Source organism: Benincasa hispida, chromosome 4 (assembly GCF_027475165.1).
Source record: "Benincasa hispida cultivar pf3 chromosome 4, pf3_genome.v1.1, whole genome shotgun sequence".
Taxonomy (NCBI): Eukaryota; Viridiplantae; Streptophyta; class Magnoliopsida; order Cucurbitales; family Cucurbitaceae; genus Benincasa; species Benincasa hispida.
This window is the reverse complement of record NC_143481.1, coordinates 67,712,631-67,784,719: the sequence shown is the minus strand read 5'-3', so window position 1 is coordinate 67,784,719 and position 72,089 is coordinate 67,712,631. Positions and strand designations below refer to the sequence as shown.

General features: G+C 35.6%; 3 protein-coding genes across 3 annotated transcripts; all 3 read right to left on the bottom strand.

The window, feature by feature from the left end:
* Nucleotides 1-5,329: 5,329 nt before the first annotated feature.
* LOC120076297 (uncharacterized) lies at nt 5,330-6,481 on the bottom strand. The gene has a single exon (XM_039030064.2). The coding sequence runs from the start codon at nt 6,479-6,481 to the stop codon at nt 5,330-5,332; it is 1,152 nt and encodes a 383-aa protein (XP_038885992.2).
* Nucleotides 6,482-19,533: 13,052 nt separating this feature from the next.
* LOC120075139 (L-Ala-D/L-amino acid epimerase-like) lies at nt 19,534-24,247 on the bottom strand. The gene is made up of 7 exons (XM_039028313.2): nt 23,646-24,247; nt 21,807-21,917; nt 21,479-21,695; nt 21,075-21,405; nt 20,906-20,967; nt 20,723-20,794; nt 19,534-19,859 (listed from the first exon to the last, which is right to left on the bottom strand). Exons 1-7 carry the CDS (start codon nt 24,171-24,173, stop codon nt 19,840-19,842), a joined length of 1,341 nt encoding a protein of 446 aa, XP_038884241.1. The 5' UTR covers nt 24,174-24,247; the 3' UTR covers nt 19,534-19,839.
* Nucleotides 24,248-37,036: 12,789 nt separating this feature from the next.
* LOC120075644 (HEAT repeat-containing protein) lies at nt 37,037-47,409 on the bottom strand. Its single transcript, XM_039029227.2, has 20 exons — nt 46,969-47,409; nt 45,776-45,928; nt 45,250-45,425; nt 44,017-44,124; nt 42,365-42,535; nt 41,719-42,285; nt 41,441-41,515; nt 41,232-41,360; nt 41,017-41,091; nt 40,717-40,926; nt 40,334-40,486; nt 40,045-40,247; nt 39,789-39,906; nt 39,550-39,682; nt 38,809-39,010; nt 38,628-38,733; nt 38,405-38,545; nt 38,149-38,272; nt 37,895-38,011; nt 37,037-37,790 (listed from the first exon to the last, which is right to left on the bottom strand). Exons 1-20 carry the CDS (start codon nt 47,165-47,167, stop codon nt 37,405-37,407), a joined length of 3,546 nt encoding a protein of 1,181 aa, XP_038885155.1. The 5' UTR covers nt 47,168-47,409; the 3' UTR covers nt 37,037-37,404.
* Between the last annotated feature and the right edge of the window lie 24,680 nt (nt 47,410-72,089).

The window sequence follows — 72,089 nt, the reverse complement described above, 5'->3', positions numbered from 1 at the left end:
TTGGTTATATCCAATGGACACAAAAATTTATCTGTAGTGTGAAGAGTGCAGTTGTCAGTCTTCAGTGGAGTGACCGGCAGTTAACGGATGTTGGGTAATTTAATTAAAGAGTTTAATTATTTATCCAAGTACCATTGACCCTCAATCTACAGGTTTATAAGGTCCCTACTATAGCCAATATGGATTTAATCTTTGGATTAATTTGAAGTGTTCAAATTGATTGAGAGAATTAATTATATATTATATAATTAATTATAATGTATTTGATACGTTGAGAGAAATTTGAATATGATTCAGATACCAATTATATGAATGAAATTCATGTAATTAAATATAAATATGATTTATATTGAGAGAAGTTAAATATTTGGATATGATCCAACTATCATTTATATGAATGAGATTCATATAAATAGATTTAATATAAATGTGATTTATATTAAATATCACATTTAGTTAAGAGAGAATAAAAACTATAGTTTATGTTGTATTTAATACAATATAAAACTATAGACTATATGTTATATTTGATATAACATATAGTGTATATATAATAAAGTAGTTATTATATATTTTATTAATTTATTTGAAATTAATAAAAAGGGAAGGGAGTTATAACTCCCTCCCACATTCTCTCCAAATAACTAAAAATGTGTGGGTGGAAAAGATTCACTCTTCTTCCAACGTTTTACAGAGAAAGAGTTCTCTGAGAAATTCTCCAATCTCATCCTCTCCTTCTCCTTTCCCTCTACCAAGGATTCAAGCAAATCCCACAACTCTTGCTTGAATTCTTTAATCCCAAAAGAGAATACAGAGGGTTCTCGATTGGTAGTGTCCTTGCAAGAAGAAGGAGATTCGTGAGGAAGGAGTTTCATTCATGATTGTTGGAGGGATTCATAAAGAAAGGTTCGTCAAAGGTAATTTCTCTTGAACCTATTTCTTTTTAAACCATGCTGTAATTTATTGATAAATACATATCTATTGTATGTTTACTATAAACTTTTGTATTCAATAACTAATGGAATTTGGACGATCCGCTTCCACTCAAGGATCTCCTCATGTCATGTTTTCCTTCACACACCACTTCACCCGAGAGCCAAACTTTGCATACAATTAAACGTTAATTCTTATATTAATCTGAAGAAAGAAGATTGAGAATACTTTCACAAGAACTCACAAAACTTTTCCGCAATTTTCACTCGTTTAGCAAAAGTAAATCGTTTCTGAAAAAAGAGAAAACTCATTTTCTTTTATTCCGCTTGCCTCAAAATTAATAACCACCCCTAAGGTAGTTGGAGAGAAAATATGGGGAAGCTATTATTCAAATAATAATAAAATAATATAAATAAATATGATAACTAACTTATCATATTATATTTATATTAAATTATATATTATATCAAATATAACATATAACCAATAGTTTTAATATTGTATCACATACAATATAAGCTATAGTTTCTTTTCTGTATTTTATAGTATTTAATATAAATCATATTTATATTAAATTTAACAACTATGAATCACATTCATAGAAAATATATTTGAATCTCATTCAAATATTTATTACCTCCCATTAAACTATAATGTATCAAATACATTATGACAATTATATCATATATAATTGAAAAAATTTAATTATATCCCTCTATTAATTTGAATAATTCATATTAACCCAAAAACTAATTCTCAACTAAATCCTTTTCAAACCTTATACACATGTAGCTTAAAGCTCCAACGGTAGATGAATAATTAATTAAACTTCTTAATTACAATATTCACCATCCGTTAACCGTCGAGCACTCCCCTAAAGACCGACAGCTGCACTCTTCGCACTACAGATATATTTCTGTGTCCATTGGATATAACCAATTAACAGTATGATGACCTTTCACAAATTGCTCGAAGTATAGCTAGGCCAAACTACCGTTTTGCCCCTATAGTTATATCTAACTCCTTAAATATCACTGATTCCTCTAATGAACAATAAATCATAGTTCTACTATGACTAAACCCCTCTTGGGCTAGGAGAGGGTTGTGGCGCCGCATTATTCAAGACCCAGAATCAACCCTTAAGGGAGAAATTTAATTATTTACCCCTACTTCGGAGAATGAGTGAATTCCATCTTATGTAGCTGTATTCCCAGCTTCCCAGTCAGACGAAACCCCAAAATGGTAGGCTTGTTAAGTCGGCGATCTGGCCATTCTCACCCATACAAATCAAAGGACTGCCCTCATAAGCAGGAGTTCACAACTCACTCAGGATTCAGGTTATGTTACCTATGGTCATCCAGGTGAAATGTGAGTCTCTATTATGAACGATGTTATATAATGAGACTAAATATTTCGTGGGCCGGTCTTATACAAACTTCTTTGTATAGAATATGCCCACTCGCATGTCTAACACATAAGTGATTAGGATCAGATCATTTGTAGCACTTTACAACAATTGTAACACCTACAAAGCGGGCCATACTCGTAGTGTCACCAGGATAAGGTACCCAACCTTATCCATCTACTATAGACCATTTAGGTTATCACTTAAACATGATCTACCTATATGTCTCTACATATATGTTTAAGTTACAACGATAACCTTGGATGTTAGTTTATTGGTTTGTGGTTAATGCAACTAAAATATCACATATTTTATAAAAAAAAAAATGAATAAAGCGGGCCTCAACTGGCTTCGCGTAGTACGAGAGATGACTTTTGACGTTCCAGTCCATCTTCAAAGTATGGCTTCACTCTTTGGCCATTTACTTTGAATGCGTTGGTGCCATCCTCCCGTGTTAATTCCACTGCTCCATATGGAAAGATGGTCTTAATAATGAAGGGTCCTGACCACTTGGATTTTAACTTCCCTGGGAACAAACGCAGACGTGAATTGAACAATAGAACTTTTTGGCCAACAACAAGCTCTTTCTTACTAATGCGTTGGTCGTGCCAACGTTTTGTCTTCTCTTTGTAAAACTTGTTATTCTCGTACGCGTTCAATTGCCACTTCTCTAGCTCATTGAGCTGAAGTTTGCGTTGAGCGCCCGCAGCGTCCAAGTTCAAGTTTAGCTTCCTAACTGCCCAAAAAGCCTTGTGCTCCAACTCTAAAGGTAAATGACAAGCTTTTCCAAATACAAGAGAGTATGGAGACATACCTATAGGGGTCTTGTAGGCAGTTCTGTAGGCCCAAAGTGCTTCATCCAGCCTCTGCGACCAGTCCTTCCACATTGTGTTGACAACTTTCTCCAAGATAGATTTGATTTCTCGATTGGATACTTCGGCTTAATCGTTCGTTTGTGGGTGGTAGGCAGTAGCGATTTTGTGCCTAACATTATATTTAGAAAGTAATTTAGAAATGATGCAATTAATGAAGTGCGTACCTTCGTCACTTATCAGGGCTCTTGGCGTTCCAAATCGCGTGAAAATGTTCCTGGTAAGAAACTTGGAAATAGTGGACGCATCATTCCTAGCACAATCTACTGCTTCTAACCACTTTGATACATAGTCTACTGCAAGCAGGATATACGTTGGCCGTAGGACAGGGGAAAAGGTCCCATGACATCAATACCCCAAACATCAAACAGCTCAACTTCGAGAATATTGTTCAAGGGCATTGCATCCCTTGAAAAAATATTCCCGGTGCGTTGGCAGGGGTCACAATTACGAACAAACTCCCTCGCATCTTTGAAGAGAGTAGGCCAGAAGTATCAGCTTTGAAGGATCTTCGCTGCGGTTCTTTGCCCACCGAAATGCCCTCCGTAAGGAGAGTCATAACACTCAGCTAAGATGTGTTGTGTCTCCTCCTCCGGAACGCATCGATGCATTATGGAGTCAGGGCCTTGCTTATAGAGAAATGGTTCATCCTAAAAGTAAAATTTGTTGTCATGTATTAACCGTTTCTTTTGCTGAGAGTTGAAGTTGCCAGGGAATTGCTTGGTGGTTAAGTAATTGACTATGTCCGCATACCAAGATTCCCTGCCTTCAACTTTGAAACGGCTTTCATCAGGAAATGCGTCTTTGATTTCACTTTCTTGATCTTGCATTTATTGATTTACTAGCCTGGACAGGTGGTCATCCACCTGATTCTCGGTTTCCTTTCTGTCTTGGATATCAATATCAAATTCCTATAACAGCAGCACCCATCTTATTAATCTTGGCTTCGCGTCCTTTTTACTCATCAGGAATTTTATGGCTAAGTGATTTGTATATATGGTGGCTGACGCACCAACTAAGTAAGATCTAAACTTCTCAATGCCAAACACTACAGTCAACATTTATTTTTCAGTGGTTGTGTAGTGTTCCTGAGAGTCATTCAACATTTTGGATGCATAAGAGATGTGATGTATCAAATTTCCCTTATTCTACCCTAACATTGTTCCTACTGCCACATCACTCACATCGCACATGAGAATAAAGCGCTGCGTCCAATTCGGTGCTATCAGTACCAGAGCTGTCGTCAACGCATATTTCAATGTTTCAAACGCGTTACAACAGTCTTCATTGAAATCATAGGGCCGGTTCGCCTCTAGTAATGCGCTCAGAGGTCACTCAATTTGAAAGAATCCTCTAACGAATCTTCGATAAAAGTCAGCATGCCCTAGAAAACTTGGTAGAGCTTTAACATTTGATGGTGGTGGAAGTTTTGCTATGACATCTATCTTGGCTTCATCTATTTCCAACCCAGCCTTTGATAATTTGTGGCCTAAGACGATTCCTTTAGTCACCATGAAGTGACATTTTTCCCAATTCAGCATAAGGTTTGTTTCCTCGCATCGAGCGAGGACGACCTCCAAATTATCTAGGCATGATTGGAATGAGTCTCCAAAGACTGAGAAATCGTCCATGAAGACTTCAACGGTCTTTTCTAAGAAGTCAGAGAAGATCGCTATCATACACCTTTGAAATGTCCCAGGTGCGTTGCACAACCCAAAGGGCATGCGTCTGAATGAAAATGTTCCAAAGGGACAGGTAAACGTTGTCTTCTCCTGATCTTCTGGATCAATCAAAATCTTGTTATAACCAGAGTATTCATCAAGAAAGCAATAAAATTCTTTGCTAGTAAGTCTGTCAAGCATTTAGTCAATAAAAGGAAGGGGGAAGTGGTCTTTCTTGGTTGCTGCGTTGAGCTTCCTATAATCCATACAGATGCGCTAGCCCGTGACAGTCCTCGAGGTTATGAGCTCATTATTACTATTGACTATCAATGTCGTTCCCCCTTTCTTAGAAACGCATTGGACTGGGCTTACCCAGCTACTGTCGGATATAGGACAGATAACTCCCACGTCCAACCATTTTAGGATTTCTTTTTTTACCACTGCTTTCATTATGGGGTTTAGCCTTCTTTGAGGCTCAATCGATCCTGACTTTCCTTCTTCCAGCCTAATCTTATGCATGCAATAAGATAGGTTATGCCACAGATATTCACTAGCGTCCAACCTATTGCACGCATGTGCTTTTTCAGCATATACAAGAGAGAGTGCTCGTTAGGCTCTGTAAGCTTCGCGGAAATGATCACAGGTAAAGTTTTGTTTGTTCCAAGGAAGGAATATTTCAAGTGACTAGGTAACGATTTCAACTCAAGTTTTGGGGGTTCCTCAAGTGATGGACACGTTGGTTTTGTCCGCCGCTCACTCAGACTTCGCGGCTCTGGTTCTTTCAGGTTCTCCTCCAACGCGAGGACCTCGCATACATGGGTCTCTTCTTCAGGCAACTCTAAACTGTTCAGGTGATAATCTTCACTGTCTGGGAACTTTAATGCGTTTAACACATTAAACTTCACCTCTTGATTATCTACGCACATAGTTAATTCTCCTTTATGCACGTCTATCAAAACTTTTCCAGTAGCTAGAAAGGGGCGTCCAAGGATAATTGGTACCTCCCTATCTGCTTCATAGTCTAAGATAATAAAGTCTGCTGGGAATATAAAGTTGTCAACCTTTACCAGAACGACTTCAATCTTTCCTTCAGGACACTTAATAGTTCTGTCAGCGAGCTGAAGAGTAACAGAAGTGGGTTGTGCTTCGCCAATTCCCAGTTTCTTAAAGATTGAGAGTGGCATGAGATTAATGCTAACTCCCAAATCGCACAACGCATGACCCACATCCAATCCTCCTATCGAGCAAGGAACTAAGAAGCTCCCTGGGTCCTTTTGTTTCTTTGGTAGACTGTTGCTTACTAATGGGTTGCACTCCTGCGTTAGTGTGATTACTTCCGTTTCGCTAACTCTTCTTTTCTTTGTCAAGATGTCCTTAAAAAATTTGACATATGTTGACATCTGCTTCAGGGCTTCTACAAGTGGAATATTGATATGCAATTGCCTCAGGAGCTCAAGAAAGCACTTGAATTGTTGTTCATCATTCTTCTTCATCAGACGTCTAGGGAATGGTATGTTTAGCGGCACTGCAGGTTTTCCCGCGTTAGACGTACTGGGTTCTGAATGGCTTGTAGTCTCAGGCGTTCTTTCTTCTTGATCTTCTACTGCCATTGAACGTGTGATGCGTTCTTTCGAAGGATTGTTGTTTCTTGGATTCATTCTTCTTTCTTCAAGAGCTTTTCCACTTCGCAACGTCACCGTGTGACATTGCTTCTTTCCATTGTTGTTCCCAGGTGTTTCAGTGTTGCTAGATAGAACTCCAGGCTACTTGCTCTTCAACTCACGTGCTATCTGCCCTACCTGTATTTCCAGGTTTCTGATAGACGACGCCTGGCTTTTCAGCAACGCGTCATTTTGGGCCATGCACTCCTTTAATAGGTTCTCAAGCGGAGATCCTAAGCTCGATGCCTGTTCTCCTCTATTAAAGGGTTGTTGGTGATGCCGATGCATTTATTGAAACGCAGGTGACGGTCTATTCCTTTGCTATTGGTTCGCCCCTGGGTGGTGCTCCTGATGATTTCCTCCTATCCAAGAAAAATTTGGATGGTTCCTCCATCCAGGATTATATGTATTGGAAAATGGGTTGTTTTTAATTAAACATACTGACTGAGGATTTTGTGGGCAATCCGCATGGGAGTGAGGATCTCCATAGCCCACATAGCTAACCATGGGCTGTCCGAACGCTTCTACCTGATTCATCTTCTATTGATTTGATGCATTCATCCGCTTGAGAACCTATTAAAGGAGTACATGGCCCAAAGGAAAGTGTGGCTATTGCGTTGGAATCGATAGAATTAACATTTTGAGACCTCTTCTTCCTGTTAGTTCTTCCATCATACGTATCGTCCACCCATTCCATGTTGTGCTTAGCAATGCGGTCTAATATCTCCTTAGCCTCAGTGTAAGATTTGTCCATAATTCCATCAGCTGCCACTGCGTCTACTGCCATCTACGATGCTCTATTCAATCCGCCATAAAATGTCTCCATTTGGATAGTTAGTGGTAGTCCATAGTTCGGGCAATTTTTTACCAAACCCTTAAAATGCTCTCATGCGGTGCTTAAGGTTTCAGCTTCTTCTTGTTCAAAGTTCATAATCTCTCGATGCCTCATCGCATTGGTGGTAGGTGGGAAGTATTTTTGCATAAATTTCTCCACCAACTTCTCCCAGGTGGTGATTTCACCAGGCTCCAGTGAGCTTACCCATTGTTTTGCGTCACACGCAACGAATAGGGGAACAAAGAGAGTCTGATCGCCTTTGAGGTGATTCCAGGAATCACAAATGAGTTACATGTTTCCAGGAAACACTTCATGTGGGTGTGAGGATCTTCACCACGACTACCCCCAAATTGTCCAACAGTCTTAAGCATTTGGAGCATTACAGATTTCATCTTGAACCTCTTCTTGTCTGGCGTTGGGTATATGATTCCTGGAAAGAAATCATACAGTACAGGGGACGCGTACTCCCTCATGGGACGCGTGCTGCTATTCGCCATTAGGATTGGATTTTATGCAGGATGAGCTAATTGCTGGGCTAAGTTCTGATTTGCCCATTCTTCCGCCATTGCTCGTTGCCTGTTCTGTTGTCTGAGAAGTTGCTGTCTCAACCTTCGACGACGATTAGATCGATTTCTACGTCGGAAGGTCCTATCAATCTCGGGGTCATATCTGAGTTCAGGAATGCTCTCCCTGCTCATAAACGTTCACAAGCTTAGGCTTAGCTTGTAATACTCACTCGACTGAAGTGTTCCTACAACAGATACAAACGAAATTTCTAGTTAGTTTTGTTTCTGAATCCTCGACAATGGTGCCAAAAACTTATTCGTTGTTATCGTGATTCGAGCTGGGAGTGTATTGTATAAAATAGATTGGAAAAATAAGTTCTAAGTATAAATGATGCGTTGATGCTTTAATGCGTTTAGTAATTGTAACGCGTTGGTGTGTTAGAAATATGCAACAGAACGCACGACACTTCTATTATTGACGTTCAAGTTTTTCCTAAACCAGACCCAAGTATAAATCCAATTTAGGTTCCTGGTAAGTCTAGGGTCAAACTCAGGGATTCAGTTAAGCTAACGCAGACCTTGCGTTTTTGCTATTGTAGGGGGTTTCCTAAATATATGACAGAAATGTGTTATTTACACTAAAGTGTTGTGTCTGTGCAAGAAGATACAAAAGAGTTTATTAGTGATTGATGGATCATGCGAACATGGATTTTAATGTAAGTGATATGCGTCGGTTTAAGATGAGTGTACACAAACCAAAATATGATGTGGATGAGATGGGATGATTTACTTATCTTTTGTTTATGCGTTAGACTTTATTCAACACTTCTCAATGCGAATATCATACAAAACCTATCTCTAGGATGCATACGTCTAACACAGAATGCAATAGACACTAGTAAGTCTATCTCTAGATGTACTAGGCATCCTACTTAATGCAGCTTAGTTATTCTCTTGAATAATCTAAGCTAAAGATGCTTTTACCAATTGATCAAATCGGCTTAAGCGTTTGAAATGAAGTTTTGCATTAAGTATAAATGCATTCAACATAAACAAGAACAAACAATGGCAAAGTATGATGGATCAAATATATGAATTTTATAAAGAGGCAGATTGTCTTTACAAAAACAATATTTAATCAGATGAAATGAAAGCAATAAATGAGATGAAGGAAACTGAGTCAAGCCGCAGAGCAATCGTTTGTATCTCTTTGGCTCAATTCTGTTGTGTACAATCACTTGTGTAGGAGTTGGATGAAGTATCTTTCTCAAGCTTGGCTTTCTCCGCTCCCTGACCGGCGGTGGTTGTGGTTCTCAACCCTTTTGATCGTCTTGGCACCACAGCACAGCTTCTAAAGAACTAAAACTGTGACTACGCTAATACAGAGAGTAAGGATTTTGAAAATTTGTATGTACTAACTGAATGTGAACTCTGGAGGGACTTCATCTATTCATAAGCATTGGTCATGTCCACTTGGTGATGGGCAGCATTAAAGTCCATGCCCTGGTCAGCCGCCTGACACTCGGAAGCTTTTCAGACGCCGCCTGCTACAGGTGCCCATACTTGCAAGTGGTGATGAGACACAATCAGCCTGGATCAATGAATCTTCTCTGTGTTAAACTCCCTCTGACGCATGGCTCATGTGTTGGAACTTTTGCCTGCGACACTTTTGTTAGCTTCTTGTAAAAATTATGCAATACAATGTGTTAGCGCCGCAGTATTTAGTAATAAAACTTCTTTTGCATGAGTTTTCTAATGTTTGAGTAATTTCATGCGTTTCTTCTAAAAATGAGGAGAATTTATCATTAAAAACCATAGTTGTTCCAACTTAAGAGCAAAAATAACTTGTATTTCTACAAGTTATCATCTCCACATATATGTTTAAGTTACAACGATAACCTTGGATGTTAGTTTATTGGTTTGTGGTTAATGCAACTAAAATATCACATATTTTATAGAAAAAAATGAATAAAATATCATATATTATTAATCACATAAGATTTTTTTCATACAATGTTTAAAAACTATAGAACCCTACGAGATTTAGGGCATCAACTCCAACACTATTGACGTTTATTCAATAAAACTATTGTTGAATATGTAAATTGCACTTGTAAAGACTAAATCTAATAAACTTAAGATCCATGAATATTACATGAATACTTGAACTTTATGTGGAGACATAAAGATGGATCTGTTGGGGATGATGCCCTAAACTCTTGTTGGATCCTGTAGTTTGTAAACACTGTATTGAACAAATGCTTGTGATGTAATAATATATGATATTTTCTACACAATTGTCTATGAAACATGGGATATTTTATTTGCTTTACCAAAAACCAATAAACTAAGATCCCCGGTTGTCGTTGTAACTTAAGCATGTATGTGGAGACATACAGGTGGATCATGCCTTAAGTGATAACTAAAATGGTCTATAGTATATGGATATAGGAGGGAAACCTTAATATGATAACACTACGGATGCAGCCCGCTTTGTAGATTGTTACAAGTTTTGTGACATGCTACAGATAGTCTGATCCTGATCATTCATGTCGAGACATGCGAATGAGGGTGTTCTATACAAAGGAGTTTGTATAAGACCGAACCACGAATTGTATTAGTCTTGTTATATTACGTCGTTCATGACAGAGACTTCACTTCACTAGAATGACCATAGGTAACATGACCTCAATCCTGAGTGAGTTGGAAACTTCTGCCTTTGAGGGTGGTCCTTTGATTTACATGGGTGCGAGTGGCCAAAATGCCAACTCAAACCTATCACTTTGAGGATTCGTCTAATTTGTGAGCTGGGAACTCAATTACACAAGATGAAATTCACTCCTTTCTCGAAGCAGGGGTAAGTAGATAAATTGCTCCTTTAAGGGCTGGTTCCGGAACTTGAATGATGTGGCGCCACACACCTTCTCATGGCTCGAGAGGTGTCCACTCATAGTAGGACTATGAGATATTGTTCATTAGAGGGATCAGTGGTACTTAAGGAGTTAGATGTAACTACAGGGGCAAAACGATAATTTGGCCCAACTGTACTTATGAGCATCTGTGAAGGGTTATCGTAGTGTTGATTTGTTATATCCGATGGACACAAAAATATATCTGTAGTGAGAAGAGTGCAGCTGTTGATCTTTAGTGGAGTACCTAACAGTTAATGGATGGTGGATCTCGTGGCTAAAGAGTTTAATCAGCTATTCACATACCATTGGATCTTCAAGCTACAGGTCCATAAGGTCCCCTTGGTAGCTCAATGGATTCAAGTTGAGAATCAGTTTTTGGGTCATTTTGAAGTGTTCAAATTGACAAAAGGGAGTTTGATTATATATGATATGATTAAACTGGTCAATTATATATGATATAATTGACATGTTGTATGAGATACATTAATTGGAGGAAAAGGATAGAAATATCATTTATATCTAGTAGAGGAGAAAAGGACTAAATGTTGCATATGATGTGATATTAAAACTATAGGATATAAATATAATATGAAAAATTAGTTATTATATTTATATATAATTAAATAATTATGAGATAATTATTGGTGGTTTTCTCTGCAACCATGCATGAAAGTGGGAGGTTGCATACAGTTTTCATAACTGAAAGGATAAAATGAAAAAGGTTTTCATTTTGCAAATAATCGGATAATCGCCTCATAAAGTTGTACACTCCCCATCGCTTAGCTCACGACAGCCTACACGACAGCCTCTAGTGTTTCCTAAATGATCGTGTACACGCACAGTTTCTTAAACGATCGTGTTGCTTTTACTAAGCGATTGTGCGCCTAAGCGAGATTACCTAAACAATCGTCTAAATGATCAAACCTGACTCCTAAACGATCGTGCACCTTTTTCTAAATGATCAAGCACCAGTCTATACGATAGTCTCTAAACTTTCCCACTTCCTTGGTTGTTGAATAGAATCGTGTTTCCTCCATCCTTCTACCAAATCCAACAGAGCCCACACCTCCTGGATTTTCACTCCGAGAATACCAAGATCGCTAAGTGGTGGTGTCCTGGTTGCGGCTTGTTCGTGTAGAAGACTGTTCGATGTTGAGTGACAGCGAGATTTGGTAGACGATTGGCTTGGCGATCATAGTGATAGCGAGAGATGATGTTTCTGACGAGAGTGAGAGAAAGACAGAAGAAGTGCTATTCAAAGGTGAGTCTCTCGATCCTTTGTATCTATTTGTTAAAAAAATGTCGTAATTTGTTCTGAAATGCATAATTACTGTGTATGTTTGTGAATGCTTCTATTTCTGTCGCAATGAATTTGGAACGATCTTGTTTTCACTCATATGTCCTCTTTGATAAGAGTTCCTTCAAGATCAAGTTTGAGTAAGTAGCCAAAACAGTCTATAGTATATGAATAAAGTTGGGTACTTTATTCTGGTAACAATATTGGATGTGGCCCACTTTGTAGATAGTACAAACGATATGATCCCAAATCGTTCATGCGGAGACATGAGAAGTGGGAGTGTCCTATGCAATGAGTTTGCATAAGATCGGACCAAGAAATAAGTCACTCTTACTTTACAATATTGTTTACTGTTTAAGACCGACTTTTTCGAATAGAGACCTAGGTAACTCGACCTTAATCTTGAGCTAACTATGAACTCCTGTTTATTCAAAATTATCCTTAGATTTTCATAGGTGAGGGTTGGCTCAATAGTGCCGACTCAACAAGCCTCCTATTTCAGGGGTAAGAACGGGTAGATAGCTAGGGATATAGGATGCAAGACGAAATTCACACTTGCCCAATTTAAGGTAGAATATAGGTTGTTTTCTTAAGTACTGAATCTAGGTCTTGAACAAGAGGCCCCACCCTTTCATTAGCTCGAAAGGGATTCGATTTAGTGATTGGATCACAAATCAATTGTTCATAGATGATTAGTGAGACTTAAGGAGCAAGATGTAATTTCGGGGGTAAAACAACATTTGATCCAACCGTTATTACGAACAACCTATGAAGGGCCAACTTACAAATTATGGTTAAATTAAGTGGATAGAATTATACAGTGAGGAAAGTGCAACTATCGAGCTATAGTGATGTGTCTTGGTAGTTAACGAATATTGATTAATTTGGTCTAGAGAGTTCAGCCAATGAATTTCAAATCGTTCGAGCTCATGATCTACATGTCCATAAGATCCTTCTACTAGCTCGTAAAACATTAACACATTGGATTAGTGAATTGAGTGATTTTGAATCGTTCAAATCGAAATTAAGTTTTCAATTTGAAGTGTTCAATTGAATTTAAGGATTACAATTTGAAGTATTCAAATTTCCAATTAAGGTTTGAATTTGGAATGTTCAATTTCAAATTAGGGTTTGGATAATTATATTTTGATATAATTAAACATTTGATTTTCTTAAAATTAAACAAAATTGGGGAGTTTAAAATATTTAAATATTGATTTAGATATTAAAATATGTGAATAGGATTCATGTATAAATTAGATATTTGGTTAATTTAATATTTGATTATTATTTAATTAATTAAATTTGTTTAATTAATTTTATTTGCAATTTTCAAATTTTAAAATTCAATTTAAGAAATTGAAATTTTGTATTTGATTAATTTTGTATGAGTCAAATAGCAACTGAAAATTAATACATAGAAAATGGAAAATTAGATTTGATGTGGAGAAATCCATTTTTTTGGATTGTTTGGTGTCTTCCTCCCAATCTTAGCACCTAGCTCTAATTATTAATGCCATTTGCAGTGGCCGTGGTTAATCTATTTAGTGCTTGCATGTAATGGTTACATAAAAACTTGAAATTTCTCAGATTGGTATGGATGAAGGCTGAAAGTTAAAGAAATTATGCCAAAACTCTCTCTTTCTAAAACCCTCACCATATCCCTCACTCAATTCACTGAAATTCTAAGTTCCACCAATCAAATCAAAGGCTGAGAATAGTAAAGAAGACACTCTTGTGGTCTACTGTCGTTTTTATGCACGTGGAGAACAACTTGGATTTGGAGGATTCTTCAAAGGTATATATGTTCTGGAAACCCTTTTATCTTGAAAAATAGTTTTTGCATGCTTTTAGAACTCAAATTAAGTGTAATTAGAGTGTTTATTGATTCTGATTGCTTCCGTTGCATGCTTGTACATTCCATCAGACACATGGTCAATGGACGCTAAGCATGAGCATCTCATGGGCATCTATTTTCTATAATATTTATAATACGCCCCTTAGATGTCCATTATATATGTGTGAAATATGCCTCATTAAAACCTTATTAGGAAACACCCAATGGGAAGAAAACTTATGAAGGAAAAAGAGTACATATTTCATATATAATATATCCTAAAAAAATATGCTCCCTCTCACAAAACTATCACTTAAGATCTCTGAGTCGCCACATTCCAATTTTATGCACAAATTTTTCAAAAGTTGCAGTTGGTAATGCCTTTGTAAATAAGTCTGTCAGGTTATCTTTCGAAAAAATTTGTTGTACAATGATGTCGCCATTTCTTCAAGATCATGTGTAGAAAAGCTTCAGTGAAATATGCTTTGTTCCATCTCCTTTAATATATCCTTCTTTGATTTGGACTATACAAGCTGTGTTTTTTTCATATAATATTGCTGAGACATTTTTATTAGAAGACAAGTCACACGTTTCACGAATGTGCCGAGTCATTGACCTTAGCCTTAAACATTCTCGACTAGCCTCGTGAATTGCAAGAATTTCAGCATGATTTGAGGAAGCAGACGTTATGGTCTGTTTCACTGATCGCCATGATATAGCAATTCCTCCATATGTGAATAGAACCTGTTTGAGATCTAGTTTTGTATGGACTAGACAAATATCCAGAATCTACGTAACCAACTAGATCAAAATTTGATTTATTTGAATAAAACAAACTCATATCAATCGTTCCTCGGATAACAAAGTATACGCTTGATTCCGTTCCAATTTCTTTTTGTTGGAGAAGAACTATACCTTGCTAACAAATTTACTAAAAATTGCACTAAGATATGGTACTTCAAAACCAAGAAGTTCTTCATTATCTTCTCGAGGTCAAAATATATCTTTCTTTATATCCAATGGACGGACTTCCATTGAAATATTTAATGGATGTGTTTTATCCATATAAAATCTTTTCAAAATTTTTCCTGTACAAGTTGACTGATGAAAAAAAATTCATCTGCTAAATGCTCAATTTTCAAACTAAGGCAAAATTTTGTTTGTTCAAGATCTTTCATCTCAAATTCTTTCTTAAGATGTTTTATTGCCTTTGAAAGCTCTTCATGAGTTCCGATTATATTCAAGTAATCAAGATATATAGTTATAATAGCAAATCCTGAATGTGATTTCTTAATAAAAACACAGGGACATATTGAATTGATATACCTCTTTCAATAAATATCCACTCAAGCAATTGTACCACATTCGTCCTGATTGTTTTGATCCATATAGTGATCTCTGTAACTTTATTGAATACCATTTCCGAAAATTTGGTGTATATGTTTCAGGTACCTTAAATCCTTATGGGATTCTCATATAAATATCATTATCAAGAGATCCATATAAATATGTTTTGACTACATCTATAATATGCATATTCAGACTTTCATACACAGTCAAGCCAATTAAATATCTTAATATAATTGCATCCACCACCGGAGAATACGTCTCCTCAACATCAATACCAGGTCTTTGTGAAAAACCTTGTACAACTAGTCTTACTTTATATCTTGTGACCTCATTACTTTCATTTATTTTCCTCACAAATACCCATTTGTATCCCATAGGTTTAACACCTTCTGATTTAATTCTACCTCTATGGCTTTTTTCTATTGAAGCCAATCTTTTCTATGTCGACATTCTTCAACAGGTTTTGGTTCAGGATCCTCATTTTTAGATATAATATCAAGAGTAACATTATATGCAAAAATGTTGTCAATAATTACATTAGTTTTACTCCATCTTTTTCCTCACATGACATATTTATTGAAATCTCATTATTATCTTTAGGTATTTCACCTTATGCACTAGTCATGTCGAGAATTTCTTCATGGATATTTACATCCTCAACCAAGTCGTTTTCACTATTAATTATTTTTCATTTTCGAGAATTTTTATCTTTGGAACCCACTCGTCTACCACGCTTCTGGCGTGTTCCAAACTCATTAGTGACAACTTGTTGGGTTGGGATATCAATTTTGTATGAAACATTTGCATATGGTATATGTGACTTAGTTACTTTCTTTGCATTTATAAATGCATCTGGTAATTGATTTGTTATATTTTGCAAATGAATTATTTTCTCAATTTCGAGTTCACAATGATCTATACGATCTAGATGAGACAATAATGATGCATTCCATGTAATTTCCTTTTCCAGTTTCTTAATTCCTCCCCCTAATGTTGAAAATTTTGTCTCATTAAAATGACAATCAGCAAATCGTGCAGTAAATACATCACCCGTCAGGGGTTCAAGATATTTCGTAATTGATGGGGAATTATATCCAATAAATATTCCTAACCTCCTTTGAGGACCCATCTTAGTGTGTTGTGGTGGACCAATTGGAACATATACTGCACATCCAAAAATTCTCAGATGGGAAATATTTGGCTCATGACCATAAGCTAATTGTAATGGCGAGTACTTATGATAAGCTACTGGTCTAATACTTACAAGTGACATTGCATGCAAAATAGTATGTCCCAATACAGATGAAGGAAGCTTAGCTCTCATAAGTAATGGTCTTGTAATTAATTGCAAACATTTTATAAATGATTATGCTAAACCATTTTGTGTATGAATATGAGCTACAAGATGATCAACACTTATTCCAATTGACATACAATAATTATCAAAAGCTTGGGATGTAAATTCACCAACATTATCAAGACGAATAGTCTTAATTATATAATCAGGAAATTATGCTCTTAGCTTAATTGTTTGAGCAAGTAATCTTGCAAATGCAAGATTTCGACTTGATAATAAGCACACATGTGATCATCTACTGGATGCATTTATTAATACCATAAGATACCTAAATGGTCCACTTGGTGAGTTAATAGGTCCACATATATCTCCATGAATTCATTCTAAAAAGGCAGGTGATTCAGTTTCCATTTTAGCTTGTGATGGTCTGATTATCAATTTTCCTTGAGAGCAAGCATCACATGATAATACATTAGATTGAAGAATTTCCTAGCTCTTCAATGGATGTCCATTTGAATTCTCAATAATTCTCCTCATCATTATAGATCCTGGATGACCAAATCGGTCATGCCAAATTGTAAATATATCTGGATTCATGAACTTCAGGTTCATTATTGCATATGTTTCAATTACTCGTATATGAGTATAATATAATCCAGAAGATAAAGCAGGCAACTCTTCCCATATACATTTTTCATTTGAGACAATGGATACGATATATAGATATTCCACATTATTTTTACTAACAGTCTCAGTATGATAACCATTATAACGTATATCTTTAAAACTTAGAAGATTTCTCTTTGATTGACTAAAGAACAATGCATTGTCAATTGTAAATTTTGTTCCTCTATGAAAATAATATTTATTTTTCTAAAACCTTCGATCAGGTTTGCAGAACCTGATATCGTATTGACTTTTGCTTCCAACATTGTCAATTTGAAAAAACATTTTTTTACTTGTAAGTATTGTATATATAGTTGTACTATCTGCCATACATAGATCTTCTTTAATTTACTCATCTTTTAGTCATCCAACATATGAAAATGATTCAGGTTTCTTCACTAAAAGAAAATAATTATAATAAGAAAAACAACACTTAAAATATATAAAAGTTATTAAAAAAAAAATATGAAGATAGGTTAAAAAAACAACATTAAGTCTAAATATTCTCAAAATCAAAAGAAACACTTGATGTTCTATCAACTATGTCAATCTTCTCTTCAAGAGATTCGAAAAAGTCTACCACATCCAAATTTGTCATATGGGATGGGTCAAATATATCATTATCCTGCTATGCAAAATTTGCTTCCACACTTTTCCCTTTTTTCTTCAGGAAGGCTTGATAGAGGTCAACTAAGTGTTTTGACGTACGACAGGTACGTGACCAATGTCCAATCATTCCGCACCAGAAGCATTTATTTTCAACATTCTTTGAACTCTTATCTTGTGGAGCTTTTTCTTTGTGATCATCATTTTGCATGGTTCTTTTAAAATTTGAATGATTAGAGCGACCACCACGAAAATAATAATTAGTTCTTTCTCTACCACGGTCATGACCTCGACCACGACCACAATCATGACCTCGACTACAATTATTAAAATTCACAGCATTCACTTCAGGTAATAGTGTCGTTCCAGTTGGTCGAGATTCATGATTCTTCATCAATAACTCGTTATTTTGTTCAGCAGCGAGAAGACATGAAATTAATTCAGAATACTATTTAAAACCTTCCTCTCAATATTGCTGCTGCAGAAGCATATTCGAGACATGAAATGTAGAAAATGTCTTCTCTAACACATCAACATCAATATTTTTCTCTCCGCATAACAACAATTTTTAGCTGATTTTAAACAATGTGGAGTTGTAATCACTTATTGATTTGAAATCTTGTAGCCTCAAGTGCATCCACTCATCACGAGCTTTAGGAAGAATAACTATTTTGTTTATGATCATACCTCTGTTTCAAATTTTTTTCACAAGATATAGGGATCTTTTATTATAAGATACTTCATTTTCAATCCCTCGTGGAGATGATGACAAAGAAAAATCATAGCTCTTGCTTTGTCTTGACTGGATGTCGTATTTTCTTCTTTAATAGTCTCTCCAAGATTCAGATGGATTTCGACATTAAGTACCCATGATAAATAATTATTGTCGTTAATATCAAGGATGGAAAATTCTAATTTTGTGAGATTTGTCATGGCAACACTATTACTTATGTTAGAAATTTAAAAGATATTGAATATGCAAAATAACATTAAATTTATTAATTACAACAAAGAGTGAAAAATTGACATACCTTTAAGACCTACCTTTGGCGAGAAAAACGACAGGAACTCATGCTGATAACGTGTTGTGAATTTGAGGAGCACAACGGGAACATGGATGGTAATAAAATATAATATTAAAATAAATAAAACATAATATATAAATAAAATAAAATAATAAAATGAGAAATGAGAAAATTTCAAATTTCTCCACTTTGTATGGAATTTGCCCAATATGTGTCTTTCAAAATCCACAAAAGGTCACTATTTATAGACAACTTGGTAAGTAAGAGGTGGATTACATGGACACTAAAAATGAGTATTTACAACATACATGGATAATATTTTAGAAAATTGGGGTATGACACATGATCAATGGACATTAGGCATGAGCATCTAATTACCATCTATTTTCTATAATATTTATGATATTATCACCACATAGTAATATTTATTTTTACTTTATTTAATATTATAATGAATGGAATTTGATTATCAATGTCAATAAAACTATACTATCGATCGTATATGTATATGGATAATAATACAATTAATAACAAATACAAATTTAATATTATTCATCAACCAATTTATTGTTATGTTATAGAATATGGTTGGATATTCATGTCAATTCCAATGCTTAGAGGACTTCTACGGTCTAAGTTAATAGTAGAGTTTAAAATAGGATAGAAATGATTTCTTAACCAACCGTAGCTAAATTAATTTAAAATATAACAATTGAATTTTCCAAGTAAATGAAGGAATTATTTGATTCATATCTAACATTTTAATGTACATCACAAAGTTTCTAATATTTTCTCCAATTTCCATGGCCTTGGAATTGATGGCTTAAAAATGTTTTGTTCATAGTTCCAACAGAGTTTGTCCTCTACTCCTTCAAGGCTTAGCAATTTGGTGAGTGGCATTGCATCATCAATTGTTTGGAGAATTGGAGTATTTATTTTCTACAGAAAACCACAAGGGTTGCCAAAATTGCACATTTCAAGGTAACCCACCAGCATCTGCCAGAATATCAGCCATATAATTAGTAAACAGTTCCATACAAAGTTTGATTTCTATCATAAAATCATTTAAAATTTAAATGACACCAAAAATCTAATCACAACCTTACTTGTCAAATCATCTAATTGTGTATCAAGAATATGTGGGTTAAGAGAACCGAATCTATAGTTTCGAGGTGTTGATAATACAAGCACGATCTTAATTGAACTATGTTCAATAACTTAACGAATGATTTTTACATGCTTAAAAGAACATTTAGAACTAGTTTTTAAATTTGAGGGACCAGATAAAAATTAATCCGAGGGCAAAAATATAATTTTTCTTAAAAGAAGTTTAATCCATTTTCAGAATGTCCTAACTCATTTGGATAGTAATTTGTCTAAGAAGTTTAATTCATTTTCATGATAGAAATATACATATGATAATATCAATGAAGAAACTATGATAGACCATAGCTTTTCAAGAGAGCTACTCTCTCCCAGATTCTCCATTGGAAATTACTATCCAAATTATTCACACCTTGCTTCCAACTCATTTCCTTTATTTATAGCTAAAAATCTTAACAAACTTGCTATCAAATTACTAATATACCCCTTCTAATAGCCTACTAATATGCTACTAATAATCTTATAATTTCCACAAAACATAACTAGGGGTCTTGGAAGCACTTCTAACAAAGTAATATTGGGATATTTTAAGAAGTAAATATGGTGCAATACCCCTTTGGTTGGTTTACTAAGAAAAGCATATTTAGTTAAGCAATATATCTGCCATATTCAAATGAATTAAAACAAGGCAGTGACTGCTAATAAGACTGAGATAGATGATATAAAAAGGAAAACATGGGAATATATTATCTCACCAGGAAGAAGATTCCAATTCAAGAAGCCTCCTTGGCCTCTAGCATTATTAAACTTGTAAACAGCACCAGAAGCTAGTTGAGGACAAAACAATAATATCACAAATTTGAGCTTAGCCCAAGGGCGCCATAGTTGTAAACAAGAAAGTTCACTTCTGTTATAAGGGTTTATTTTATAATGTTTACCTTCATAGCCTCCAACAACATGATCTTCTGCTAATAAAAATGGTGTATCAAGAACAATGTACCTGCAATTTGAATAAGAAACTTCATTGAAACCAGGAAACCTAAACGTTGCTGCTCTTTGAAATGGCATAAAAACAGAATGGTGATGGAAAAAGACATGAAAGATTACTTGAAGCAACCAACTCCAGCAGCCAAATGCCCTGCAAAGCCGGTTGCGAGTCTCGTCTCGGCCATGCTGTCAACCATAAGAATCAAGCCTGATTTTCTTGCCAGTTTTATTATTTCTAGAACTCCAAGGACTCCAAACTTGGGCAACTTAATGTTTATAGCATCCACAAGATTTTCATCGATTATCTTCTGAACATCGGTCAAGCTCCGACAGCTTTCATCCACTGCAACAGGTATCCCATACATTCTAGCCACATTACTGACTTCATGAAGACCTTTCCAGTCATCTCGGTCTACAGGTTGCTCAAAAACAAGAGGCACTACCCCCATATCTGCCATTAGAATAACCATTTAAGACAATTTTTACATACTCTTAGCTCATTTTCTATCTTGGCAAATTGTTACCCTTCAATTTCTCAAGAAATTTAATTGCTTCGTCGGTTGTGTATCCTTCATTTGCATCAAACATGAATGAGCAGCAGGGTTGTGCTGCATGAATGGCCTCGATAGCTGCAATTTCTGCAGCAAAGTTTTTCCCAACAACAAGCTTAAGAGTCTTAAATCCTTGATTGTAATACTTTGAAGCCAAGATTGAGGCCTCCTCCGGGGAAATAATTGGGACCTGCAGAATCAAATTTTACAAAGAAAAGTGGGAGATGAAGAGTTTTTTTTTTTTATTATTTAAGAATCAATCAAAAACATTACTATAGCACAAAAGTTCATCGAACTCAACTGTTATTGCAGTCGTTAATGTACTTGTCACACCACCAAATAATCTCCAGAGTGGAACATTGATGCTATTTGCAACTGCATCAATCAATGCCATCTCTACCCCAGCCCTGATCTTTAGAATACAGAAACTGTTTAAAGAGTTGCTCTTAATACTACAGCAACCAGAGTCAATATTCAAAGCTAAGGACAATTTATCACCATAATGAAAGTAAAATCTATTACTGCTTGTATTACCACTTGAAGTTGAAACATAGGAAAGAATCTTGATCTCCAGATGCTTTTTTGGGCATTGACAACGAGATCAATATCAAATTTAAGGAGTCCTTGAAGCAAAATGCACATGTAGTGATAGCCAAATGACAAATAATGATATGAATGACTATGATACTTTCCACTTCAAACTTAAATGAGTATAATTTTGCTTTTTTTTTTTTTTTTTTCCCCTATCAAAAGACCACATTTTTTTGGAGATATCCTTGGTTATATCCTAGAATGTTTCATATTTCTAAGGAAAAATGCATATTTTCGTTCATAAATGTTGGAGTGTTTTTCAATTTAGCTCCCATGGTTACAATTTAAGGATTTTCAGTTATACCTCTTCTATTGGTAAATGTTAAAATTGTTTAATGATAAAGCGTACATGACATGATATTTTGTAAGTTGATAGATATTTATAAGATGAATTACGTTATAGGAGAGGAAAAGCCAAATTTTGTATATGGATGAATGGACCTAATTATTCTTTTACATTTTTACCAAATCACTTGGCATCAAATCATGAAAGTTTATTATTATTTAACTTTAACATTGATGATTGGAAAGGGCATAATTGAAAATAGTTAATTCGTGAGAAATCAAATTGAGGAGATAAAATGGAAAAACATCCAAAAATTAAATAATAAAATATATAGGTCCCATTTGTTAATTATTTCTTTTTTTTTTTTCTTTAAATTACGCCCTATTTCCCCATTTCTTATCATGATTTGCATCTTTCTTGAGTACAATAGTTGAATTTTTAGCTAAATTCCAAAAACAAAAACAATTAAAAGCTACAACTTGTTTGATAACACCATTTCATCTTTTGTTCTTAGTTTATGAAAATTAAACCCATTTTCTTCCCATTTCTAACAATAATTTTCATCTTTTTTAAGTACAATGGAAATTCTTAGTCAAATTCCAAAAATAAAAAGAAGTGTTTAAAAAATAATTTTTTTAGTTTTCAAATTTTGGTTTGGTTTTTTAAGCCATTTGGAGGTAGAAATGGTGTCTATAGACTTAATTTTCTAAAACAAAATTAAATGGTAACAAAACGAGGCCATAATTAGCCAATTTCTATATATGGGCTACATTTATGTAAAAAGAAATGTTCAAATCCTCATGCTTGGTCAAAAGGGTCAAATTTTGAAGTACCATGGGTTTGGCCAACTAGTCAATGAAGATAAAATGTATCTATCGAACATTTGGGATTGGGATCCGGGTTTTGACTTGGTAAAAGATATTCGAGAATATATATCTAAACCAACTTAATAGTCATGGTAAAAAATATTGGAGAGTATATGTCTAAACCAACTTAGTAGTGATGCTGATGATGTTAAAGTTATACAGTTAGTTTCAAGAGAAAGAAAATGATATGAGTTAAGTTAGCACAAAAGTAATAGGATCTACAAATAAATGGAAATGTATTAAAACAGAATTCTAAAAGAAGGCTAGGCTATTGTTATGGAGTAATGATGAGATCAAAGCCAATAATCTTCCCACAAAACTTACTAAATTAAACACATCCACTCAATTCCTTTCAAAGAAATCCACAATGAAAGATTTCAGTAAAACTCTCACTCACCGGAGCAAACTCCCGAGGCGAAAGAATCCCAGTAATATCATCGAACACCGAAGTCAGAGTCGCCGGAGGAGTCAGGCGGAGGTAGTTGCAAACCTCCTCAGCCTTCGCAAGAGCCATTTCAAGACTAACATCAGTAACAAAAGGAAGCACCTGAACTTCCCCCCAACCAACACACCCATTACTCAGCTCAACTCTGATCGCAACATTCTCCACAGTTTCGAGCTTGGAGTTGCCAAAATGCAAGGGCGAATTAAGCCCAATACTCAATGGCCTCCCCTCAGCCCTCTGCACATTCACCCAAAAAGTATCGGCCACATTTCGGAAGCCGAAACTTACCCTTTGAGCAGAAGGAGCGGCTGGATCTGCAATTAGCTCGACATTGCTGCCATGGCTGGAAACGATTTGGAGCTTGGAAGTGGTTCTGGGAATGTGTTGGAGAAGGGAGGAAGAAGAAGAAGAAGATGGGAAAAGAAGGGCTGATAGAAGTGAAGCCATGGATTGCTGCAGAACATAGGAACAGTCTCTCATGATTTGATATGGTTAGGACTTATTTTATTTGTGGTGTGGAAACGTGGAGCTGATTAATGAACATTTTCGGGCTGCTTACAAAATGACAAACCAACAAAAGCATCCGTTGGCGGCATCAGGCATGAGAGGACCCCACTGTCGTATTCGCCTCAAATTAAACATGTGATTCCTTCCTCCAACATTTTCATATCCTTAAAACTGACTTTTTTTTTTCTTATGTGTGTATGTTCAACCAGAGCATACCACAAATGGATGACGATTCTTTTCGAGGTTGACCTACCACAATCAAAATCAATTCGAATATATTATTAATTTTAATTTATATTATAATTTTATTATTTTTTTTAATTTATTCTCCAAAAACTTCTAAAAATAATTTTTTTTAAATGAAACTTTTATAAATTAAATTTGAGCTGTCAATCTTAATTCATTATATAAAAATAATTAAATCAAGCTTTTATGAATTGACATTTTATTTCTTTCTAGAATAAAAATTGGAAGATTTTTAAGTATAAAAAACTGGGCCAAACTATTTACAATATGTAGCAAAAAGAACCTTAGACAGTTACAGCCCAATCAAAGCCCAAAAATTGTGTAAAATACTAAAAAAAGTCATGCCTAATTAATTCAGCCGATTTTTCCCTCTAACATTTCATCTCCCTCTTCACCCAGATAACTCTTCATCTCCTCCTCCTATCGCCAGTCTGTCGATCATTCTTCTTCTTCTTCTTCTTCTTCTTCTTCTTCTTCTTCTTCTTCTTCTTCTTCTTCTTCTTCCATCACGTTGCTTCACGTCGACTTGGTTTTTTTCCATCACGATACTTCTTCCATTCAAGTTGTTTCATCTTCCCCGACATTTTTCTATTTAGGTCCTTTTCTTCAATCGGCTTGGTTCATCGAGCTACTTTTTTTCCTCTATTTACATCCATTTTTCGTCCGTTGTCTTGGTCCTCTTCTTCTTTTTCTTAATCCTTCTTCTACCACTACATCAACATCAAAAGGTAGAACTCTTTTCTTTTCTTCTTATCAATTTATGAGTGATTATACTTATTAAGTCTGATTCTTGTTCCTTGTTTATGGTAATATTACCTTTAGTTTTAGTTTCCCTTGTTCTCCCTTTTGAGTTTTTGTCTTCTTTTGTTTATTTGATGATCACTCTTTTTTAGCAGTCTTCCTTTTGATTTTTTTTTTTATAGTGGTATATCACTGTCTATCAGTGATATGAACATTTTCTCATATATTTTATGTTTTCTATCATTCATACCACTACCAATGTATATACATTATGTTTTCTTAGATATGTTTAGTTGGGGCCACTTACAGTTGGTGTTTTTATATTTCTTTTATAGATAGTGTTTTTATCATAGGCTAATTACAACTGCCATGCTTTAGTATATAAAAAGACAATAGACAGTGATACAAGTCTATCACTGTTTATCAACGATAGACAGTGGTAGAATTCAAATTTCTATCAGTGTCTATCGATGATAGACAGTTATAGACACTATCACTATCTATCACATTTCATGGTTTGCAATAGACAGTGATAGAATTCAAATTTTCATCAGTGTCTATTGTTGATAGACATTGATAGATTTTCATCACTATCAATTAATGATAAACAATGATAGACACTATCACTGTCTATCGCATTGCATAGTTTGCAATAGATAGTGATAGAAGTTTATCGCTATCTATCAGTGATAGACAATAGTGGAATTCAGATTTCCATCCGTATCTATTGATGATAGACACTGATAGACTTCTCGATAGACAGTGATAAACACTATCACTGTCTATCACATTTTATGGTTTGCAATAGATAGTGATAGAAGTCTATCACTGTCTATCAGCAATAGATAGTGATAGAATTCAGATTTCCATCATTGTTTATCGATGATAGACACTAATAGACTTCCATCACTGTCTATTGATGATAGATACTGATAGAAATCATTAAATGATAATAGTGAGTGATAGTTTATGATAGAATATACATATATCACTTGTTTATTGCTCTTGTATGTTTAAACAAGTGGAAATAACATGAACATCAAACAATAATGCAAGATCAGAACAAGCATTTGAAGATAACAATATGCATCTCACTAGATGTAATACAAATTATAAAAAACCAATTAGATGATAGGAATTTAAATAGTTTTAGAAATGGTCCATTCAAACACTTTCTAAATATAAAAATTGAGAAAATGCCCACAAGATTCATAAACTATCTTTTAAGAAGACAATGCATTACAAATAAGCCAAATGTCTTGGCTTCTAACTTTAATGGGCATATAGCAGGGTTTGGATTAAAAGAGTTTTGTTTAATCACAGGTTTAAGTGGTACTCAACTACCATCAATAGGTTTAGAAGAAAAAGAGCAAATTTCTAAACTTAGAAAAATAGTCTTTAAGAATGATGATTCGATTGATAGAAAGGACATTGAGAGAAACTTTAAGTTCCTACATGTTCTCAAAGTGATAGTGTCAAGGTTAAGTTGGCAAACCTCCTTCTTTTAGAGTTCTTTTTAATCCCAAGGTAAGGACACAATATTGTTAATTGGAAACATGTTGCAATATTGGACAATGAAGAAGAATTTAAAACCTATCCTTGGGGACGATTGTCATATAACTTGACATATCAATTTTTCAATAAGACTTCTTCTACTGAAAAGGATTTTGGATGCTTTTAAGGTTTTCCTTTAGCACTAGTTTATTAATCATTTGAAATAATACCAAAACTTTCAGCAATAGATATTGGATTTGGAATACAAATTTACAATCAAAGTCCAAGAATAATATCATGGGAGTGCTTGCAACATGATCATTAAAGAAATCTTAAGGAGAATATCTTTAAAAGAAATGATGTAAGTATTTTCTATAATTTCATAGTCTCATTTTTATTACTTTCAATGGTTTCAAACAAAAAACAGATAGTAGTCTATCACTGATAGACAGTGATTGACTTCTATCACCATCTATCAACAAAAACAGTGATACACAAATATCATAAAAAAACTTGTTAGTGTTTTCCTGTTTTTCATCTAATGATTTAACATGTGTTTAAACTTGTAGTTTGTGTAATTCCACTAGTTCCAACAGAAGAAGAATCATAATCAACCACCATCAAATATTTGATAGATTTGGAAGAAAAGAAGAAGGAAAAGATAGAAAGAGAAAGAAAAAAAGAAGAAGAAGAAATAAATGAAGGAAGAGATTTAATTGGAGGAAAAAAGGAACATGGGAAAAATATAATGGAGAAAATAGAATAACTGAAAAATGACCAACAGAGGGTAGAAAAAGAGTAGAAAAGTTTGAAATAAGGCCCATAAGAGATCATTAGAATGTTAAAAACCATCATAGAAAGACTGAATGATAGACTTCCAATTGAAAAGCTTCCACAAGAAGAACAAGAAAAAGAGGTTGAAGAGATCATAAAAAAAAAAAAACAAACAAAGCTCCTTCTTGTAGCTTACAAATTCTTAAAAGAAATTATGAAATTGAAAAAATGGTGAATTATGTTGCGAATTATGTAGCTTAGATAAGTCTTTTGCTATGTATTATTTCATTTTTAAATGTAAACATACATTTACTAACTAAACTAAAATTATTTTTTCTTGTAGATTAAAATTAGGAATGAAGGAAAGGTTTGTATACAAGTTTTAGTACTGAGACATAAAGAAACTCTTATACAAGAGTACCTATGAGTGGAAGCGGATCTTTCCAAAAGCATTGTGACCGAATTTCCACATTTACATTCAAACAAATAGATATGCATTAATCTACTAAATTACCAACATGCTTAAAGATAAATAAACACGAGAACAAGGAAACTTACCAGTTGAAGACTTTCTTTTCAAAAAATCTCGCTCTCTCCACGAACGGATGCTCTCGCTCTCATTGGAATGGCAAGCTAGCGTTCAGCAACACCCGATCGTCTACCACGAACGGACTCCACACAAACAGATGAAGATGGGGACGACATCACCACTTGGAACCTTTAGTATTCTCGGAGTGAGAATCCAAAGAGTGGGCTCTGTTCGGATTTGGTAGAGGAGATGAGGAAAAGAAATCGTATACAACGATCAAGCAAGTGGGAGAAAGCATCGTCTATCGTATAGATAGGGTGCTTGATCATTTAGCTGAGGTACACGATCGTGTACGAAAAGGTAGGCGATCGTCTATACAATCGTTTAGTTAAAGCTCGGCACTAAGCGATCATTTATTAAAACATGGGTGATCGTTTAGTAGATGCACGCACGCGTGTAAGCAATCGTTTAGTAAACATAAGCTATCGTATAGGCTCTGATTTACTAAACGATAGAAAGCCAAACATACCTTGGGCCATTAACTGTGTTCTTTGCAAAATGAAAACAATTTTTATTTTATTTTTCAGTTATAAAATCCGAATGGAACTTCCCACTAACGTATGGTTACAGAGACAACAGCGGCCAACTATCCCATAACTGTCCAATTGAAAAATACTAAACATAATCATATTATATTTATTAACCTATAGTTTAATATCATATGTCAACCATAATGTTTTCTCCTTCACTAGATATAAATCATATTTATATCCAATTTCTTCTAAATAATATATCTCATACATAAAGTCAATCATATCATATATAATTAACCAGTTCAATCATATCATATATAATCGAACTCCCTCTTGTCAATTTGAATATTTCAAACTGTCCCAAAAACTGATTTCTAACTTGAATCCAAGCTACCAAGTGAACCTTATGAACCTATGGCTCGAAGCTCCAACGGCACGTGAATAGCTGACTAAACTCTTTAGCCACGAGATCTACCATCCGTTAACTGTCAGACATTCCACTAAAGACCGACAACTGAACTCTCCTTACCAAAAATATATTTTTGTGTCTATCGGATATAACCAATCATCAGTACGATAACCCTTCATAGATGCTCGTAAGTACAGTTAGGTCAATTTACCATTTTGCCCCTATAGTTACATCTTACTCCTTAAATACCACTGATCCTTCTAATGAATAATACAACATAGTCCTACTATGTGTGAACACCTCTCGGGCCATGAAAAGAAGTGTGGCGCCACATCGCTCAAATCTAGGGATCAGCCCTTAAGGGAGTAATCTATCTACTTACCCCTACTTCAGGGAAAGAGTGAATTTTATCTTGTGTAGCTGAGTTCCCAGCTCCCAAATCAGACGAATCCCCAAAGTGGTAGGTTTGAGTCGGAAACCTGGCCACTCACACCCATGAAAATCAAAGGACCGCCCTCAATGGCAGGAGCTCCCAACTCACTCAGGATTGAGGTCATGTTACCCATGGTTATCTTAGTGAAGTGAAGTCTCTGTCATGAACGACGTTATATAATGAGACGTTAACACTTCATGGTCAGGTCTTATACAAACTCTTTGTATAGGACACCCCCGCTCGCATGTCCCCACACGAATGATCAGGATCAGATCATCTGTGGCAAGTCACAACACTTGTAACTATTCTACAAAGCGGGCCACATCCGTAGCATTACCAGGATAAGGTTTCCCTCCTATATTCATATACTACAGACCATTTTGGTTATCACTTAAGATATGATCCACTTATATGTCACCACATATATGCTTAAGTTACATAATAACAACTAGGGATTTTAGTTTATTGGTTTGTGGTAAAGCAAATAAAACATCCAATGTGCAAAGTCAAGTAGTGAAGAAAATATCATATCATACATCACAAGCGTTCATACAAAATGTGTTTACAAACTACAGGACACGAGATTTTAGGGCATCATCCCCAACAAAACAGTGGTATGTCACTGCCTATCAATGCATTTTTCTTCCATTTGTTTTGTGTCTTTTATTATAGGAATCTCATTCTTTTCATTATCTTTGTGTATGATTTATGTTTTTTGTTTTAGGAATCTTATACACAAACACAATAGATTGAAACACAAGATGATTTTGACGATATTCAACCTCTACCTGTGGAAACCCCAAAGACACAAGAATTAACAACAGTGTTCGAGGAAGAGGATGGAAAGGAAAAGATTTTCTTCGTCTCTTAAGCTATGTATTTCCTCTGTTAAGCTACATATTGTCTCTGTTAAGTTACATATTGTCATGAAAGTCAATTAATCTATCACTAGATCTATCACTGCCCATCTATCACTGATAGAATTCTATCAGGGTCTATTACTAACAAAAAATTCTATGACTTTCTTTATTCTTATGTAACAATGACACATTATATTGTATTGTATTATTGTAGCAAAATGAATTTGAACCTATAGAGCATTTGAAAAAAAAAAACTGATCATGTTCAGCATAAGGTAAATATCTAAGTTGAAATCTAAATGATAGACTTCTAAATGATAGACTTTTAACATATACACTGATAGAATTCTATCAGTGTATATCAATGATAGACATTATATTCCTGATAGATGTCAATGAGGTCAATCCCTAAATAGTGTATGGTATACTTCTATAACTTCCTTAATCCTCATATTTGTAGGAAAAAGAATTTGAAGCTGATGAACATATGAAAAAAACTGATCATGTTCAACAAAAGGATAAGGTAAATATATAGACACTATAAAAGAAATAAAGCAATAGGTTGTCTTCTTAAGTATTTTAGAATTTTGAATCTTCTTAAGTATCCACTAGTCATAGAGCTCATCACTGTTATAGAGAGTGATAGTGCTCTATATCTATATATCACTTTCTATCAGTGATAGAATTCTATCACTTTTTATCAGTGATAGAGCTCTATCACTTTCTATCACTAATGGACGGTGATAGAGCTCTATCACTCTCTATCAGTGGTAGAAAAATATTCACATCCATATATATTCACACAAAAAACTATCTATATGCATAACAACAAATCAAAAATAAAGAATTATAAAAATTAACGAAAGATTGAAAAGAACACAAATACAGCAATCAAGTTGATAGAATTCTAACATACTGAAAATCTAAAAAAAACAACAAGAAGAAGAAGGAATGCTACATATATGAATGGTCTGAAACCCTAGAAAAGAAGAGAATAGAACAACAAAAAGAAAAAGCACAGGACAGAAGAAAAGAAATTTAGGAGAGCAAGGAATCCATTATCAATGATGGACGGATAGAAGAATCCATTATCAACAGGGAAGAAGCCATCGACGGATGCGTATAAATCAAAGAAGAAAATCAACAAAGAAACGTAAGCGTAGAAAATAAAAGAAAAAAGTCGTACCATGATTGAGGAAGAAAGTATTCGATGAAGACGATTGGCGAGGAAGAAGATCACGACGTCGAGAAGGAAGATCATGAAAGACGCAATGACTGAAATTGAAAAAAAAAAGGGAAACGAAGATAATGCGACAAACGAAGGGTATTTTTGGTAATTTGAAAAAAAGGAAACCTATAATCTTTTTTTGCTATAAATCGTAAATAGTTTTGTTTTTTCCTATTTATAAGAATTATCCATAAAAATTTAAATAAATGACTTTATTAACTTGAACCAACCAATCCAAATGTTTCATGGTTGGGTTGAGTTGGTTTCATTTTTTTAAAAGGGTTATTTGGATTAACGAAATTTACAACTCGGACAATTTGGTCAGATCTAAAACCTCATTCAACCTAACCCATGAACACCCCTAGTATTCAGGTGACCATTTTAAGAGGGCCATTTTCATTGATGACCCATTCCAACGTATGAAATCTAATCTTTTTCTTACGTCAAAACACATTATCGAATTTTATAACTTATTTATGATCATATTTATTGTAACCCTAGCGCGATGATCATTTTTATCGCGATCTTCATTTTTTTCAAGAAATCTCAACAAACTGTGAGAAAAATGAAAAAATCTCTATCGCGATTTCATTTTTCTCACCCAAGAAACAACAAACTATGAGAATAAATGAAAAAAACACAACAGAAAAATAAAAATTGCAATAGAGATGGTCATCGCATTAAGGCTACTATATACATGATAATCTCTAACGCATTAAGTTATAAAATGCGATAATATGTTGCGAGATAAGCAAAATGTTAGGTTTCACACATTTGTGGAGGACAGATCATAATCATAAAGAGGTTTGTAAATGGGTCATCCATGTGTTGTATGAATTTAAATTTTGCACTAACAATTGTATTAATTAAAGCATGATGAATTTTTTTCAGTGTTACCAATTTACATGAAAGGTTGCATTTGTAAAAACATTGTGTGAAAATTATAATTGTATCAATTAAACCTCTAAACGTTCGTAACTAAATCAATTCAAACTCTTAGATGAAATTTTCTTTGAAAATTGTCCCTGCATTTATTTTAATCATCCATTTTATAAAATCAATATTTGAAAAAGTTTACACACGTTTCAAGAACTAATATATGAATGATTTTTAAAGGTAGTCGTAATGAAGGGTTTAAATTCGACTATTAAAAATTTATGAATTTAATTAACACAAATTATAAGTTTCACACGATATTTGTTGAAGAAAATTTAGAGAGAAGTATAAATTGATACACCTATCAAAATTTAAGACTTAAATTGATACAATCATTAGTTTACATGCATGTATGCACGTGCACAAACATGTGTCACAATCGCACTTTCAGAAGCTTCATTCAGCAATTGTTTGGCACTTGTTTTTGCTCACAAACAAATAAACCAATTCAAAAACGGAATGCCGATGGCACACCAAGTGCCTCTTGCAATCTCTACCTCCGTTTTAGAGAAAATGATTTTAGAAAACGGATTTAGAGGAAAAGGTTTTCGCAAACGTTTGAATGTATGAATAGAGAAGAGAAAGATAGTAGCAGGTTAGAAAGCAATAAGCAACAACAACGACTTTATAGCATACCACTTCGGGTATGGAGAAGTGTTGGCTATTCTTATCCTCATATAGTACATTCTGGAAAAAAAAAAAAAAAAAAAAAAAAAAAGCCAACTGGCACCCTTGCATATGCAAAAGGGCGAACGATCACTTACAACAAAAAGTACAAGGAAAGTAAACTAACTTAATTAATGAAATACATAACATGAAAGCATGATAAAAAGGGGTTGGATTGAGCATGAGACCATGGGCAACAGGCCCTAGACAAGCATGACCGTGACGTTCTCTCCCACTTAATTGGTTGACGTCCCTGTCAATCAACTCTGCTCGAACTCAATGATCGCTGGAACATTCTTCAGGTCTTTTACGCACTTCCAAATGATTTCTTCGTCAGGGACGTATTTCCATTTTACCAAGAACTCTGTCAGTTCTCGTCTTCGTCTTCCAATACGGCGTGTACATTTGTCCAAAATTCGAGTGACTTCCTTCTCAATTGAATTCTTCATCCTGATAGGTGGACGCATCAACATGTTATGATGTTCGTCATCGGGGTCAGGATGATAGGGCTTCAGTATACTAACGTGGATGACAGGATGGATCTTCATCCACGAGGGTAACTGAACTTTATACGAGGTTTTTCTGACTTTCTCAATCACTTCAACTGATCCTTCATATTTTCGTACGAGGCGTTGGTCTCTCTAACCCTGAAAAGGGAATTGTTCTGGTTGCAACTTGATCAGAACTTTGTCCCCAGCCTGGAACTCGAGGGGGCTGCGTTTCTTATCAGCCCACTTTTTCATTCTCCTTGATGCTTTCTCTAGGTAGGCGCGTGCTATCTTGGAGGTTTGACTCCACTCTTTAGTGAAGTTATGCGTCTGAGGGCTTTTGCCTGCATAGGAGTGGTCCACCATATGTGGCATAAATTTCACATGATATTTGTTAAAGAAAATTCAAAGGAAACTATAAATTGATACATCTATAAAAATTTAGGATATAAATTAATACAATCATTAGTTTATATGCATGTATGTACGTGCAAGAACATGCACCATTCGTGGTATATGTAGATATTGTTCACAAAAAGAATCAATAAGTGTGTTTTTTTTATCTTATGGGGATGGACAACTAGTGTGTAGTAATTAGAAGGCAAGTCAAATGGATAGACAATTGGTTGGGAGGTTAATGATCAACACTCTTAACACTTTTAAGTCAATGTTTAAATCTTAGTAGTGTCGAGTTAAGTTTGGATAGTATTGTGTGTCTCTTTAGTGGGATAAGTCTCTTTTGTTTATAACGAAAAGTAAGGAGAGGAAGATTATATGACTAAGTTAGGAGGGTAAGTCTAGCCCTCCACGTGTGTTTGGTGTTGCTTCTTAGCTCAACTTTTGATGGCACTGATGGGGCCAATCATTGGTCTAATCCACCATGACTCGAAACCTCACCCCATAATACCACCATACATCATGCATCTAAATTGAGCATGGTAGTTGTTGGGTACAAAACTTGAAATTGATTTGTAACACATTCATATGTTTTTTAAATTTTAATATTAGATGTGAAGTCAATTTCAATCTTTCATAAAAAATTTACAAATATATTTTTCAATTCTCAAAGTTTAATCATCCAAATAAAACTTTTCAAAGATTAAAGTATACTTGAAGTCAACTTAATGTTTTAGACTTGTATAAATTAACATAATATTTTAGAAGTATCTTGTATAACTTAACCTTCTATTTTCATCCAAACATTCTTAGAATGCCTATTTCAATGGCTCCCACCGAAAAGAAAAAAAGTAATTGTTATCGAAAAATTATCTACTTAAATTTCAAAACATTTGAAAAAATGCTTTCGAATATTTTATAATTTTATATATTCTTATAGATTTTTTTTTTTTAATAATGACAAAATTAGGATGGAAGGAAAAATAATGACAAAAAATGAGATGTAGAATCGTATACCTGATACACAATTTAGACAAAATTGTAAATCCAATCTATGATTTTAAACTCCACATGGCTGCCACATTCAAGACTTTGCCATGTAGTATGTCATGTCCGAAATCGTGGACCTCGTCCACGAGCTCCAAAAAAAATAATAATAAAAACTTATTTGTTTCACCATCACTTTTAGAGGTGATCATTAGTCTAACAGGATCAATTCGGGACAAAAATTGATTTTATATTTTCGACGAAATAAGGAAAAGAAAAGTGAAGAAAGAAAAACAGAGAAGAAAACAAAAGATAATGAACTAACAAAAAAAATGAGAAACTAAGAAAGAAACGTGGAAAGAAAAATAAGAGTGAAAGAAGGAAGAGAACAAAACAATGGAGATTGAGAAGAAAATAAGAAGCAAAAAGGAAGAAGGAAAAAAAAAACTGTGTAAAAAAAAAAGAGAAGAATCTAATTTGTTACGCGAGAGAGGAGAGTAAAAGAGGGAAAAGAAGAGAGAATGGAAAAGTTGAATGGGTTTCTTGGATGTTGGGAGAGGAAGAAGAGATATAATAGCTATAATTGTTTTAGAAATTTAAAATGGTTTTCTCCAAAAACTATTATTGCCCATGTTTTTGAGTATTAATGAAATCTAATAACACATATTTGACCAGACTCATTCTCATCATTTCTTTCATATACGATTTTTTTAAATTAATGGACATATATAATATATTTGTTTAATAATGATATGAATTGTATTAATCCTCTTTTTTTTAATTTTTTTTCTTAAAAATAAAGTTATTTTAGATTTCCAATGTGAAGTTTGTGGACTCGTCCACGATTTTCAACGTGGTAAAGTCTTACATGTGGCTACCATGAAGAGTTTAAAATGAATATACGATTTTGTCGTGTAATCATGTACCAAGTGTACGATTTCTTCACCTTATTTTTATCATATTTTTTTCCAATCTTATTTTTTTTGTCATTATTTTTTAAAATAACTCCTTCCAATACAATATTCGTTTTAGAAAAACTTGAGGAAAAAGTTGATGCGAATTGAATTTTTGTCTCTAATAAAAGACGAGACTGACCCTTCCTTGGATTGTTTTTATTCTTTTTCATCTTCACAAACATCCATTGGTAAGAATTTTGAGATATCCTATTGGTATATTCGTTTTATAAAATCACAAGCAAACGTAAATGTCTAACTGAAACAACGATGGAAGGGGCAGTCACATTATTCCTTTTTCTTAAGAAAAGCTTGTTGTTGAAAACATTGAAATTTTAAAATTTTATTTACTCGCCTTTAAAATATAGAATCTAAGCTTCTAATATAAAATAGAGAAACAGCAAATTGGTCCTAATAATGATTCTACTAGTTACACTATATTATTTTTTCATCAACTAAGCTCTATGATAATATAACATCATTTTAATTAATTTTTTAGTACGGTCAAGATATATATATAGACAGAAGATTGAATTTGCAAATTACAACCAAGTCTAAATGGGCAAAATCGAGTGCAAAACCACATTAAGGTCATGTTTACCAAACCATAATGAAAATTAGTGTAATAATAATGAAATCTCATTGATGGACCAATCATAATTTGTTTGAATCGCAAATTGCTTTTGATTGTGTTTATTTAGAATTACGAAACTATCACATTTACTATTACTGTTACCATTTGACCCTAACCCTAAGGATAAAGGTAACATTAAATGTGACAGACTCATAATTCTCATATTACCATAATAATAATATGACAATATCTGTAACAGTAACAGTAAAAATAAAAGTAGGGGGTCCCACGTAATTTCCAAGCACAATCATATTGAGTACCCCTCCGTTCCTCAAATAGCGCATTATGATTACAGATTTGGAGGTGGACCTCACAGTTCATTACGATTACAAAACACAAGTAAACAACAAATGTAATCAATTGGGACCCATTTTTTACATTACCATTAATAGATTATGTTTTAGGTGAGGTAAACACTAAGCAACCTAAATGACTTATTACCTAATCAAGTTAGTTAGCAAATAGAAAGGAAAAAAGGGAAAGCAAAGCATTGAGAATTTACATCATAAATTACTTGTTAGCATTAAGGTAACAACAATAACAAGTTGATATAGCAAGGGAAAAGAGTTGATTACAAGGCAATGAAGAGTAAGTTCAATTGTACAGGAGTATTTTCGTTTTACACATACGTAATGTAATGAAACATTAGCTCTTAGGATAGTATAGTTCCTTCTTTTTCCTTTCACTATTGGAAGTAAGAAACAAAAGTGAGATAAAGTAAAAAAAATTATAATTTAATGAAAGAATGTAACCTTATTAGACATGATATTCTCATTTCATGTAAGACACACACACAACAAAAAAGGGGTGGAAAAAAAAAAGGTTTTAGCTATAGACTATACTGAGAAAGGAAAGGAAAACACATGCCTGAATGGTGCCTGCGAGAAGTCACCAATATCATTGACTCTGAGAATCGTCCTGATTTTTTACTTTGCCACGGAGCATGTCAGTGAAACTTCCTCGCATGATTCGTCTGAACCTAGTGTCCTCGGCTGGCGGCGGCAGTGTATGATTTGGTGGCTCAACGGCTTCGCTTGGAAATGGCTCCAAAGTTTCTTTCTTTCCCAACAGCCCACCATCACCACCAAAGAAATTGCTAACAGATGACGCGATTCCAAGATGTGCACCCATCACCTTACTGATGGTTTCAAATGTTCCTCCTGATCTCTCTTTCATTATGATTTCAAGAGCTTCCTTGTGTGCTGGATCCAGAGCATCGAAATCTCTTAAAAGATTTTGTATGGTAGGAAGGAACAACTCTCGTATGCTGGTTGCCGATAGGTCTAAGACAAGCATATAATTGTATGTGATTAAATTGTGAAAGTTTCACTACTAAAGAAGGCATGTCTGAGCATCCAATTTACAAGGATCACGAAATGAAACAAACCTGTAGCATCCAAAGCACGAATCGCCTCACAAAATGCATCAGCTCTCTCACGGCGACGCATCAATGCACTTGACGTAGGTAATGTGGCTGAGAGTTGAAAGATCTTGGATAAAAGATGTAACATGTTAAAGAAACAAATAAACTACATAATATGAATATGTACAATGTCCAGAAAGTAATATGCCTTCTTATTAGCCTACTAAAACAGTCCTAAATACTTATAGAATGATATTCAGAACGATGGCCAAGGATATAATCTCTAAGTCTTTCTGTTGTATGAGGTACAGCCACGACCAATGCACGGACCACAGCGATAGTAGCCTCATGGGATCCGTCTTCGAGGAAAGCATCCATTTGAACCCTTATCTTGTCCACTATCTAAGAGAATTTTACAAAAAAAAATAAATAAATAAAATTTAAAAAAAAAAAAAAAAAATCAAATCAGCACCACCTCTTAGTGCTCTAGAAGTCTAACAATATAGTCAATTTTAGCTAGGTAAAGATACGTACAATGTCATTCTTAAAATGTTGTGCAACGGCTCCAAATGCATCTATGCTTGCATACTTCACATTCAAGTTCGGGTCTGATCCCAAAGTAACCAGAGCAGGCAAAATGTGAGTAGACGCAACTTTTGAATCAGTGTAAGGTACCTAGCAATAATTTATATTTGATATAGCTTTCAATATGATGTGGAAATTAAACAGGTGACAATTCCGGAACAGTTAAGCTTACTATAACTTTTAGCAGATTGGCAGCACTGATCTTCATACTTATGTGAGAGCTAACAACCATCTCCCATAGAATATTAAAAATCATACCGTGGTGCTGTTCAAATGTGCTGCACAATGGAAAGAAACCTCAGAAGAGAAACTACAAATATTAACTACCTACATGTACTTATTTAGATACAAACCAAAAGAAGCGGACTGCATCTATGATCTCAGTATATTGATTTACTGAATGACTCTCCTCCTTAGTCCCTTCAACTAATAGTTTCCTCAAAAACTGCACCAACTCTTCCTCTTTACTAGGAGCGCCCAAAACACCAGCTAGAAGAAGTGGCAAAACACAAATTGTAGCAAGTCTTTCGCCCAAAATGGTTTTTGGTTTAAGAGCTTCAATAAATAAATCATCACCATATTAAGATGGTACGAAGAAATAATTTGCATAAATTAAGCCAAATATGCAATACTACTTGGGGAAATAATTGAATTTTAAGTCAATATGGGCCTTAATAATCCGAGCTTTAAGCTTAAAAAGGGCGATATTAGTGCCTCCTAAAATCAAAATTAGAACCAACCAAAAAATCCCACAGAATTTTTCTTTTTTTTTTTTTTTTTTTGATAAGAAATAAATCACAGAGAATTCAATCAACAAAATACCCAAAATCCAGCTATAAAAATGTCCAAAACCCAACTATAAAATGAAGTAAACGAACCTAACTGCAAAATAAACACCTACAAAAACAGTCTCATCCATCTGAAAAAAGGCCCAAAATTGGAAATTCCAATTATGGAAAATATTAATTTCACCATCTATCTGATTTCAATTCAATTTGATAAAATTAAACCTTTATGGTTAAACTTAACTCAGTCAACAAAGTACCCAAGTAAAATTTTTCCCAAACAATTACGTGATGTATTTGATTATTTACCTTTAATTCTTGAATGGATAGTTGAAGGGAAAAACGCCAAATCTGCATTTTCCCCAACTGCTACCAAGAATACAGGCAGCATAATATGTGTCAAATAAGGATCCCCGAAACATTCAGATACAGCCAATAGAAACTGCATAATCAAAAAACATAGAAATCGAAAAGGAGATTAGAGAATGAGGACAACGCACCAAAAACAAAATTAAAGTTAAAGAATGGCATTGAGAATGATGAGGCACCCTGGTAATTCGATTTCTTAAGTTGTCTTCTTTCTGAGGTAAGAAACAGGCCAGCTGTATTAAATCAGGAAAGCAGTCTACATGAATCCATTCAAATGCTGGCCATTCAATGCATCCCCTATACCAGTAGCACACAAGAGTCAAATTGATGTGAACCTCATTTACAAAGTGTTAGTGGTAAAAATTGAGAAAGGATCATATTCCAGTTGTTTAGAAAGTTTAGAAAAAACAATAACGAGAAAAGAGCAGAATTTACCCTGCATACAATTCAAGCACGGAAGTAGAGATTGTTTGTGTTACAGAAGAAAAGGGACTAGTTTCTATTGCTTTATGGTGCACAAACGGAAGCAATTCTGACAGCATTCTTAGTAAGACATCAACATTCCAGCGTTCACGTTCACCCAAAGCACGAAGATGAGACTCCACTGATCCTTCAACACCCGAAAGAGGTGGGCACCGCTTCAATTCAATATAGAGCAGATAATTTAGTGACAATTAATAAAGTTCCCAGCAAAGACAGAGAAGATGGTGGGATAAAAGTAAACCTGAGCAGAGCTCAAAATATGAGACAACAATACTCTTAAGACATGGTCTAATTTGTTTCCCCACTTTATAACTGCAGGAACCAGTTCCTTCATTGAAGTTTCCACAACCACACCAGCCGGATCGCAGATCAGCTGGAACATCATCTCCTCGACCTATAGGCAAACAAAATAAACATTATAAATTTTTTTAGGAAAAAAAACCATTGTATCCTAATACTTTCTTTTTTTCCCTCTTATGAGTCATCCTATCAATGGCAAGGGGAAACAGCTCCACTCCCCAGACCATGTGTTATCAACCCGTTCTAGAGCTTACATTGTAGCAAATTCTCTCAAGTCAGAATTCTTCTCCATGATTGCCTCGTAGCATATTTAGTGAGGCTGACCTTGTAATATTTGTCAATGTTTGGAAAGAGAGGAAGCAGAATAGCAAGATTATGAACAGCAGCCTCCCGCACAACAGTTGCAGAATCTTCAATCAGTTGTTGCACAATAGATAGAATAAGTGAATCACGAATCTCTGGCCGGACAAATTCTGCTAGCTCTCCACATGATTGAGCAACAAGTAGTCTACGTTCCTCATACATGTGATTTATCTGATATCAAATTGAAAATATAAATATTCCTTCAAAATGTAGACAAAAGGTACAAATGGTATCTCCTCTGAAGTAGACTGCAAAACTCACTTGTTCCCAGCACTGAGGGAGTAACTCTGTTTCTGTTCTCATCTCTCCAACACTCTTAGCAAGGGTAACACATGCCTAAATAGTAGACAAAAGCTTCAGTATGAATATAATAAAATAGCAACCTCCAAATATAGAGTTGAAGACATTAAAAAGAGGGGGGAAAAAACACACACACACGAAAACAAAACAAAACAAAGAAACAATGAAACACCCACATCCATGATGATACGTCTCTGCTGTTCATCTGGTCGCTTTATTAAATTAAACAGTGTGTGAGTTAAGGAATCCCTGGTGCCACTATCTGGATGACGTTCAATTGCACACATTATAAGAGGAAGAAGCTCCTGAAAGTCAGAACAAACACCAAATCAGTATATGGAATGAAGACAGATCTTTAATATATCATAGAGAGACTGAAAAGAACCTCACGATGATTGATCAAAACATAAGGAACTATCTTCGGCAAGGAATCTGCAAGTATCTGAATGGTCCCCAAACCCTGTCGAACAATTATCATAGTTCATATATCTAAGTTTAAAAGATTAACATGGAGAGATAGAGTAGACGAACATGAAAGATTTTTGGATATGCATTAGAATTGCAACAGGACCCGAGTAGAACAAAACAAATGCACCTTAAGCCTATGCTGGCATCATAAAAGCCTGATTCAAATGTGAACTTGCTGAGGAACTGATTATTTACCTTTTCAAAAACAGCTTCATCACATGGGTTGTCTGCTTTCACAGGTTGCACATTGTCTTCCGTAGATTGCTGACCACTTAGTTTGGAGATGCTTTCTTTATTTTCCATACAATTGTCATTATTTGTTGAAACTACCGAAAGTTCATGTAAAACGTCCTCCGATTTGCTCACATTGATACCAGAAGTTTGAGCAGCCAGTGACCGAGAATTTCCATTATCTACAACCATATTCCCTGCATCTGCCACATGAGCTAAAATGTTTTTGTCTTCATGTATCTCAACAACTCTGTCTTCTGCCTTCTCAGACACTTCCTTGGTAACAATTGGTTCAACAGGATACGAAGCATTCATATTTTTTGCTTTTAAAGTCTCAATTTCAATTTGCAGTAACTTTATTTCCTCCTTGTATGTTTCAGCAGATTGCAGTTGGCCAGGATCCACATCATTAGAAACTGAGTACAAGTTAGAATGAGATCCCTCAATATGCATTTTTAGTGCAGTGATTTCAGCTCTGCAGTCATTGAGTTCCTTTCTCTGGTGCTCCCAGGATTTCTTTAAATCTTGTACCTAAAGATAAGTACATATCACTTTATTAATTAGGAGAAAAATTAGGCAGCACCTCCAAAGTGTGTTGAGGTGAATATACCAGGCTTTCTTTGTCTTTAATTTCCTTCTGCATAGTTTCTAAAGACTTTGTTAATGCTCCTATCTGACCATCTGCCAAATCTTTGTTTCTTAGCAAGCTTTCCTTTTCATGATTTAATTTTTTGTTTGCTTCAAGCAAAGATTCATTCAGTCGCATCATTGCAATTTTTTCCTGTAAAGCAGACATATGGTAGTGATACAAACTGAAATTCAGAAAACAGTTTTTTCTTTTCGTTTCTTTTCTTTTTTCCAATAAATGAAATAGAGCTCACTAATACTAATTGGGGGGGGGGGGGGGGGGGGGACGACCCATCTGACATGGGAAGTACAGAAAAAAGATCCAGCTCCTGGTAGTCATAGGAAGATGAAAAATATTAAGTTTAAGACAGTGAACCCAACAAGAGGCACTTAAATATGCCTGACTCTAGGTGTTGGCTTCAAGAAGGGGCAGCAACAAATTGATGTTCCTATTCAGTACCAATATGTTGATGATGCCATTATTTTCTCTTCCGACAAGAGTGGTATTCTTGAAAATTGGTTCTTTCTCTTTAATACTTTTCAACAAACCTTGGTCCTTTTTTTGGTAGGATCCAACAAGCCTTGGTTCAAATTCAAACTATCAATTTATCCAAGACTCTTAAACAGGAACTATCGTTGTAGAGAAGGAAGGGGAACATATGGATAGAGACTCTTGGTGGCAAATTGTCTAGGAGGCTTCCCCAAGGGAAGACACCAATAGTCCAGGAGCTTTGGGAACCTGTTATAGATGGGATTAAACTGGCTGGGAAAGAATTTTCTAATGTCAAAAGAAGGTAGATTAACTTGGGCGCATCCAGTTTTATCTCAAAACTGATAATAACCACTTTCTTCTTATCAAAAGCTAAGGTAGCTGACAATATGACAAGGGCCTTAAAGAATTTCATCTAGAAAGAGTGGATGAAGAAGACAAAGGGTGCCATCTTGTCAATTAGAAATGGACCTCTCTACCTCCCTCCCCTTCGAGGTATTGGTGTCAGAAATTTGAGAAGCCTAATTGGACCCCCTTGATAGAAAAGATCAGTAGGAGGGTTGAGGCACAAATGAAGTTCGAGTTGCCCAGAAGTTGGACAGCTAAGCACATTCACTAGTAAACCAGCCCACTTCAAGTTGATAGTCAAAGTCAATACGATTAAATTGAATTTTCCTTTATAGTTGGTAGATAACGAACAAGGCAACATGTTAAAGTTGTGCAACTAAAGCTCGCTTATGGTCTTTTCTTCGAAATATAAAATAGCTTTTAGTGACTAACAAAAAAATTTTTTATTCCTTTTTGTGACAGTATGCTATTCTCTTCCTCTAATTAGAGTGTCATCCATCAGCCCTTTTTTGAAATTTTACTAGCTTACTGATGAACCTAAATTGGGGTTGCTTTATATAGTACCTTTTAGAGCCAAGCCTACCCCACCCTCAGCCACTAGTTTTCGAGCTTTCTTTGGTTAGATTGAAATGTTCAAGTATAATGGGGTATTAATATTTATCGGTAGCATCTAACTTTAGTCTTTAAATATTGCTTCCATGGAAAAACGTGAAAAGTAAAAAGGGTTTCTAATATTTATAAGAACTTTCTTTAAATTAACATAAGAGCAACTTGCAGACACTTGTATGAGGAACTACCGCAGCAGCTTCTGTGGTGGAGGATAGATATTGATAATAGTAGTGACGCAGGGCATCTGAAACACATGCAGGTGAGTTAGGCCAAACATCAAGGTCTTGATCTGTAACCTGCACACGAAAAGGTTAATGGAAAATCTAAAACACCCATGGATACCAAAGTACAATCTGAAGCACACTTTTTAGTACAAATTAGGGGTCGGGGGATTTGAACCATAGACTTGTTGGTCCTTAGCATACACCGATGCCGATTGAGCTAAGCTCTTTTTAGCATGTACAATCTGAAGCACATAATATGCAGACAAACACTTGCCCCTCAAGGCAGACTCTAGTTTTTTCCTTCTTGAAAAAAGAAAACTCAAAATAGGACTTTTTATTCATTACAAAAAAAACAAAACAAGAGAAGATTGAGACTGAGCACCCAAAAAATAGCCACTTCAAGAATTCAATTTTAAAATGATAACAAATTGATGAGTTATATATATACATACACATACATATATCTTAAATCCCCTATCAACCCAAAAGTTTAAGCTGATGAGTTACATAACAGCCACTTCAAGAATTCATTTTAAAAATAACAACAAATTGATGAGTTATATATATACATATATCTTAAATCCCTATCAACCCAAAAGTTTAAGCTGATGAGTTACGTAAATTTAATTATATCAATACCTTAATACTCCGTGAGTTTGCAAATTTATAGGGATCCAAAAAGTGAAAATCAATATTAATTGGAAAGGAAATACGTTACAGGGGTTTAAACACATAACCTATAGCTTTGATATCATATTAAATCATCATTTAACTCAAGCTTAAGTTGATGGATTATGTTAATATTTTAACTATATATATAAATGTATATATATATATATATATATATAGTTAAAGAAAGAAAAAGAAAAATGAAAAAGAAAACATATTTAGGAATACTTTAAATGAAACTATTTAAAGAAATTTTTGTATAATTCTGATAGAAACACAAACATTGCTTGCTCTGCACTTAAACCAGTTGTCTCTGACGTTGAACAACTTGAGTTATCATAGAAGTCATGTTTTCAAAAGTCATGACGTTATCTATTGAAGTTATTAAGATTATCTTTTTAACAGATGGAAACCAAAGAAGGTTTCTCAGCATCCCTCTTCTAGGAAAGTGATGGATATGACAACCAAAGAAAGTCCATAGATGATAGGACAACCAAACAAAAATCCATAATATTGCCTGGTGTATACCTCTTCATAAAATGTCATTGCAGTAAGTCGATAACCTGCTATAAGCAGATATTCCTTCACAGCGCAATTAAGATCTTGACGTTCATTGTCTTTAAGTGGACCCAATTCAGTCAAGGCATTCCCCTTTTCTTGATGAACCTCTTGCCGACCTCTAATGGTAGAGTCAGTCTTTGGATCTATTAAAATCAACCCAGAGAAATAACTTTGGGAATTGGATAATAGCTGATAAGCATTGACGAATCAAATAATCAATACTATTATCATTATCCACATACTACGCACATAGATAATTGAAATCATAGAGCATGGATTTGAGGCGTCAACAAGAATATCAAACACCCCAGTAGAAAAAAGAGGCCATCGTCGTTACCCTATAAACCTAATTTCTTTTGACGTTGCAATTGTAGAAAGCAAATAAAGTGAGGTCATTAAGGCTGCACTAGAACTTTTCTTCCTTTATTTCCAAACCCACTAATCTTTCCGGGAGCAGTTCTTCAAAATCTGAAATGCTGAAAAAGATACTTACCACTCAACTCAACTGAATGGGCCTCATTCTTTTTCTGCAATTCAATCTTCAATTTTGAAATGTCTTCTTGAGCTAACCGCAGCTCATACTCACTGATAGCTAACTTTTCTTCTATTGCTTCTTTCTCCTCCAACAAACTTTGAGGGTCTGCAACTGCTCCAAAATAGGAAAGAGAAAGCAAAGGAATATTACATCCAGAAACAAAACTAAATACCAGTATCATGATTGATACTCATTAAAAGAGCAAGTGAACAAAAATACAATGGTAGACAAGGTATCGACCCAGAAAGGAAGCCACAAGGATTGCAGAAAGATCCCCTAGTTGGGATTCATGGGGAAAAAAATGTAAAATTGCCAACAACAATAACAATAATAATTACAGCGAGCTCCAAAGTAGCCTTAGAATTAATGGTTTCTCAATTTTCAAACAATCCTTTCTGGTGAGCCTTAAATATTACAAGATTTATTTCCAACTACGCAGCCCAAAACAAAAACTTGTCTGCACAATCCGATGGGAGGAATGTTTTGATCTGCGATTATTTCTCCATTGGAATATGAGTTAAACTCAACTCTGAGTTGTCTAAAGGTCATAACCGAATTGCTATTTATTCAAACTTATTCTCTGCCTCTGTGTGTCTTGCTATATTTTGCCAGCTTATAAGTTCGATCGCATTATCACATATCCATGGGTAGTGAACTAATTTTCTCAACCCTAATGTACATCCACTACCTTACATAACGACAGTTGGGAAGTCCTGCATCAAACTTCCAGCATAAGCTATGATTCATTTCCTCCTTTTATCAAACAAAAAGAGGAAGTTAGAATACCAAGTCTAAGGATAATGTACAATCTCGTAAAAGCTTGTTGTTCATGCCAAAAGCTGGAATCGAAAATCTGGAAGATCTCGGTGATAATTTGTATTCGATTAAATAAATTATCGGAAAACAAATGTTTTACGTCAATGCACACTATCGAATTGCCATCGAGCAGAACAGAAACATTTGGAGCTCTAAACTCAAGATTGAGCGCGAATTTTAAAACCTTCCTACTTCAACAAAATTTGAAAGTAGTAGAAATCAACTAGTAACCACATTCGCATAATTTCTGAATGGAAGAAACCGAAGTAGAGTAAATACATACAAAGAAGATCAGAATCACGAATTCAACAAGATAGAGGAGGGGGGGAAAGAACCTCGAAGAGAATTGAAGCGAGTGATTTGATCAGGAGGAAAGTGAGCAGGATCGGAGAAGAAGTCCTTGAGGCGAATGGCCTGGGCATCCCGGCCATCGTCGAGAAGCTCGTGGAGGAGCTCAAATGCTGTCAACACATAGTTCTCCTCCAGCAAAAAGTTAACGACGCAATTGCACAACGAAGACCTTTCGACGTCCATGGAAGTTCGGTTTGCAGATTGGTCACATACTACTACCTCAGCTCAAACAGAACCATTGTTTCTGCTCAAACTCCATCTTCATTACGTCCCAATTCAATTGAAGGAGAGAGGAAAAAGCAGCAGCGAGCTCTGCTAGATCTCACCCTCTCCACTCTGATTTCAGCAAATCGGTAATTTTTGGATCTTCGTGTTTTCCCAGGAAATTAATATTTCGTTTCATTTTGTATGTGATGCCAAACTGCAGTTTTTAGTGTTTTTTTTTTTTTAATTATTATTATTATTATTATTTTAATTCATTTTCAGCATTACGCTTAATTTAATAATTTCGGTTTAATACTTCGATAAATAATAGAATTAAGTTGTTAAAAAAAACAATCATGTACTAAGACAGCATGAGGAAGTTTAAACTTTTATGGAAAATCGTCCAAAATAACCTGGAAAGTTTTTACATTTTAAAACTAGTATTTTTTTTTTTTTTTTTGTTAAAACTCGTTAATAGGTTTTTTTTGGGCCATTTCGGTCGAGGTCGCGCACAAGATTGAGTTGAGACGTTACAACTTCAAATTACCCAGTCGTATGAAAGGACTAAAATATCCTTGATGCAAAAGACTGAAACGTTACCTTCTTAGCAAGTTCCACTCCAATTTTTCACTTCTTTCTTCATCCACTAGTTTTCTTTGAAATCTTTTTCATCTCCACGTTTTCTTACATCTGTTTGTTTTTATTAACCATCGTTATAGTAGAGGTATTTCACTATTCCCTTTGTCTAGTTAAAAATTTTAGTTTTAATTTAATCAACCTAGGGTTTAGAAGATATCTGAGTAATATAAGAAATCTTAGGGGTGTAAATGGGTCAGGTCCGGTCGACTTTCAAGAAAAATCAACCCAACCCATTTACAGACTGGGTCGAGTGGGGTCGACAGATATGTATGGATATTCAAAAAAATAAAAAAAATAAAATGATAGCCCAAAAATTCAGTTGCGCCGCATGCTTCCCACATCTAAGTATGTTATATTTATATGTTAATCAAAATTAACTCTATATTAAATATGATTTAATATAATAATTTAATTTTTATATTAATTGTTTAATTAATGGTTAATTAAATAATTAACAAATGATGGAGAATAAAGGCTAGTATAAATATGTGATATTTATCTTCCAACCACCATCTTCAATGTAATTATATTAATGGCAAACTCCATCTTTGACTAGTCAAAGAAATAAAATTAAAGCTGAAATTACAATAAAAAGTTTGTGAACTTAATACAAAAATTCTTCAAAGTGCTTGCACTCATGAAAACTTAATGACTACTCCATGTTCCACTTCAATCGAGCAAACATTGACCTTCAGTACTCCAAATGGTCCTTCGTCTATTGGATTAGCATGCTCCATGTGAAATAAAGGATGAACCGATCCTCCTGAATCTTGTACATGAAGAATAAATGATTGTTAAATCTTTGCTGCTTTGGATCTTGTAATTGGTCCAACCAAAATGTACAAAATACCTTAATTCATATCATTTTCCCCCTCTTCAAAAGGATTCATACTCGAATCAGGAAATTCATCACCTACATCAGAAGGATTCAAGTCATCAACGTTGATTGTAGAATTTACCGAAAATTCTCCTGGAAGATCAATCTTATATGCATTGTTGTTTATTCTTTCAAGAACTTGAAAATGACTATCCCCCTTGGATGTAACTTTTTCTTTCTTTGAGATGGAAATCACTCCTTGCGAAAATGTACGCAAACCTAATCACCCGATTTAAAAATGAGTTCCCTTCTTCCTTTGTTAATTTTATAAGCAACTTTGGAGTTGTTTTTTTCAATCCTCTCTTTCACTTCTTTGTGCAAGGTTTTGATCAATTTTGTCTTATTTGTGGTTGCATCACTCACAAAGTCGTTAGAAGGAATAGGAAGCAAATCAAGAGGAGTAAGTGGATTGAATGCATAAACAACTTCAAAAGGGGAACAATGAATTGTATTATGAATTGCTCTATTGTATGCAAATTCAACAAATGGCAAAGAGCCTTCCCAAGACTTAATATTCTTTGAAATAATAGCTCTAAGTAAAGCATCAATATTCTAATCACTACATCAGTTTGTCCATCAGATTGAGGATGACAAGTAGTAGAAAACAAAAACTTCGTTCCCAACTTACCCCACAACACTTTCCAAAAGTAGCTTAAAAACTTAACATCTCCATAACTAACCATAGTTCGAGGAATTCCATGTAACCTTACCACTTCTCTAAAGAATAAGCCAGCCACGTGCATAGCATCATCAGTTTTCTTACATGCTATAAAATGTGACATTTTATTAAATCTGTCCTAAATAGCAAAGTTGTTATCTTTATCCTTTTTAGTCCTAGGCAAACTAAGAAAAAAAATCCATAGATATGTTAGTCAATGGTTCATTCGGCACATTCAAAGGTGTATAAAATCTGTTTGGTTGTGATCTGGATTTAGCATCTTTGCATTTAAAATATTGACTACAGACCTTATGCACATCATGCTTCATTAGGCCAAAAGAAGTGCTCATGCAACATATCATAGGTTTTATGAATCCCAAAATGCCTCATCAATCCACTTATATGGGCTTCTTTCACAAGTAAGTCTCTTGCAGAACATTTAGGAACACAAAGCTTACTTTTTTTAACAAAAATTCATGAAAAAAATAATAATCATCTATAGCTTTTCCATCAAGACAAGATGAATAAATTGTTCCAAAATCAATGTCATCTTTATATAACTCCTTAACATGCTCAGATCCAAGAATTTTTGCACTAAGAGAGGTAAAGAGATTGTACCTTCTTGACAAAGTATCAACCACCATATTTTCCTTACCTTGCTTATATTTGATAACATAGGAAAAAGTTTCGATAAATTTAATCCACTTTGCATGCCTACGATTCAATTTGCTTTGACCCTTAAGATGCTTCAAGCTTTCATGATCAGTATGAATCACAAACTCTCTTGGCCATAAGTAGTGTTGTCATACATGCAAAGCACAAACTAAATAAAACAATTCTTTATCATAGGTAGGATAGTTCAAAGTTGTCCCATTTAGTTTTTCACTAAAAGGGCTTCCCATCTTGCGTCAAAACAGCACATATGCCTTGCATCACACTCAATTTCAAAGGTCTTATCAAAGTTAGGCAAGACAAGTCAAATGGTGCATTGGTTAATGTGTCCTTAAGTTCATTAAAAGTTTTTTTTTTTTTTTTTTTTTTTTTTGCATTTCCTCCAATTCAAAAACAACATGATTTTTCACTAAATCATCCAATGGTGAAGCTATGGTACTAAAATCCTTTATGAATCTCCTATAGAAACTAGCTAGACCATGAAAACTCCTAACCTCACTTGCATTTTTGGGTGTTGGCCATTCTTTAATTGCGTTAATTTTATCTTTATCTACTTCTACTCCATTTTTACCAACTATGAAGTCAAGAAAGTTAACTTTTTCCATGCAAAAACTACACTTATCTAAATTAACATAGAGCTTCTCTTTTCTAAGTGTAATCAAAACAACCCTAACATGCTTTTCATGTTCAAACAAAGTCTCTGAATAAATCAAAATATCATCAAAATAAACAACAACAGATTTTCCTAAAAATTCACTCAAAACATGATTCAGTAGACGCATAAATGTATTAGGAGCATTAGTTAAACCAAAAGGCATAACAAGTCATTCATACAACCTAAATTTAGTTTTGAAAGTTGTTTTTTATTCATCTCCTCATGCATTCTAATTTGATGATATCCAGATTTCAAATCAAATTTTGTAAATAAACATGAACCATGCAATTCATCATGCATATCATCTAGCCTAGGGTTGGGATGACAATACATTTTAGTGATTTTGTTGATAGCTCTATAGTCCATACACATGTGCCAAGTTCCATCCTTCTTTGGCACCAATAAGACTAGTACAGAACATGGACTCGAGCTTTCTCGAACGTAGCCCTTCTCCATGTGCTTCCCCACTTGCCTCTGAATTTCTTTTGTCTTAGTCGGATTTGCTCTATAGGTTGGCCTATTTGAAATGGTAGCCCCAGTTAGGGGTGTGCATGAGTTGGATTAGATTGAAGAACTTTTTAGACCCAACTCAATTGTTCGAGTTGTAAATTTCTTCAACCCAAATAACTCTTATTAAAAATGAACTCAACCAAACCTAATCCAACATGAAACATTTGAGTTGGATTGGGTTGGTTCGGGTTACTTGGGTCATTTGTTTAAGTTTTTATTCTAAAATGAAATAAAATATTAATACATAAAAAATTGATTTAATTATTTTCATATGTTGAATTAAGATTTAAAACTCAATTTCAATGTATTTGAAAATTTTCTTTCCAAAGTCTAAAAAAACAAATTTCAAGGAGTTGGAGAAAAATTATCCAAAAATAATGCAATTAAATAAAACTAAAAAATAAACATATGTACATATGTACATATCATAAGTAAAAGAAATATGTATTTTAAAGTTAATAGTAAGTTCAAGTTGGCTTGAGTTATTTTAAATGAACCCATGAATCAACCCAACCCATAGAATTTTTATTTATTTGAACCTAGCCCAACCCAAAATAAGCATATGGATATATTAAGGTCTGATATTTAGCGACATCATTCGAGCATAATTCAGCAAACGTAAAGTTATAGGCAATATATGTTTCTTAGGAGAGATGAGGACGATGTCTGCCCCCGTACCACTCCTTCGTGTGCACCATCAAAGTATATAATCCAAGGCTCTGTGATTTCTATGAAGAAAACATCATCATCAGGCAAGTCTTCGAATAATTTCTAATTTGATGGAATTGGATGATCTGCTAAGAAGTCCGACAATGCTTATCCTTTAGTCGCCTTTTGTGACATATAGACAATGTCATATTGCTGGAGCATGATCGCCCATTTGGCTAGGCACTCAGAGATTATTGGTCTAGATAAAATGAACTTGATGGCGTCAATTTTTGCGACCAGGAAAACTGTGAAGGCCTGCATATAATGTCTCAGCTTATCGACGACAAAGAAGAGTGCAAGACATGTTTTCTCGATGGGAGAGTAGTTGATCTCAACTCCAGTTAAGATTCTACTTAGATAGTAGAGAGCACGCTTCTTTCGTTTCTACCCTTCTTGTGCCAACAATGCCCCCAATGATCTTTCTTGCACGACAATGTACAATATCAATGACTTGCCTGATACAGGAGCGCCTAAGACAGAAGGATAAAGCAAATATTTTTTTATGTTGTCATAAGCATTCTGACAGGCTTCATTCCACGTGAATTTCCCTTCTTTTCTCATTAGCCTTTGAAAAGGTTGGCACCGACCAACTAGATTGGAAATAAACCTCCGGATGTAAGTTAGATGCCCCTGAAGACTTCTTAACTTATGTCAATTTTTGGGACTTGGCATCTTTTGAATGTCATCGATCTTGAATTAGTCTATCTTAATCCCACGATGCCTTACAATGAAACCAAGAAACTTTCCTGAGGTCACACTGAACTCGCATTTGAGAGGGTTTATACTCAGCTAATCTTTTTGCAGGCAATCAAACATAACTCTTAAATTCTTCAGCTAATCTTGTCATTTCTTGGACTTAACCATGAAATCATCAACATATCATCGACATGTTTGTGCAGCATATCGTCAAAAGCATGTCGCGTTGGTAAGTAGCACTGACATTCTTCAACCCGAAGGGCGTCACCTTGTAACAATATTCCCTTTGGTGCCAAAAAGCCATTATTTCTTCATCTGCGAGAGCCATTCGTATTTGGTTATATCAAGAGGACCTATCTATAAAGGATAAGGCCTCGTGCCTAGTAGTCGCATCAACCATGATTTTTATGATGAGCAATGGAAAATCATCTTTTGGGCATGCATTATTTAGGTCACAAAAATCTACGCAAACACGAAGATGTCCGTTCTTCTTTCTAATAGGAACAATGTTGGCTATCCATGTTGGGTATTTGACTTTGCAAATGAATCTTACTTCAATCAACTTATTGGCTTCAGCTTCAATTCGAGGAATAAGCTCTGATCGATAGTGTCATTGAGCTTGTTTAACTGGTTGATGCCCTTGTTTGATCGTGAGATGATGGACTATTACTTTTGGATTAAGCCCCAACATCTCTTTGTATGACCAAGTGAATATGTCCCTATATACAGTGAATAAACTCATGTATTCACCCTCCTTCTCACTAGAGAGATGCACTAACAAAATTTGAGTGTGGTTCCTCTAATGTATTAAGATTCACTTCTTTGAGTTCATACACAATGGATTGACCACCATCTTCAACTGTCTGTGAGGCATCCTTCACATCTTCTTCAGACATTTCATTCTCTGATTCTTTGATAATGTGATGTGGTGACATGAAGCTTCACCTTCCTCCTGTTCCAAGCTTTCATTTTTAGAATTAGTGAATATAACGTCACACCTTTTCACCTTCAATGAGTCGTCACTTGTATTGAAAGTAACAAACATTTTTCTTTTCATTTGTGAAGGAACAATGCTCTGAATTTCCCTATCGCCCTTTGTTTCACAAGATGTCTTTTTTCCTGGTTGACTTCTAGTGTCCTCATGCCTAAGGCGGCGCCAAATTTATGCACAAGATATCGCTTCCTTCTTCTTTATAATTACATCAGAAACATCACTGTAAATCTCACCTTCACCTATTATCTCATTAGACCACTTTTTTTAGAGTGATTGTAAACCCCAAACCATATTTTCCCTAATTAAGTATGTTAATTAGCATGTTAATTAAGATTGAGTTTATGATAGGATTATGATTGTAGGGAAAAAGCTTGAAAATGAATGAAGAAGGAAGAAAATGTTCTAAATGTTAAGGTGGAAGCTCTCGGGTAGTAAGGTATGTAGGCACTTAGTAGGAATTTTGGTTAAGTATGGAAGCTAGGGGTGGTTGGCCTTGTGCGTTGAAGCGTGATGCCTAGTGTGTGGCAGCCATGTGCCATTGAGGTTAATTTAGGCGCATGATGAGTGTTAAAGCAAAGAGAGCGGCTAAGCGTTGGCCAAATGAGATGTCATGCGTTGGGCATGAGCTATGCAATGGTCGAGTATCAAGTTGAGGTTAAAAAAAATGGGGTGTTGACGCACGCAACTAGGGCAAGGACGCCTTAGGCGTTGTGGTTGTGCAAGCGTGTAATAGCCAGGTGGGGTATGCATTAAGTGAGGCCCTGGTGTTGGCCATTGGCCTATGGTTGGTTGAAAAGGCGATGACACACACGATTGAGGTTAGTTGGCTGTGAAGAGACAAGGTAAGGCCACATGATAGCCACAATGCTAAATGATGGTGCAAGGAGGATGCGCGGGCTGAGAAAGGTGCATGCGCCGAGTGTGCCTTGCGTTGATGAGAGATTGAAGGCCTATGCGTTGGTAGGTGTTTGAAAGAGTACCCATGTGTTGGTGATCACCGATTGTAGTGGCCAGTTGTCATGATTATGGAAGGTTAAAACCACTTAGTAGGATAGGTTGCAACATAAGCCTACTTAATGGCCATGCAGTTTCATGTATAAAAGAGAAGGCTCACTTCATAAACTTGGTTTGTGCAATTCTCTTGTGCTAAATGAGTGATTCTATAGCCATTTGAATGGTTAATGAGTGTAATTGTTGTTCCTGAGCTTTCGGAAGGAAATTCTTAGGAATTCGAGTTGAAATTTGAAGAATACCTCAAGAAGGTCAGGTTCTTGGGTGAATCTGGGCTAGAGGTGAAGATTGAAGGTTTCCAGCCAGACCACGAGGAATTTGAAGCTTAAATTTTAAGGCATTTGCAACTATTGAGCAAGCAGGCAACTCAATCGATAACCTGCAGGCACGCACAAAGGTTTGTTGACGGGAAATGTTGCGCCAGCATGCACGTAAGGTGTGGGCGCAAGAGTTATGCTGTGGGCGACAATGCGCGCACTGGTGTTAAGGTGATGCATGAAGGAAATCGGACATGAGGATTTCCATGAGCAGCAGAAGGATCTTTCTAAATTTCAATCATATATGAACATACACAATTACAGTCACAAACAGAAACAATAGGCTATGCGTAAAACAGAAATTACGACATGTTTTACTACACGATCAAGGGAAGAAATTAACATACCTTTAAATACTTAACTTCAAGACCCTTGATCACAAACGCTTGATCACAGTAATACAGCAACACACGAACGTTTATACAACACGACTACTACACTGCACGATCACAGCAAATTCAAACACTGCGATCTCTAAGATCACGTACACTCTAAACACCACGGACGGGCTCTACAAAACCTCGACTGTGTCGAGTTGAGTATGACACCACCAAAAAGGTTACCTTGGTATTCTCGGTGTGAAAATCCAGAGTGTAAGCTCTGTGTGGACTTGGTTAGAGGATGAGACTGAAAGAGAACAATCGTGTAAACAATTGAGCAAGTGGGAGATGATAAAGCCTAACGTATAGGTCGATGCCCAATCGTTTATCAAAAGCTATACGATTGTCTAACTAAATCTATGCAATTGTTTAGCTAATCGTCCAGCTGAGTGACTATCGTGTAAGAACACTCCACAATCATTTAGTCTCTCTAAGATGTCGTTTAGTAAATCTGATTTACTTGACAACCTATCCGTGAGAACTTTCCGAGATTGGAAATCTCAAATTAACAACTTCTCAAAATTAGGAAAACATTTTTCCTTTTATCTCACAGTTACCATGAAACCACCAATAACCTCCCATTAAATTGGTTATAGAGAAAAAGAGATAATTGTCTAATAATTAATATATAAATGATAACTACCTTATCATAATATATTTATAACCTATAGTTTTAATATTTCATCTCATGAAACATATAAATCATAACTCTTTTTCTATTCCATGGCACTTAATGTAAATCTCATTTGCATTAACCGTCCACTAGATGTATCTCATACATCATCCCGATCATACCATATACAATCAAATTACCTCTTGTCAATTTGAACATTTCAAATCAACACCAAGAACTGATCCTCAACTTGAATCCATTGAGCTACCAAGGGGACCTTATGGACCTGTAGCTCGAAGCTCCAATGGTACGTGAATAATTGACTAAACTCTTTAGTCACGGGATCCACCATTCATTAACTGCCAACCACTCCACTAAAGATTGACAGCTGAACTCTTCTTACTACATATATGTTATGTGTCTATCTTAACCAATCAACAGTGCGACAACCCTTCACAGATCACTTGTAAGTACAACTCGGCCAATAACCGTTATGGCCCTGTAGTTACATCTAACTCCTTAAGTACCATTGATCCCTCTAATGAACATGAATCATAGCCCTACTATGACTGAGTCCTCTCTTCCAAAGAGAAGTTGTGGCCACTATGTTCAAGCCTCGAAATCAGCCCTTAAGGGAGTAATCTATCTATTTACCCCTGCTTCGAGGAAGGAGTAAATTCATCTTGTGTAACTAAGTTCCTAATTCCCAAATCAGATAAGTCCCCAAAAAGGTAGACATGTTGAGTTGGCAATCTGGCCACTTTCACCCATACTAATCAAAGGACCGCTCTCAAAGGCAGGAATTCTCAAAACACTCAGGATTGAGATCATGTCACCTATGGTCATTTTGGTGAGATGTAAGTCACCAGTATCAGCGGCGTTATATATAGAGTCTAGTCATCTCGTGGTCCGATCTTATACAAACTTTTTGTATAGGACACCCCCGCTCGCATGTCACCACATGAATGGTCAGGATCTACCATCTATAGTGATTTACAACACTTGCAAACCTCTACAAAGCGGGCCGTATCTGTAGTATCACCAAGATCAGGTATCCCACCTTAATCCTTATACTACAGACCTATGTAGGTTATCACTTAGGGCATGATCCACTTGTATATCTCATATACATGCTCAAGTTTACATACGATAACCATGAAGCTTTATTTATTAGATATGAGTAAATTCCAAAATGAAATAACACTTATTTTATTCATAAAAAATGTATATAATTACAAACGACAAGACTCTGGGAGAATTAGGACACCAATCCCAACAATGCGATGGTGGCATGTGGCTGAGTGGGTGCATGGGCATGCATTGACACTTAGTGTGACATTGTTGGCCACATAGCTAAGCCATATAACCCAAGAAAGTTCTGAGTGTTGAACACATAAGGGAGGTATGCATTTAGCTAAAAGATTATGTTCTAAGTTGATTGTTAAGCTTTTTTATGTGAGTTAGTCTCACAAGGGGACTAATAGCATTGACCAAACATGTTAATCATTTCTATAGGGTTAATGCCAATAGGAAAGGCTTATCAATCCAAGGAAGAATGCCCAAGTTTGTGAGGGACAAAAATAAATGTTTTTTAAATGTTTAGTAAACGCTGATTTACTTAAAATACTAGTTTTCACACTTACAAGTAAGAATATGATAGTTTTCCAAGCAAACTAGTTTTCTAAGAGTTTTCTTAATGCATGCTCAATTTAAAGATGTTTATGAAAGCACATTGAAAGTATTTATATACTTTATGTTTTTAAAGAATGCATTAGTAGTTCATGAGTTTATGAGAAAAATGTTAAAGCATACGTTTATGTTATTTATGCTTTCAAGTATGCATGTCAATGAATAAGTTCTATGATGATTGTGATGAACTCAATCCTGAAGGACTTTAAGAAGGTATCTAGGGATGTTTTAATAAATGAACCCGATACTGTTGAGAAGGTATATGGGCCATATTACCTAAGGTATGATGGTACTTAGTTATTACCACGTGCATGTAAGTAGAGTTGATGTTGGTTGTGTTGAGATTACTCCATACCAACTAAGGATAGAGGTTGAGGGATTGAGCAAAAGGGTTCTCTCTCAACAAGGTTTAAAGAGGATTTATGATTTCAGAGATTCCATGTATTAAAAGTTTAAAGTATGAGTTTGTTTGGCAGGTTTCTGTATTAAGCATGATGATTATGTTTTATTAGTCACTCATTGGGCTAGTAGCTCATTCTTTCCAAATGTTTTCCTTTTCCCCAAGTAGTGGTCATTTTCCCAAAAGTTAGTTGCCTTGCTACTCTGCCACTTAAGGACTAGTTACAGCTTAAAGTTTGAAGAGAAGTTTTAGGTGTTTACCTTGTTAATATCTGTACATATGTGTTGTTCATGTTAGAGACTAGTAAAGAGTGTTGGGACCTACTAGACTTGTATCTATTAATATGATGTAAATATGTTGTGTGTTGAATCCTTGTTATGTTAATTGGGCTTGAGTATCTATAGTATGTTATATGTTGTTGATGAGTTTCCAAGGTTCTTAGGGTAGGTTAAGGATGTAAGTTAAGCAATGGATGCTACAAAAAGGTTGGTAACTGCTGCCGTCACATTCTCTTCTGGATTATGAGGGTAATTTGGGAGGGGGTGTGACGGTGATTCTCAATACCTTCACACTTAAGGTGACAGAAAACTAACATGCAAGATTTTCCTGTGGTTCCATTTAATCTTTCAAAGGTTGATGGTCTTGTTATCACTAGACCTTAACAAACAATTTCCTCTCCTTTGGAAGGTATAGTTAACCTTTGAAAAGTTGACCGTTGGAAAAGGTTGGGCGTCAGATGCTGATTTTCTTCCTCTATTTTCATCATACTTAGTCTTTCAAAGACTAAAGCACGTGTAATAGACAGTTTAATGCAGCCAAAGATTGAGGTTCTTTGATCAATGCCCTCTTTCTCTTCTGAGTCATCAACCTCTCTACAATTATATGATTGTTGTCAACTACTTTTTCCTTCCCCTATCTAGTTTTACGAATTGACTCAGGCATCCTATATCCAAGTCCTTTTCTTGTCGCGGGTATAGCATGGCTCTCTTGCAAGAGCTTTTTCTGGAACGAAGAAAGCTCAGGCTACTTGTAGATTTTTAGATTCTTGAACCCGGTGTGAGCTATGAAGTCATAACCTGCTTTTGTCAACAATTTATAAGCCTTAGGGTTGAACCATCCTTCATATGTCTTTTAGGTAGATTCACTTTTTTTAGGTCTACTTTTGGTTCACGAACTTCTTGTTTTTTTATCTTTGTAAACGGTGTAACAAAACTCTCTTTTAAGATTTCGATATCACCAATTTTTAAGCCCTTTGAGTATTCTACAAATGATGACTCACCCCCCCCTACGTCTTGACAAAGGAACATGGCACAAGATTGGTGGGTCTGTAGCTTTTTTCACCTTTTAAAACTTAGTCCCTGTAGTGATAGTAGACGTTTCACCTTTTTTAAAGTTAGAAATATTTTACTTGTTGCTTGACTCTTTCCTCAGGCCACACATTATTCCATGTCATATTACCAATTTTCAAGCCCTTTAAGCATGCTTTCTAATTAAATCACTGAGAGGAAGGGGAGATAAAAAAACTTGCCCTTGAAGAAAAAATACTTTTCACATTTCCTCTCCTGGGATCACGAACTCCTCTATATCACGTACATTTCTTCATGAACACAACAAAAGAAAGTATCTCTTAGACACCACCACAAGTGACTTCCTCACCATTCTCAAGGTGAGAATCAAGAAGGAATTGTGGGCTCTTCTGGATAATTTTGGTGAGGGAGAGGGAGTATCTCTTTGGAGAGATTTTTCGCAAGGAGGAAAAAGATAATTCTTGCAGAGAGAATTCAGCCAATTGTTTCACGTATCATTCCCTTCCTTCCCTGTGTACCTGTATATGAGAGAGATGAGGGGAGTTATTCATAACTCCCTTCGTCACGTGAAATAACTTCCAAGGGAGTTATTTTACATTTTAATTATATTAAAATAATATAATTAAAACAACCTTATATTATATCATGTATAATATAACTTATAGTTTATATTAAATCATAAAGAATGTGAACTAACTTTATATTCTCTCATATAACTTATAGTTTTAATATGAATCATATTCATATTAATTTCAACCTATAGTTTTTTATATGAATCTCATTCATATAATTAATATTTGAATCATATTCAAATATTTATCTCTCTCATTAAACTTTATATTATAATGTATCGTATAAATTATATTAATTTCATCTCATACAATTAATTTCCTTTACTTAATTTGAACAATTCAAATCAATCGAAAATTAATTGATTCTTATTAAACCCATATTGATCTAGCAAGGGGACCGTATGGACCTACATATAAGAAACTCCAATGATACGAGATTAATTAACTAAACTTTTCAATTAAATTAATTAACACTCATTAACTGTCAATCACTCTACTAAAGTGTTGGGGTTGATGCCTTAAACTCTCGTAGGGTCCTGTAGTTTGTAAATATCTATATGAACAAACGCTTGTGATGTAATAATATGAGATATTTTCTTCACTGTTGTCTATGAAATATGAGATATTTTATTTTCCTTTACCACAAACCAATAAACTAAGATCCCTGGTTGTCATTGTAACTTAAGCATGTATGTAGAGACATACAAGTGGATCATGCCTTAAGTGATAACCTAAATGGTCTATAGTATATGGATAAAGGAGGGAAACCTTATCCTGGTGACACTACGGATACAACCCACATCGTAGATGTTACAAGTGTTGTAAAGTGCTACAGATGGTCTGATCCTGATCATTCATGTGGAGACATGCAAACGAGGGTGTCCTATCCAAAGGAGTTTGTATAATACCGGACCACGAAGTGTTTAGTCTCATTATATAATTCCATTCATAACAGAGACTTTCATTTCACTAGGATGACCATAGGTAACATGACTTTAATCTTGAGTGAGTTGGGAACTCCTGCTTATAAGGGCGGTTCTTTTATTTGCATGGGTGCGAGTGACCAGATTGCTGACTCAAACCTACCACTTTGGGAATTCGTCTGATTGGGAAGTTGGGAACTCGGTTACACAAGATGGAATTCACTATTTCCCCGAAGCAGGGGTAAGTAGATAGATTACTCCCTTAAGGGCTGATTTCGGGGCTTCGGCACACATCTTCTCATGGCCCAAGAGGTGCCCACTTATAGTAGGACTATGATACTTAAGGAGTTAGATATAACTACAGGGGCAAAATGGTAAATTGGCCCAGTTGTATTTACGAGTGATCTGTGAAGGGTTATCGTACTGTTGATTGGTTATATCTGATGAACACAGAAATATATCTATGGTGAGAAGAGTGCAGTTGGCAGTCTTTAGTGGAGTGCCCGACAATTAACGTATGGTGGTTCTCGTGATTAAAGAGTTCAGTCAGTTATTCACGTACCGTTGGAGCTTCAAGCTATAAGTTCATAAAGTCCCCTTGGTAGCTCAATGGATACAAGTTGAGAATTAATTTTTAGGTCAGTTTGAAGTGTTCAAATTGACAAGAGAGAGTTTGATTATATATGAGATGATTAAACTAGTTCAATTATATGTAATATAACTGATATGATGTATGAGATACATTAGTTGGGGGATTTTGATATAAATGTGATTTATATTAAGTAAAGAAGAAAAGGAACTATGGTTAAATATTATATATGATGTGATATTAAAACTATAGGTTATAAATATAATATTTTAAGTTAGTTATTATATTTATTTATAATTAAAAACAATTATATGATAAGTTTGGATGGTTTCTCCTAGAACCGTGCGTAAAAGTGGGAGGTTATTTTTCAGTTTTCATAACTGAAAGATAAAATGAAAAATGTTTTCATTTTGTAAAGAATCGCTTCATTAAGAGCATTACTAATCGTTTAGCTGATTAGAGACTATACGATAGCCTTCTAAGCGAGAGCCTAAACGATCGTGTAAAGCAGCTTTGACTAAACGATCGTGTAAAGCCTGTTTTTCTAAACGATTGTGTACCTGCTGAGTTTTACTAAACGATTAAGCACACAAAGTCTATGCGATAGAAAGTTCCTTCTCCCACTTGTTTGATCGTATAGTCCGATCGTTGTTTCCTCCATCCCTCTACCAAATCCAACAAAGCCCACACCTCTTGTTAATTCTCACTTCGAGAATACTAAGGTTTCTGAGTGGTGGTGTCTGAGAGGTTGCTTGTTCGTGGAAAAGATTGTTTGTGACCACTAGACGATTGGGTAGGCGATTTGGGCGAGAGCGAGAGATTATTGTTCCAGTCTTCACGAGAGCGAGAGAAATCCAGAAGAAGAGTTCTTCAAAGGTATGGCTCTCGTTCCCTTGTGTATTTATTTATGAAAGCATGTTGTAATTTGTTAGAAGATGCATAACTAGTTTGTATGTTTGTGAATGCCTTTACTTTTGTCACAATGGATTTGGATCGATCGTGCTTCCACACATGGGTTCTTTTTGATAAAAGATTCTTCAATTGGGATCAGGAAAATCAAGCTTTTAACCAAGCTTTGCAAGAAAAAAGGCCAAGCCTGGTTTTGATTTTCTTCAATTACATGCTCTCCTGGAAGGAACTCCTCTCGTGCCTATCGGTGTCTCGTCCTTTCGCTCGGGTGCTCCCTACCCCTCGCATTGACTGAGATTCATTCTTTTTTAGCCAAGGTGATCGACCTGACTTTTCTAGAAGGAGTCGAGTACCTTCCAGTAATGGCGAACAAGGGTCCCGCCGGGATTTCCCTTTTTTTCTGATTGCAGCAAATACTGAAACAGCTTTCGCCCTCCTTGGTGCTCGCCAAGATGCCAGCATCTGATTGGTGCATGATCCTCATCGCTTCATCACCTAATAGACAGGAGGGCTTGATGGGACTAGGGAAGATGGGTGGATTATAGATCTAAGGGCAGATCGGATCGAAGGTTTGTCCATTAGGATTGGGCATGGATGAGCCTCTGAGGTACTCATGTGTGATCGCAGATTCCAAGGTAGCTGTCGTGAACATCAGCATGAAGGTTCCAGATCCAAGTGGTAGTATCAGGACCCTTAGCTATTGTTTTCGAGAAATGACCTGGTCTGGCCCATTCCTCGAAAGAAGTTTTTATAGGAAGGCTAAATATTCCTGGGTGACCGATAGTGAAGTAGTACCGTGAGGGAAGGGTGAAAAAAACCCCCATCGGGGAGTGAAATAAAACATGAAACCGTAAGCTTCCAAGCAGTGGGACGAGACCAAGACTCTTTCTATTTGAGATAGTTGCCTTTTTACAGTGGAGGTTAGAATAGCTGCCATAAAGAGCTCAAGAGACTCGGATTAGTTCAAATGCTCAGGACCAAGGGGCATAGCAGCTATATAGAGCTTTTGCACATTTTCGTTAATCCATGAACAGGATCTATATAGACACATAGGCCCATAGATCCATACATCTCGATCGAAAAAGAATCAATAGAAAAAGAAAGAATCGGAATTGATCGATATATTTCTCGAAACAAACAAAAAGGAAACGAAACAAAAGACGTCCTGATTATTCAAAACTTAATCCAATCCTATGTACGGGTCAATCTAATCTCACATATCCTACTATTTTCCACGATAATTCTGATTTATTGGCAAAGAGGCGATTGGGTTGAAAAAATAAAGGATTTCTAACCATCTTTTTTATCCTCAAATATAAACCGATTAGATGGCAAAAGAAAGGATAGAGAGTCCGTTGATAAGTCTTACCTATTTACGAGGTATCTATTATTATTCTTTTTTTACTATAATACCTTGTTTTGACTGTATCGCACTATGTATCATTTGATAACCTACCAAATAAAAGGCTTGTTCGGGAAGACTATCTAATTCTCCGGAAAGGATTAATTTAAACCCTCTAATTGTTTCTGCTAGGCCAACGTATTTCCCGGGGGAACCAGTAAATAGTTCTGCTACCCAAATCCATTGCTATATAGAATTGCATTTACATTCTTGATGGGTGTTAAGCATGTCTACATTCTGTTTAAGTGTTAAATATGTTTGTGCATGTGGATTAATGGAGTTTCTAGGATGATTGCCTCTGGCTATTAATTCTTTTGCATTTTCAAAGTTAATTGTAAGGGCCCCTGTGTTTTTGGGCATATTAACTTGCTATCGAGTCTGTAATTCAAAGTGTTTGAGTTAGTTTGAGTAGCTCGTGATGAAGCTTTGAGGCATGGTGATGCAGATTACTTCGAGGAAGAAGAAGACCAAGTGTGGTCAGATGGTGTAAACGATGGGGTAAGCGATCATTGAGTATGGGATACTCGGCTGCAAGGTTGACGCACGTGCACCAAACGATAGTGTAGGTCAGCATGCTTCATCGCATAGTCACTGACTACACGATCACGGGGTAAATGTTACTTATCGCTTGTTCTTCGATCATCTAGATAATCATGCTTCACAACATTGTAGTCGTCTACACGATCGTTTAGACTTACATTTAATATTAGTGTACTAAACAATTGAGTGGCCTCATGCTTCATCGCATAGTTAAAGGCACTCAATCGTTGCTACATGATCATGGCTACTCGACCATTTTACTAAACAATCAGTAGGAAGACTTCGCCCGGATGGTTCAAGACTCAGTTCGCTTGTGAATCGGTTTGCTTAATGGTTTTATGTAATAGATAGAATTTAATTCCGGTTTTTTAGGCTAATCATCCTGGTCCATTAATTTTGTGAATGTACATAAGATGTAAACGTTATTATATGTCATATAGTATGCCATATAGTTGAAATCCCACCATTTGTTATGCATTAGTCATGCATCATCTCTATATTATAAGAGTTATGATATAGTAGTTTGCATGATTAAATTACTTAAGAGCATGCTCATGCATCATATAATAGAAAAGTTATATTTATGCATACACTAAGCATATTCATGCATCATCTTTATATTATAAGTGTTATAGTATAAGGGTATATGGAAGCATGTATGCTTAGTTCTTTACCAAGTATATAAGAGTTATATATAGTAATGAATGGACATTGCATGGAGCATGACACATAGGTTAAATTTATAAGAGTTAAATACCTAGTTTTGCTTAGTGGTGTGAATGGTTTGGTTTTTTCTTTTATAAGAGTTATAAGGAAAATTAGAACTAAAATCAATAAGAAAGACATGCATGCGAACTTAGGCTTAAATCATGTTTAAAAAAGTTTTAAAATTTGATGGAGATAGACCTAAGATCACGGTTCTAATGAGATTAGAAACCTAAGGTTTAATCTTTTAATCAGTTTAATTAAATTGACTAATAAAAGATTAAATATGTACCAAATCTATATATAAGAGACTTTTGTCTAAGGCGGGTTCTGTCTAGGCTGGGTACTTAAGCTGACGAAAACGAAACACCCCTACTTGGGAATCTACCTAGAAAGGTGAATTAGATAGATTTGATGCATGCATGCAAATTTGATGATAATCCATTAAAGAGTTTAACGAGACTTAATTCGAACTTGTTTAATTATCAAAGACAAGAGTTGTTTTTTAGCAAATTAAACACATTTAGATAAAATCAGTAGCCGAATGATCTAAGTTAATGAACCCCTAGGTAGAACATTCAGTGGGAGGTACTTGGGATATATGATACTTCACTTAAACCTCTTCACGTTTTTCCTTTTATGTTCACACTGTGAGATCTATCCTTGGCCTTGAGGCACCTAGGAGTGTCCCCCTAAAGGATGGTGTTTGGGTAGGTCACTACCAAAATGAATGGAGAGAATGTTCATAGTAAATGGGAGCAGGACGTGTGACACATATCCCACGGTCTCTCTCATTAGGTTGGATAACGTTTCTGTGCATCGCCTCGAGGCACCCTAGGAGTGTCCCCCTAAAGGATGGCAGTTTTGCACGACTCTTTATCTGATCTCTTGTATAGGATAAGGTCGTTTTAATCTCTTGTCCTAATCTGCTTTTTCACTACGGTGGGCGTATTAGAGCAGGACTTTAATGCTGAAAATAAAGGGTTACACTTACGTAAAATCGTTAAAGGTTAACAGATCTGAACTGAAAAATGGTGACTGTAAGAGTCAGTTACAAGAGTTATTTCTGTCTAATGATTGAGAATGTCTCATCCCGATGAAGGGGCACTTGATCACCCCACCGGTGACTTTTTTCCTGCCTTTCTGGGACATCATTGTGAAATAGATATCTTTTCACTTAAGGTACATGGAAACTATTTTGCTAAAATTAAAATTGGTGTTAAAAGTGGTAATGCATAGACTTATTAAGTTTGTTCATGTTTTTCAGCAACGTTAAATGGCTACAGCCACATTAGATCTTTTAAGTGCCGATAAGTGGATTGGCAAGAATCACGCTAGTTGGAAAAACATGATAACTACAATATGAAGGAACACTTATCAAAGAGGACCTATGAGCAGAAGCAAGATCGTTCAAAATTCATGTGACAGAAAAACAAGCATTCACAAACATATATACAAGTTATGCATCACAGAATAAATTATGGCATGCTTTCAACAAATTAAATACAAAAGAACAAGAGACTCACCTTTGAATAACTTTTCTTCTCTTTATCTCCTATTCTCACCAAGAATGCCAAGCCAATTGTCTACAAATCTCGCTGTCGCTCAGTAAACGAAAACTTTTCTCCACGAATAGGCAACAACTTGGACACCACCACTCAGTGACCTTGGTATTCTCGAAGTGAGAATCTAGGAGGTGTGGGCTCTATTGGATTTGGTAGAGGGAAGGAGGAAACACGATCGTATTCAATGACCAAGCAAGTGGGAGTGGTTTTGTGTCTATCATATAGACGGGTGCTTGATCGTTTAGAAAAGGTGCACGATCGTTTAGGTAATCAGGTCTGATTGTTTAGATGATCGTTTAGAGAATCTCGCTCTCGCACACGATTGTTTAGTAAAAGCTATACAATCGTTTAGGTAGACTGCGCGTGTACACGATCGTTTAGGAAAACTTGAGCTGTCGTGTAGGCTCCAGTTAGCTAAACGATAGACAGTGTATGATCTGTGAAGTGATTATCCGATTCCTATACAAAATGAAAACAATTTTCATTTTATCCTTTCAGTTATGAAAACTGAATGCAACCTCCCACTTTTACGCCCGATTATGGAGAAAACCACCAACAATTATCTCATAATTGTTTAATTATAAATAAATATAATAACTAACTTATCATATTATATTTATAACCTATAGTATTAATATCACATCATATGCAAAATATAAACCATAGTCCTTTTCTCCTCCACTAGATATAAATCGTATTTATATCCTTTTCCTCCAATTAATGTATCTCATACATTATGTCAATTATATCATATATAACTGAACCAGTTTAATCATATCATATATAATCAAACTCCCTCTTGTCAATTTGAACACTTCAAATTGACCCAAAAACTGATTCTCAACTTGAATCCATTGAGCTACCAAGGGGACCTTAGAACCTATAGCTTGAAGCTCTAACGGTACGTGAATAGCTGACTAAACTCTTTAGCCACGAGATCCACCATTCGTTATCTATTGAGCACACCACTAAAGACCGACAGTTGCACTCTTCTCAGTATAGATATATTTCTGTGTCCATCGAATATAACCAATCAACAATACGATAACCCTTTATAGATGCTCGTAAGTACAGCTAGGCCAATTTACCGTTTTGCCCCTGTAGTTACATCTAACTCCTTAAGTACTACTGTTCCCTCTAATGAACAATACAACATAGTCCTACTATGTGTGGACACCTCTTAGGCCATGAGAAAGTGTGTGACGCCACATTGTTCAAGCCTCGGAATAAGCCCTTAAGGGAGCAATCTATCTACTTACCCCTACTTTGGGGAAGGACTGAATATCATCTTGTGTAGCTGAGTTCATAGCTCCCAAATTAGACAAATCCCCAAAGTGGTAGGTTTGAGTCGGCAATTTGGCCATTCGCACCCATGCAAATCAAAGGACTGTCCTCAAAGGTAGGAGTTCCCAACTCACTCAGGATTAAGGTCATGTTACCTATGGTCATCCTAGTAAAGTGAAGTCGCTGTCATGAATGGCGTTATATAACGAGACTATAACAATTCGTGGTCCGATCTTATACAAACTTCTTTGTATAGGACACCCTCACTCACATGTCTTCACATGAATGATCAGAATCAGACCATCTATAGCATGTCACAACACTTGTAACAATCTACAAAGCAGACCGCATCCGTAGTGTCACTAGGATAAGGTTTTTCTCCTATATCCATATACTACAGACCATTTTGGTTATCACTTAAGGCATGATCCACCTGTATGTCTCCACATACATGCTTAAGTTACAACGAAAACCAGAGATCTTAGTTTATTGGTTTGTGGTAAAGCAATTAAAACATCCCATGTTTCATAGACAATAATGAAGAAAATATCATATATTATTACATCACAAGCGTTTGTTCAATACAGTGTTTATAAACTACAGGACCTAATGAGAGTTTAGGGCATCATCCCCAACAATCTTTCACTTGTTCTAAAGCGAGTAGGGTGTACAATACAACAAGTACAAAACAATAAACTAGGGCACTAAGGCCCAACACAAAAATCTCCCACTTGCTCTAGTCCAGCGACAGGCGGTCCCGTAGACCCATGCTCTAAAGGTGACCCTAAAAAACTATAGCCGTGAGAGCCTTCGTAAATGGGTCAGCAACGTTGTGCTCCGAAGCGATCTTCATGACTATCACGTCTCTTTAATGCACTATCTCGCAGATGAGATGATACTTTCGCTCTATATGTTTGCCGCGCTTGTGATTCTTAGGCTCTCTGGAGTTCGCTACAGCACCACTATTATCACAAAAAAGGGCGATGGGCCTAGACATGTCTGGAACAACTTCCAGATCAATCAGGAACTTCTTGAGCTAAACGGACTTCTTAACAGCTTCACAAGCTGCTACATACTCAGCTTCCATCATGGAGTCGACGATGCACCCCTACTTAGTGCTTCGTCATACTACAACTCCTCCGTTAAGAGTAAAAACTGACCCTAAAGTGGATTTCTAAGAATCTTTATCAATCCTAAAGTCAGAGTCTATGTATCCAGTAAGGATCAAATCCTTAGATCCATACACGAGTATGTAGTCCCTCATTCTCCGAAGATACTTGAGGATGTTTTTGACTACGGCCCAGTGACCCTATCCTGGATTGGACTGATACCTACTGACTATCCCCATAGCGTAGCAGATGTCTGGTCTAGTACAGAGCATTGCATACATCAAACTGCCAACAGCAGATGCATAGGGGACCCATCTCATCTCCTCAACATCTTGAGGTGTCTTAAGACACATTTTCTTAGGCAATGTAACTCCATGCCTGAAAGGCAGTAGGCCCCTTCTGGAGTTCTGCAACGAGTATTTAAGCAACATCTTGTTAATGTACGATGTTTGAGCCAGTGCTAGCACTTTGTTCTTTCGATCCTGAAAGATCTGAATACCAAGAACAAACTGAGTCTCTCCCAAATCTTTCATTTGGAATTGGGTCACTAGCCAGTTCTTAACTGCCATCAATAAACCTACATCATTCCCAATGAATAGGATATCGTCTACATACAACACCAGGAAAACTACTGAACTATTAATGGTTTTCTTGTAAAAACAAGGCTCATCAACATTTTGGTCAAAGTCCTACGATTTGATCGCAATATCAAGCCAAATGTTCTAAGATCGAGACGCTTATTTCAGTTCATAAATGGACCAATTTAGTTTGCAAAATTTTTGCTTTTGACCTTGGGCTATGAATCCCTTGGGTTGGACCATATAAAAAGTCTCCTCAAGATTACCATTCAGAAAGGAAGTCTTGACGTCCATTTGCCATATCTCATAGTCATAATAAGAGGCAATGGGCAAGAGGATGCAGATAGACTTCGACATGGCAACAGGTGAGAAATTCTCCTCATAGTCGACTCCCTCCACCTCGGTATAACCCTTTGCCACAAGTCTAGCCTTGAAGGTTTGCACCTTCCCATCGACACCCCGTTTTCTCTTGTAGATCCATTTACATCATATAGGTTTTACCCCATCAGGTTGATCTACAAGATCCCATATTAAGTTGAAGTACATCAACTCCATCTCGAGATCCATGGCTTTGACCCATTCATCTCGGTCAACATCCTCCATTTTCTTCTGATAAGAAAACGGATCCTTAATCTTGCCATCTGCTACCATAGCCAGGATTTCAGTGAAACCCATATAGGGAACAGATGGGTTCGCAACCCTCCCACTACGTCAAGATTCCCTCAACTCTTGAGGTGGAACTAACCTACCAAATGAACTACCATCAACAACTCTTGCTGATGGAGCAGGCCCTTCAACAACTATGTTGAAGTTTCAGTAGTTTCGTTGGAAAGCTCACACAACACGATCTTACTGGGTGGACTATGCTTCCTCATATGATCCTCCTCAAGGAAGGTAGCGTTCATAGACACAAACACTCTGTTATCCTTAGGATCATAAAAGTAACCCCCTCGTGTACCTTTAGGGTAGCCTACAAATAGGCACAACCTCGAACGTGGTTCAAATTTCTTCTTTGGAACTGCTTCTACAAAGAGAGTTCTTGAACAACTTCTGCAGCACAAGACGCACCGTTAGCATGATGGAGCTGACAAACAATAAACAACGAAAGATGGAGCCGGTCATCGGTTATATAAACCGATGGAGAGCTCTAAGTCTGGATTGCAAAGATAGACTCACGGAGTTATCTGCAGTAGATATGTGCACCCAAGTCATGCACTAGGAACTTCTTTACATCTTATAAGGAATTAAACCTCATACATTTGAGGAGTTGGCAACTCGCGCTCATGACATAGAGTTGAGCATCATCAATAGGGAAACTAAAGATTTCCTAGTCCCTAAAGGGAGAAAATACAAGAATGAAATCAAGGGCACTAAAAAGATTGTGAATAGTGCCACGAAAGAATATATGGTCGTTCATGTGACCTTGCTGAAATTTTCCTCCAAAGAAAAAGAAACAAGGTTTGAAAGAAAGCATGATGGCGGCAAAATGTGTCACCCAACTTCTAAAGAAAGACAGGAGAAGGTTTATCCATTCCCTGACTCTGATGTGGCAGACTTGTTGGAGCAACTATTAGAGAAACAACCCATTCAACTGCCAGAGTGCAAGTGACGAAAGCAGTTAGGGAAAGTCACGACCTCAACTACTGCAAATATCATCGAGTCGTCAGTCACCTAGTTGAAAAAATTTTTGTGCTGAAAGAGCTAATCCTAACGTTAGCTTGTGAAAAAAAGATTGAGCTAGAGTTGGATGAAGTGGCTCAGACTAACCACGCTACAGTTGTGGCGAGTTTAGGTGTTCCAACATTATCTGTGTCTTATGATGAAAGAGAAAATTTGATCCAGTTTGAAACCTTTGAGCTATCATGTAGTCTCTCATTTTGCTATGCGATAGGCTGTATATACTTCTTGAGTGAATTATGTGATCTCTTTTGTAAAATGAAAACGATTTTCATTTTATTCTTCAGTTACGAAACTGAATGAAACCTCTCACTTACACACGGTTATGGAGAAAAACCCGGCACAATTATCCTATAATTGTCCAATTAAAATAATAAATATAATCATATTATATTCATTAACCTATGGCTTAATATCACATATAAACCATAGTGTTTTCTCCTCCATTAGATATAAATCGTATTTATATCCACTTTCCTCCAAATAATGTATCTCATACATAAAGTCAATCGTATCAAATATAATTAACCAGTTCAATCATATCATATATAACCGAACTCCCACTTTTCAATTTGAACACTTCAAACTGACCCAAAAACTTATTCTCAACTTGAATCCATTAAGCTACCAAGGGGACCTTATGGACCTATGGCTCGAAGCTCCAATGGTACATGAATAGCTGACTAAACTCTTTAGCCACGAGATCCACCATCTGTTAACTGACAGGCATTCCACTAAAGACCGATAGTTGAACTCTTCTTACCACATATATATTTCTATGTCCATTGGATATAACCAATCAACAATACGATAACCCTTCACAAATGCTCATAAGTACAGTTGAACCAATTTACTGTTTTGCCCTTATAGTTACATCTAACTCCTTAAGTACCACTGATCCCTCTAATGAACAATACAATAT

What these genes read in the sequence shown, in the direction of transcription:
- LOC120076297 (XM_039030064.2), bottom strand. Translation starts at nt 6,481, where the DNA reads ATGGCAGTAGAAGATCAAGAAGAAAGAACGCCTGAGACTACAAGCCAT.
- LOC120075139 (XM_039028313.2), bottom strand. Translation starts at nt 24,173, where the DNA reads ATGAGAGACTGTTCCTATGTTCTGCAGCAATCCATGGCTTCACTTCTA. An exon ending in CGCCTCGGGAGTTTGCTCCG is followed by an intron (nt 21,918 to 23,645) that starts GTGAGTGAGAGT and finishes TGTATTCTAAAG; the next exon opens with ATCAGGGCTGGGGTAGAGAT. An exon ending in GAATTGGAATCTTCTTCCTG is followed by an intron (nt 19,860 to 20,722) that starts GTGAGATAATAT and finishes ATATTCTGGCAG; the next exon opens with ATGCTGGTGGGTTACCTTGA.
- LOC120075644 (XM_039029227.2), bottom strand. Translation starts at nt 47,167, where the DNA reads ATGGACGTCGAAAGGTCTTCGTTGTGCAATTGCGTCGTTAACTTTTTG. An exon ending in CCATTCAGTTGAGTTGAGTG is followed by an intron (nt 45,426 to 45,775) that starts GTAAGTATCTTT and finishes TGATTTTAATAG; the next exon opens with ATCCAAAGACTGACTCTACC. An exon ending in AACAGAAAGACTTAGAGATT is followed by an intron (nt 38,012 to 38,148) that starts ATATCCTTGGCC and finishes TTAACATGTTAC; the next exon opens with ATCTTTTATCCAAGATCTTT.